The sequence below is a fragment of the Cetorhinus maximus genome, chromosome 7 (genome assembly GCF_964194155.1).
Source record: "Cetorhinus maximus chromosome 7, sCetMax3.hap1.1, whole genome shotgun sequence".
Classification (NCBI taxonomy): domain Eukaryota; kingdom Metazoa; phylum Chordata; class Chondrichthyes; order Lamniformes; family Cetorhinidae; genus Cetorhinus; species Cetorhinus maximus.
This window is the reverse complement of record NC_135885.1, coordinates 82,187,740-82,259,828: the sequence shown is the minus strand read 5'-3', so window position 1 is coordinate 82,259,828 and position 72,089 is coordinate 82,187,740. Positions and strand designations below refer to the sequence as shown.

The 72,089-nt window shown below is 42.2% G+C and overlaps 2 protein-coding genes across 3 annotated transcripts; one reads left to right on the top strand and one right to left on the bottom strand.

Annotated features, from left to right (window-relative positions):
* Positions 1–2,522: 2,522 nt before the first annotated feature.
* Positions 2,523–26,096, top strand: vstm5 (V-set and transmembrane domain containing 5). 2 transcript variants are annotated; one of them, XM_078544881.1, is made up of 4 exons: positions 2,523–2,684; positions 17,615–17,941; positions 19,679–19,822; positions 25,359–26,096. In XM_078544881.1, exons 1-4 carry the CDS (start codon positions 2,606–2,608, stop codon positions 25,388–25,390), a joined length of 582 nt encoding a protein of 193 aa, XP_078401007.1. In that variant the 5' UTR covers positions 2,523–2,605; the 3' UTR covers positions 25,391–26,096. The 2 variants fall into 2 exon arrangements, with proteins under 2 accessions (XP_078401007.1, XP_078401008.1); XM_078544882.1 differs by lacking the exon at positions 2,523–2,684 and adding an exon at positions 15,175–15,206.
* Positions 26,097–34,226: 8,130 nt separating this feature from the next.
* med17 (mediator complex subunit 17) lies at positions 34,227–67,710 on the bottom strand. Its single transcript, XM_078545769.1, has 12 exons — positions 67,324–67,710; positions 64,394–64,560; positions 57,072–57,282; positions 55,308–55,444; positions 53,414–53,498; positions 49,469–49,621; positions 48,167–48,297; positions 41,613–41,797; positions 40,002–40,139; positions 39,359–39,476; positions 37,610–37,769; positions 34,227–34,756 (listed from the first exon to the last, which is right to left on the bottom strand). Exons 1-12 carry the CDS (start codon positions 67,550–67,552, stop codon positions 34,548–34,550), a joined length of 1,923 nt encoding a protein of 640 aa, XP_078401895.1. The 5' UTR covers positions 67,553–67,710; the 3' UTR covers positions 34,227–34,547.
* Between the last annotated feature and the right edge of the window lie 4,379 nt (positions 67,711–72,089).

Genomic DNA, 72,089 nt, shown 5'->3' with positions numbered 1-72,089 from the left:
CGCTACAAACCGATTGGTTTACACCGGTCATGTGATCATATAACACCGGATTATTCTTAAAGCTACAGTCCTACGTTTATCAAAACCATAATTACTACAGAGGTGATATTGTGCTGAGGTGAATTGGCAACACAATACCTGCTCCCTATTGGTGACATGCTAATTTGGAGACAGGAAATTGATCCATGCAGCCACTTCTCAAAAGGAGCTGCATTTTCTTGTGTGGGGCAGACAAGCAACACTGAGGAGCAGCAAGAAACAAGAGCTCATTATTAAACAGAAGCTACAAGTATTTCCTAATTCTTCAAGTGGAAAAAAACCCCACAAGCTACTGTGCGAAAAGTATCTCCAAAAGCTCCAGGTCCAAGAGCAGCTGAGAATGGCTATATCCTATTCTATACCATGCATGATTAGTGAGCAACAGCAGGAACTAATAGAGGTGGTGAGAACAGAAAATGGCACTGGAATCGAAATGAGTCTTACTTACAACATTTCATGAACTTCCCACCTATTCTAGAGGTCTGACCACACCAGGAATGATGTCCAGCAGAACTGGGACTGCATGTAAAAGCAGCGGTAAGTGGGTGGGACAATCAGTCAGTTTATTTTCCATACGCTGCTAAACGTTTCTGAGTCCAAACAGGGTGGTAACAAGGGAAAAGTCAGTCTGTGTCTTGGCCAAGAATAAACCAGTGTTTGTTTTCTAATGTAGCGAACCTGAGTAGAAGTCAAATAAGATAAACTAAATAAATGCACACACCTTTGAGATAACCATAATTGGCTTAGGGAGATGGAAAGTGCAACTACTGCTTTGTACAGATTATCTAATACTGAGGAGTTTATAAGCCTTTAGCACAGGTTTCAGTGAACAAAAAGAAAAGTAGGAATTGCAAGAGTTTAGTGTCCCTGGGGGAAATATTTAGACATAATACATTAAAATGTTAGAACGCAAGTCAAGGAATGTAAATCATCTACACATACTACTTTGACAAGAATACACAACCAGAATTATAGCATGCTATTATAGAAATGTGTTGCGATACTGGATTCCTCTAAAGGGTAAATATCTTTATAGGAAAAATAATTTGGCATTCTATTTTTGTGTAAATGTGATTGTGTAAATTGTATCAGCGGACAGTGATGTAATAATGGCCCTGATCTTCCGGTCTCCATATCATTGGAGACCAGCCACACAACCCAAGGTGCGCGGTCAGGACACTATGGAAATCCTGACACCCAGGCCTGTGTAGGAATTGCCCAGGAATTTTCAATTTCCGATTGTCAATTCTCCTGCTCCCTGGGGCCCTCTGTGAATGTCTCCAACTCTGAGTTAGAGTTGGAGATTTCGGACAGTTCTAAAGGACTTACCCAGGAAATGTTGGACAGATTAAAATCTAGTCTAACTCTATGGTAACTACACAACAGATCCCCAATCACCACCCCCCCGCCCCTCCCCCCCGAACCCCCTGACTACCCCTGACCTCCTGACTAACACCCACCCCAACCCAACCTAACCCCACCACCTTCAACCCAACCTGACTACGCCCACGACCCAGCTACTCTCCTGATCTAATGTGACTAGCTCCCAACCCGACTACCCCCGAACTATCTACCCACTTAACCACCTACCCACCTACCGCCTCATTCACCTGCCACCCTATCGACCTCCCATCTCACCCACCCTACCGACTTACCCACTTGCCTCACCCACCTACTCATCCTACCCATTCACTCATTCATCCACTCACTCATTCAGCCATTCACTAACATTCAGACTGGACATTGAAACTTACCATGTGGCAGTTAGAGCCGTAAGAAGGGAGCAGGTCCTGACTTCCCCTGACTCTGCTGCGATCTGATGGAGATCTCCGTATTTCTGCTAAACCGAGCTTGGAAGACGCAGCAAGAAATGTGGAGAAGCCTCAAGGTGGGGGAATGGTTCGAGCAGAGCAGCAACCTGATGATAATTGTCACTCCTCGGAAGACCTGGGCCAGTGGCAAAAATGCCACTCTACAGTTTCTCTCCCTTTCCAAATTAAAAAAAAGTTTTAGCAAAGTTTTCTTTATGAAGGCGATAAATCTGTAGTAATTAAAGCTGCCATTAAAATAGATATATTTACCTAGGCTTCCCATGTGCTGTACATTGTGTTCCTTATTTTAACTCAGCCAGCATTTACCATCCTTAAATTTACCATCGGGTTCTCTTAGGGACCTGAAGCTTTAATAGACATGAAGCCTTGAAATAACAGGGGCCTTAAAGTTTAAGAAATAAGGAAGGAATGAAAAAGGATTGCAGCAAAACTGCTACAACTGAATATAAACTATCCCAATTACAAACTGCAAAGTCATACAGATACACTGAAATCTCTAATTTAAACACTACATTTCTCAATATGTACACATTGGGAGAAGGATTCACAAACACCTCCTCGAAAATCTTGACACATTTCTTGTATCAGGCCAGGTGCCAACTCATATGCAAATGAAAAGCAAACCAGTTTGTCCAGTGCACTTGAAGTACAAAGTCCATTAAAACAGGCTTCAGAGAAACATAGACGGAAAGTACACGTGTGCTGTAATAATCCATCTCCTAAAGAATGGTTGAATGTTTCTGATGAGGACTAGAAGCTGGAATAACAAGAGTCTTCTTTTAATCTTGTGTTTAACAGGATTGTATTTATCAAGTAAGTAACTAGATTTCATTTATACTTCTGGTTGTGAACAAAGATGCTTTATCCTTAATTAGAACAGGAGAGACAGAGCCTGAAGAAAGGGAACTACGTTAATATAAAAGCAAAAAACTGCGGATGCTGGAAATCCAAAACAAAAACAAAAATACCTGGAAAAACTCAGCAGGTCTGGCAGCATCTGCGGAGAGGAACATAGTTAACGTTTCGAGTCCGAATGACCCTTCGACAGAACTAAGTAAAAATAGAAGAGAGGTGAAATATAAGCTGGTTTAAGGTGGGGTGGGACAAGTAGAGCTGGATAGAGGGCCAGTGATAGGTGGAGATAACGAAAAGATGTCACAGACAAAAGGTCAAAGAGGTGTTGAAGGTGGTGATATTATCTAAGGAATGTGCTAATTAAGGTAGAAAGCAGGATGAGCAAGGTACAGATAGCCCTAGTGGGGGTGGGGTGGGGGGAAGGAATCGAAAAAGGCTAAAAGGTAGAGATAAAACAATGGATGGAAATACATTTAAAAATAATGGAAATAGGTGGGAAAAGAAAAATCTATATAAATTATTGGAAAAAAAGGATCGGAAAGGGGGTGGGGATGGAGGAGAGAGTTCGTGATCTAAAATTGTTGAACTCAATATTCAGTCCGGAAGGCTATAAAGTGCCTAGTCGGAAGATGAGGTGTTCCTCCAGTTTGCGTTGAGCTTCACTGGAACAATGCAGCAGGCCAAGGACAGACATGTGAGCATGAGAGCAGGGTGGAGTGTTGAAATGGCAAGCGACAGGGAGGTCTGGGTCATGCTTGCGGACAGACCAAAGGTGTTCTGCAAAGCGGTCACCCAGTCTGCGTTTGGTCTCTACAATGTAGAGGAAACCGCATTGGGAGCAATGAATGCAGTAGACTAAATTGAGGGAAGTGCGAGTGAAATGCTGCTTCACTTGAAAGGAGTGTTTGGGCCCTTGGACGGTGAGGAGAGGGGAAGTGAAGGGGCAGGTGTTGCACCTTCTGCAATTGCATGGGAAGGTGCCGTGGGAGGGGGTTGAGCTGTAGGGGGTGATGGAGGAGTGGACCAGGGTGTTCCGGAGGGAATGGGGGGTGAAGGGAAGATGTGTTTGGTGGTGGCATCATGCTGGAGTTGGCGGAAATGGCGGAGGATGATCCTTTGAATGCGGAGGCTGGTGGGGTGATAAGTGAGGACAAGGGGGACCCTATCATGGTTCTGGGAGGGAGAGGAAGGTGTGAGGGTGGATGCGCGGGAGATGGGCAGGACACGGTTGAGGGCCTTGTCAACCACCGTGGGTGGAAAACTTCAGTTAAGGAAGAAGGGAACTACGTGTTAGCCAGCATGAGGAGGCAGGAAGGGAAGTTGGGTTGTCTGCAGTTGAGAAAGGATGTGTGAGCTAGGGAGATTTGTTTTAATGAGCAAAGAAAACAAGGAGAATCAGAACGGATCTGTACAGAAACTCATGGGGATAAAGAAACCTCAAATTTCACAAATTTGTTATAAGTGAAGGTGGAAGGGGCAGACAGGAGGAGTTTAAGGAGATGGTTGGAAGTGGGGAAGTCAGGGGTTATCTTTACACTCCAAGATTAACCCAGTTTAGTGGGCAGCTTTGACAGAGGAGGGTTGAGTTTGATGTGGTGTAGCCAGATTAAATGATAGCTGGCTAAACCAACACAAAAGCAAAGTATTGCAGATTCTGGGATTCTGAAATAACAACAGAAAATGCTAGACATCCTCAGCAGGTCAGCTAGGATCTGTGGAGAATGAAAGAGAGTTAATTAATGGTCAGAATTTGACTGTGGCAGCCATGAGCCCACTGCTGTGACCAAATGCCGGTCCTAAGCCCACGGATGTGAACAGCAGGACCACGGAGGGGACTTAACCTGCAGTGGCCAATTAAGAGGCCACTGCCAGGACCACTGTCTAATTGAGGATGGTGGCCTTCCTTTCAGCGGGCAGGCAGCTGAGCAGCCTTGGCAGTCTCGCCTATAGCGGAGGCTGCTGCTGAGATTGCAAGGAGAAGGAGAGGATGGCTCCATGTTGAGCAGCCCCCAAAGGGCGGGTAAGGAAGTTTTTCACAGAATCACAGAATTGTTACGATGTAGGAGGCCATTCGGCCCACCCGTATCTGCACTGGCGTCTGAGCATTTTAACAATGCCAATCTCCTGTCTTTCCCCTGTAACGCTACACATTGTTTCTATTTAAATAAACATCCAATGGCCTCTTGAATGCCTCAGTTGAATCTGCCTCCACCACTTCCAGGCAGTGCATTCCAAACCCTAACTACTCGCTGTGTGAAAAAGTGTTTCTCACCTCACATTTGCTTCTTTTGCAAAACACTTTCAAACAGCAGGACACCCTGGCTCTCGATCCATTTACGAACAGGAACATTTTCTCCCCATCTACTCTGTCGACTCCTCATGGTTTTGAAAACTTCAACCAAGTCTCCTCTTAGCCTTCTCCTCTACAAGGAAAACAGGCCCAAATTCTCCAATCTTTCCTCATAACTGAAGTGGCACATCCCTGGAACCATTCTCGTAAACCTCTTCTGCATTCTCTCCAATGCATTCACATCATTCCTATAGTGCGGTGCCCAGAACTGTACACAATCCTCCAGCTGAGTTCTAACCGGTATCTTGTATAAGTTCATCATAACCTCCCTGCTCTTGTTCTCTATGCCCCTATTAATGAAGCCTAGAATACTGTATGCTTTAGAAGCAGATCTCTCTGCCTGTCCTACCACCTTTAATGACTTATGTACATATACACACAGGTCTCTCTGCTCCTGCACCCCCTTTAGAATAGAATAGTTTATTTCACACTGTCTCTCCACATTCTTTGAACTAAAGTGCATCACCTCACACTTCTCCATATTGAACTTCATCTGCCCACTCCACCAATGTGTCAATGTTCTTATGAAGTTCGACACTGTCCTCCTCACAGTTTACAATTCTCCCAAGTTTTGTGTTATCCACAAACTTTGAAATTATCCCCTGCGCACCAAGATCCAGATCATTTATATATATCAGGAAAAGCAAGGGTCCCAAAACTGACTCCTGGAAATGCCATGGCCAAGCAGACAGGCCCTGATGATTGGAGAGGTGAACCCTCCAGCAACAGTGTCAGTGGCACAAGGGGTGTCCATTGGGCCATGGAAGGAGGGGTCCCTCTGTGGGACATGGAGCTTCCAGGAAGGAATCTCCCTGGGAAGTCACTTGGAAGTCGCTGGCAGTTTCCCAAAGCAAGAACAGGTGAGGGGGAATTCTGACATTGATAAAATGGCTGCTGGCTTTGGGAAAAGCCAGTGGTGATTGGATGGCATCAGGTTTCCCTCCCAAAACTTCTGCTGCCATTTTACCAATCTTCCCATTCCCAGGCCATCTCCAGGAGGCCAGTAAGATCCCAGCCAATAATTCAGGTTGATGGCCTTTTGTCAGAAGCTAAGGTAGTTGATGTGTCAGATTGTTGATGCCCAATACACACTGAATGGTATACCACTGTTTACAATTAATGTTTGCAACAGTGAAGCTTTGAGAAATGTCTTTCTGAAAGCCCAAAATGCAACTAGCTTCTAAGGTTCATTTAATGTGTGTGGGTTAAATGCATAGCAGAGATCATACGCAGCATTTGGGAAATTAAAGAACAGTTCATTGATGTTAAATTGATTGTGGTCATGGAATTTTCACGTATTTTGTGAAAGCACTTTATACTGTTTGTTATGATCGATGAAGTCGATGAAGCTGAGTTAGTTAAAAATCTCAGAGGGAAACTTTAAACAACTGTCATAACCTATAATTTTAAGTGTTATGTTTGAGATACGACTCTAAATTCAGGAATCAGACCACTAGTTCTCAAGGTTTTACATTAAACTAAATGAAACATTTTATTAATTTACACAGGTTAAAATACATATACACATGGCTACAAATTACTACAATCATAACTTTTATGTAATGATCATAAATCATTATCTCCATTAAGGCAACAGCAACCCATAGACTTAACCAACCACCAGGCAAAGTGCTTTCACCTTATGATTTCAAAATGAGGTTCTTTTCACTTTGGTTCCTGTGGAGACATTTGGAGGCTTACAACTGCCTTTTGATCTCACATTGCCTTTGACCTGCACACAAAAAACTGCTGTATACATGGAAAGACTTTCCCATCACATACAAAGTCTTTAAAAATTTCTGCAACCTGCTCCCCAGAATTCTCTTGAGTAAACTGTGAACACACTCCCACTTATTTACCCTACACTGATTCTCCTTGTTTCACCTGTACACCAACCATTGGTTTATCTTGTGCCTGAACCTCAGAACCCACAGCACTTTTACTTCCAGAGCGTTTCTGTACCCCAACAATTCCTACAGCTTTTTTCTGCAATCTCCAACACACTGACTTAGTGTGCCCCACTTTATTACAATGAAAACACCTCAATTTTCAAATGTCACTTCTACTTTCAGCATCTTCCTTTTTATTCTGAGAAAAAACTTCCTGGGATATTCTAGCTACTCCTTCTCTTCCCTGACTACCTGCCTTCTTTTAACCTTCCCACTATTTATCAATTTCCAATTTGAAAGTGTGATAAAAAAAAGGTTTATCTCTATGAACTAACTCATAATCATCAGCTATCTCTGCTGCTTGTCTTACAGAATCAATCCTCTGTTCCTCCACATGAGTTCTCACTACCAAAGGGATTGAATCTTTAAATTCTTCCAAAAGAATGACTTCCCTAAGAGCTGCATAGGTTGTTTCTATTTTTAACGCCCGTATCCACCGGTCAAAATTACTTGGTTTTACTCTCTCAAACTCAATATAACTTTGCCTAGGCTGTTTTCTCATACTCCTAAATTTCTGCCTGTATGCTTCAGGAACCAACTCATATGCACTCAAAGTAACTTTTTTCACCACATCATAATTCATCAACATTTCTTCTGAAAGTGAAGCATATACCTTAAGTGCCCTACCTAACAACTTGGACTGTAATAAAAATGTCCAGTTTTCCTGTGGCCACTTCACCTGTTTAGCTAGCTTCTCAAATGAAATAAAGAATGCTTCAATATCTTTTCCCTCAAACTTTGGAAGAGGTTGTACAAATTTAAACATATCCCCACTGTGTTCTACTCTAGAGATAAATCCTTTCTCACTTACTGGCAAGTCTTTTCTAACTGCCAACATTTGCAGTTGGAATTCTTCTCTCTCTCTTTTTCTCTTTCCTCCTTCTCTATCTTCACAATTTCTGATTCCCTTTTAAAAGCCATTTCTCTGCCCTTTGCTTCAAACTCTTCATTTGTAACTGAAGTCTCACTACCTCCAGCTGTGACTCACTAGTGTCAGGTTTCACTTCCAACTGTAGATGCTGTGCATTTTTAACTATATCTGATTTCCTAGCCACCACAGGTAACCCCAATTTTAACTTATCTGCCAACTCTGTTAGCTTACTTTTGGTTATTTTCTCCAATCCAATCAGAGTTATCTCTTCCACCCCTAGACAAGTCTTAGCAATTGCCAAAGCCATCTTACAGTCTCACCACTTCTAAAATAACTCACCAACTCCTGAATTCAAAGTGCCTCATGCACTCGTAAAATTTAAGATTCACCAATTCCAAATCAATCAAGGAATTAGAAATATAATTTATCCCGGCAAGAGCCCCCAATTGTTATGATCAATGCACTTTGGTTCCTGTGGAGACAGTTGGAGGCTTACAACTGCCTTTTGATCTCACATTGCCTCTGACCTGCACACAAAAGCTGCAGAAGTTACACCTACCACTGCCCATTGAATGTAAATTCTCATTGTATCACCTGACTCTTCTAACAATAAAACCCCTTTCATATTACCAATTTTATTAGTAATGTAAACATATTGTTTAGTGGCTGCTAGATAGCTGTTGTGTCAGTTTTCACCCCACTTCTTGAATGGTCTATCCAAAAAATGCAAATACAATCTATCTCTCTTACATATCAAAACTAGTACACAGCAAAGCACCCAGAATAGCTGGCTTTAATTCAATTAAGATACACCCACAGACTAAACCTCTATTTTAGAAGAAAAATATTTTCCAAAATATTAATACACATTAATAGCTTCATAACACTGTGGTTAAAAGGTGCTGCATAAGTTGCCACAAAACTGATATCCTCACCATTTCCTAATAAATCAGCCCCAATTTTTATGAGGCAAATGATGTGACCTGCTCTCCAATACTTTTAAACCTGTTCCAGCAGTGGATATTTGGTAGCTGATAACAAACCTGATCAAATGAACATCAAGAATTGCATCCTTGAATAGTCATTTTAAAACAAGTTGCAATTCTCAAAAGTAGATTTGTTGTTGCTAGGAAGTAAACACAGGGTCTTTGGGTACAGCAGCTAAGCCAATAAAAACAAAAAAAATGAAGATTAAGCAGCCAACGAAACAAAGGTTGAAACTTCTTGAAATTTTGGAATTTTGGTAAGTAGCAGAAGCAAACGTTTTGGAAGTTTCCATTCTTCAAATGTTTGATTTCTGTTCAACAATTGTTCCAAGCATTATTGGTGTTCTATGATTAGCTCTTTAGTTTCTCTTCCATTTCAACATGGTCAACCTCAGAAGAGCTCCAGAACTCCCCGATATTTCCCCTTCCCACAAAAGCTGTTCTTTAAGACCAGCTAAACTAATTTTCCAATGGTCTGTTATAGCCAATGGACAGAGGAAATATCAATTCACCAGTCTGAGCTGGATTCAACTCAGGTTCCAGAGGTGAAAGATTAATGCACTATAAAATTCTGGGGCAGAATATTGAGCTCGGAGGCAGGCGCGCGTCCGACCCAGCCGAATGTAAAGTGATACGTGATGATGCTGGGCAAGTGTCCTGACATCATCACGCAGTCCCGCAATGTTTTGTTTGGCGCAGTCAACAGCACGCCCACTGACAATTAAGAGGCCTATTAAGGCCATTAAAAAGGCAATTAAATTCAAATTTACGCTACCTGTCCAACCTTATGGTTGGCGGGCAGGCAATAGCGCCAAGCAGCCTTTGCACTTTGCCACGGGTGAGATGATATTTCCTAAAGCAAATAAAAATAAAATAAAAATTTTACACTTGAATTAAAAACATGTCCCTGCTCATGTGACAGAGTCACACGAGGGGACATGTTTTATGACATTTTTATTTTGTTCATTAAGTTATTTTAAACAGCGCTTCATCTCCCTGAGGCAGTTCCGTGCCACAGGGAGATTATTCAGTGCTCTTTCGTGCGCATGCACAAAGTTCGTGCGAGGTCAGCTTGCCCTCCTCTCCCTGACCACACAGGCAGCGCTGCCACTCGCGTTCCACACTGGGCGGGCCTTAATTGACCCGCCCACGTAAAATCGCGGTGCGGTACCGATCGTGGGCGGCGGTTGGCAGTTGGCTTCCTGACCACCCCCACCAAGCACCCCCGCCAAGGGCAAAATCCTGCCCTGATTTATTTTCTTTCTTGTGACATTTATTGAACCATCAGATTAATATGCAAAGGTTTGTAATGATTCTTAAATTAAAATGTGTTTATTTGATTTAATCATTTAAACCATAATTAAAGAATGTCTCTTTAATCCTAGAAAGCATACAAGTTGGAATCTAATAAATGTATTTATTGTCTTTTAAGCAACAATTTGGTTCAAAACCTATCACATTATTTTCCAAACAGCATTAAAATATATCCCTCAGTCTTAATTTAAAAGAAATGTATCTTCCTAATATTTTCAAAATGTTAAAAAAATCTTATTATTTAAAGAGAGTTTAGGGGCAAAGTTTCCTGACACACTACTTCATCTTCTTCTTTGGGTGTCATGTTTTTCAACATCGGTGATTACGGCTCCCCAACTTTCATGGACTTTAATAACAGCCAACACCTTGGTGTTGCTCTCAAATCCTGTATCTGTTCTGCTTCTTAAGCTGTCAGTGTATTTTCACCTTTGTCTCCTTCTGGCTCTGCTGCCCTCAATTTTACCAGTCACTACCAAACGTTCTAGTTTCTCTCTCCGAAGTATGTGTCCAAGGAATCGTAGTTGCTCTTTGTGATCGTTTTTAAAATTTCTTCTGTGTGCCTGCTTTCTTCAAAACTTCCTCACTAGTTGTGTATTGTTGAATTAGTCTTTATCATGCTTCTCAGAAACCACATCTGCGTTGCCTTTAATTTATCTTCCATTGTCTTGCTCTTTGCTGTGAAATTGGATGGGGCCAGTAAACAGGCACAGGAATTGCAATGTGTTCTGGCACTTGTTGTTTATGATCAACACAACCCGCAAACTTCCAGCTGCTTGCTAATTTAAATGATTATAGCTTGGAGTCAGGGCTAATCACGCTGTTGAGTGGTTGCACTGCGTCTGGAGCAGGTGTTGGATGTCATTCTACAACTGATTCCGACCTGGGAAAGTCAGAAGGAGGGCACAACATGACGATGAGTGGGTTCCAAGATTTTCCAACACTGCACTGAAGGCTTCAATGCAGAAGGATGTGAACACAGTGGAGAGAATGCAGAAAAGATTTACAAGGATGGTTCCAGGGATGAGAAACTTCAGCTACAAGGATAGATTGGAAAGGTTGGGACTGTTCTCCTTAGAGAGAAGGCTGAGAGGAGATTTGATAGAGATGTTCAAAATCATGAGGGGGCTGGACAGAGTAGATAGGGAGAAGCTGTTCCCACTCATAACAGGATCAAGAACAAAAGAGCACAGATTTAAAGTGATTTGCAAAAGAAGCAAGTGTGACGTGAGAAAAAACTTTTTCACACAGTGAGTGGTTGGGGTCTGGAATGCACTGCCTGGAAGTGTTGTGGAGGCATTCAAAAGGGCATTAGATGATTATTTGCATAGAAATAATGTGCAAGGGTATGGGGAAAAGGCAGGGCAATAGCACTAGCTCATAATGCTCATTTGGAGAGCTGGTGCAGGCATGATGGGCCAAATAACCTCCTTCTGTGCCATTAAGATTCTGTGAAGATGCAGAGGGGGAAGGCGTAAACCTATCCACAGGTAGCCAGGAAGCCCTCCAGACAAATTTTGTGAAGGCAATTTGACCACATAGCCATGGTGGTCAATGCCAGGCATCTAGCAAGTAGTTCAATCACCTTATACAAGTGATCAAGGCCAATGAACATATCTTCAAATGCCATATCCCATTAACTGCACCACTGGCCTCACATACTGCTCAATGCACCACATCCACATCACTCACCTACTGACAATCGCTATCAATCACAACTCATACATAATATTCATAGCTTCACATTCTTACCAGTGGCAGAAGCCTCAAACCCATGGTTCACAGCTTGCATACCCTGCCAGCTTTTCAACCATGACAATCACATCACATAAATGTATCACACCACAATCACTTCCCTCCCTCTTGTAGGACAAGTTGACACACAACCTGAGGCAGCAGGAGCTAACTGGCATTGTTGGAGCTGCCCTGGCTGAGGCTGTGACCAACAGTGGAGATGAAACCATCAAACATGACTATGCATTCCTCCCTAATCCTCCTTTTCAAATCCCACTTCCCCATCATCCCACGATCGCTTCTGATTTACAAGCTGCAGATGGTGTAAGTGCACACTTCTTACTATTTCCCCCCTCCCCTCACCAAGTGCCCGTGTGCATTTCTCCTTTCAAATATCCAAGGGCTGCAACCTGGCCAGTGGTGAAAAGGCAAGAAGATACCACACTCACTCTCGCAGCCATCAGCTCAGATACTGACACTGCTCACAGAGTAGCCTAGAGGCAGGATCTGCACATGCTGGGACATTAGGTACAGGTTGCCTGCAGCCAGCGCAGGGGACAAGGTTAGCGTAGGTGAAAGCTCACAGGAGGGAGAAGTCGCACACGAGTTCTGCTGTAAAGGGCTCAAGTGAGGATGCAAAACACCACTTGTAGCGCTGAAAAGCCAGGCGCTACAAAGCCAAATTTCACTGTTTATATGTGCAGCTCTGTGTAGCTAGCACAGAAGTTCTGTGCTGACTTTTTGTAATTCCTGGGGCAGAATTTTCTGCCTGTTGGGCAGGCAGGCCCGACCCAATCTCCGGCGGGCGGGGAGCCGATCCCCACCAGTGAAGCAGGCCTCACTGCCATTTTACGCGGGCGGGCCAATCAAGGCCCGCCCAGCCTGACGTCCGGTGGGAAGCGCTATGCGCTTCTTGTGCGGGCGGGGGATTCCCCAAAAGTGAGAGTGCGCTCTTTCGCGCATGCACACGAAAGAGCGCACATCTCCCTGAGGCAAAGTGCAGCCTCAGGGAGATCGCTTACACTTTGAAAAATATTAAAAATAGAAAAAAAAAATTCCCTAACATGTCCCCCCTCATGCGACAATGTTCATAATTTACAGATTAACTAAACCCTGCATGAAACCTCATCCTGCCACTGGATGAGGTTTCATGTTTTCTTTATTTGCCACCAGGGTTCCTGGCCTACCCGCCAACATAAATGTTGGACGGGCAGGTCCTTTAATTGTTTAAAAGATCCTGTCAATGGCCTCAATTGGCCATTGACAGGTCGGCGGGCCCGCAGCTGATTTTGCTGCACCCTGGCATTCCTGAAAATTTAAATGGGGCGGGATGACGTCGGGGGTTCCGCCCGAGCGGGCCCCGCCCCCTGCTCGCCAACGGCAAAATTCTGCCCCTTATTTCAGTAACTATTATATACAAAAGAATGAAGAAAGTCTTATGATTTCTTAGTATGTTTTGCAAGTTTCATGATCCTTCTGTAGGAGGCAAATGTCCCAAACTGACAGCATGGTTTATTTTTTTTTTAAATAAGCAAGGGCGCCAAATAACAAGTGGTAGTTTTCTGACATCATTTCCACCCTGACTCAACATGAAAGTCAATCAGACATACAGATTTGAGTAACATGAGACACAAGCTTATTTAGTTCCAAATCACTTTAGTGGGCGTAACAATTCAAGTAACAACACTGGTCTTTCCTCCACAGGAAGCTAAAGAACAGGAAGAAATATTCAACAGAAATTATTGTAAAAAATACAGCATGTCTCAACTAATACTAATTAATATATTGTTTTTGTATTGTTTTGTAGTACATACTGCAGCATGAGGATTACATTTATTCCATCAGCTATCAATGATTTAAAATAATTCCTTGTAAACACATGTAGTGCTGCTGTGCTTATTGACAAGACACAGTAGCATCTTCTTAATGAACCTACAATCTTCCTGAAGCCACTTGCTAATCTCCTTTCTCAAAGTTGTAAGGTATTCATTGGGTCACCTTGATAATGTTGTAATGAGGTGAACAGTGGCTTGGAATATGCCACTGAAAAATCATACTTCACTAGAAATTCTCTTAAATGAGGACGAGATTACTTGCAGTGTAAACTACTTAATCCTCTTAGCATTTGGAAAATAATAATTTATTTGGAAAATAATGTATCTGCAAAAAATTAACCCTGGGTTGGCCCTTCTCCTGAGGTAACATTAGTGGCAGGATATCTACACTTCTAAAGCAGTGCATTGTCTGACTGCTGATAGTGAATTCCATAACAGAATATCGAATCTGCTCAGTGGCATTCTGTCAATACTGGTCAGAAACATGTAACTATGAACACTGATTGTAAAAATTAACAGCCAAATGAATATGTATGAGGCCAGTGAAAATATAAACAAAAATAAACAAGGTGCCAACACACCTTACACCCACCCACTCCAAAGCCACTCTGCATGCCCTGCTGAGAGTAGAAAAGCCAAGTTAAATTAATAATCTTAGCTATTTACAGTTTAATGCTTTAGTTACTATTGTTATAGATCTTTTGTGAAAACTGAAAATTTAACAGCAGAGCTGCTCATTCCACTGCCCTACCCATAACTATTCAATTCTACCCACGCTAGCAGTCACTCGGTGCCAACAGGGTGGTGTGATGGAATCCATGGTTCCAGAGTTTGTTTGTTTTTTGAGACAGACTCTAATTTAAAAGGGAAACTGAAAAGGGAAACCAAAAACTTCAGGAGAGTCTGGAAATGGTTGAAAGCATATAAATGGACACAGAGCCATCAGAGCTCAATAGATGATGATCCCAGAGCAGTACAGGCAAGCTGAAGGAGACAGAGGCCAGACCCATAAGCCAAAAATAGGCAAATATACATTTGCTGCAGCAGTTTCTGTTACTTGAAGATAACATTGGTGGATCTACACCTTCCAGACCGTCGTGAGCAGAGTTGAGGACATTCTACATACATGTGCCATATTGTGGTGAAGACCATACCCATGGAACTAGGGTTGGTTGTGTGCTGCTGTCGGCAGGGGATCTGGCTAAAATCCTAGAAGAAGGAGAGCTGAAATTCTTCATGAGGAAGGCAGTGTTTTGAAGGACTTTGTGACTAACATTGCTTACATATGTGCTGAATGGACTGCAAGCCAATTCATAACATCGATCTTAGTTGTATCTGCCATTTAATGTGTCCTATATAGATTACAATCGACTACAATTTTCCTGTTAATTCATTTAACTTGCATTGATTCTGGGTATTAGACTATAGGGAGTTACCTAAGAAGGTAATTAATGTTTGCTTTGTTTGACTCTTGTATAGTAAAAAAAAACTTTTGTTTTAAACCATGGAACTTCGTGTCTTCATTTTTTCAATAAATAACTGGGATTTTGTATTTTTATTTTTAAAAATTTGCTCTAGTCTTGACTGAGATGATAACAATGGTTTCCATAGAGCTCCAGGTTGCTTGTAAGATACCACAACTACTCTAAGATAAAATCAATATAAAAAGAAATTTATCATCCACTTTAAACTTAACTTATTATTCCTAAAGTTAACACTGTAAAGGACAAGGAGAAATTATGTTCTTGTCTAGTATGTTCAGAAAGTTGCTCAGGAAAAGGTAATAGAATCATTTCATCTTCATCCATAGCAATTTTGTTGAACCCTTTATGTAAATGCTGTGGTGAAAAATGTTAATTTGGCCATTACTTTAAAAATCTAACTAATCTTGCTGACTCACCTATCCTAACATTGCACAGCATTGCACAGTAACAATCCCTTTCACACTTATCCAATATTTAACACAAGACTTTAGGCAAATGCTTTAGAATGTTACCTTTTATTTACATTGTCATTCTTTGATAATATACAGGATCTATTTAAATAACCTATCTAGGATAAATAAAAAATCATTGCATTAGTATCATGCAAATTTACAGCAAATATGAGCGCAATAAATAAAGTTCATTTCAACTCTTGAGACAATGAATAAGATTTGATTTTGTGAAAAGAGGCCTTGTCCTAGAAATCTGACTCTGCGCACCCATTCTTTTGGGCCTTCAACATACACATAAGTGTGCAATAAGACATCAAACAAGTGTGAGCTTTTTTATGAGCTGGAAATGGCATATTTAATCTGGCTGCTCCCTAGGTTCCCAATAAAAACACTGGAAAATATATTTAAGTTTGAGTCCTGTGCTTGTTGGAGGAGCCTATTCTGATATTGTTGTACTCCAACGTTGATTCATCCATGATAAAGTTGCCCAGAAACTCATTACCCTAACAGCCAGCAAATAACCTTTAGCTGCACCAGTTAAAATGAAGACACAATACCTACGTGTTCATTGCTGGTTTGTTATTTTGGGCTACTGGTTAACAGCCAGGTGTTTTTTGGCCTTTCACCAAACTGCAAACTGAATTCTGATTGCCAAAAAGTAGATTTTGATAAGGTCGCACTGCTTTTGAGTGCCTTATAAATCGTTTCATTGCATTCATGGGTGGTCTGGTAAAGCTGCCCTTGGGACTGGAAGTGAAGGTGCAGGAGCAACAAGAGATGGGGGAAGATGGTGGCATAGTGGAAATGTCACTGGACAAGTAATGCAGAGGCCCAGACCAATGCTCTTGGTGTTTCACTAAGCAGGCTGTCAGCATGTGATGTTACCAACTGCAGTCACATCGCAAGCTGCAAATCAGGGATGGGCAGCACTGACAGTGGCTGTCACTGCCACCATGTCTTTAGGCCACGGGCTGCTGACAGGTTGCCACAGATGTCATAGCAATGTTTCACCCTAGAATATTGAGGCCCCATTGGTTTTACTCCAATTACCTTTGAACCTCACTTCACAAATACACAGATTTAGGTGAATTTTATGATCAAGTGTATTCTAATCAGGTCAGCTTGAGTGTAAGTTGACATTGGCAAAAAAGGCATTGGGCACAATTTTGGCTCTAAGCTCCAGGTTGTGCAAAAGGAGATATTTATTACAGGCCGAAAACTACAATTGACAGATTTGTATTTTTAACTCAGAACTTTAATCAAGGTACTTACTAGGGTATGACAATTCCCTCTGTCCAACTGCAGAGAAATGTACTCAGCACCTGACCACCAGTATGACTCAGACTGAGAACCCAGGACCTACCCTTCCCTTTGTACTGATTGTATGGCACCAATAATTAGGGCGCGTTGGTGATAAAGTGATATTGCCACTGTACTAGTAATCTAGAGACCCAGGCTAAGGCTCACAGGGTATGGATTCAAATGGCGGCTGGTGGAATTTAAATTTAATTAATAAATCTGGAATATAAAGCTAGTCTCGGTAATGGTGATTATGAAACTATCATCAATTGTCACAAAAATCCATCTGTTTCACTAATGTCCTTTAGGGAAGGAAATCTGCTGTCCTTACCTGGTCTGTCAACTCTAGACCCAGAGCAATGTGATTCACTCTTAATTGCCCTCTGAAATGGCCTAGCAAGCCATTCAGTTCAAGGGCAATTAGGGATGGGGAACAAATGCTGGCCCTGCCAGCAACACCCAAGTCCTATGAAAGAATAAAAAACTAAGCAATTTTACAATCACTTTTAAATTTCCTGCCTCGTTATATAACTTAAGGCGCTCAAGTATTTTGAAAGGCACAGAGTAGAAGCATATTTATAAATGTAACGAACACATCTGATTCTGTCATTTTGCAGCTAATGGAGTTATGATACTAATACCTCATCACATTGTCAGTGCTACAGTGAATGAAAGTGCCACTCTATCAGTGGAATACAGATGCAATGGAGTGCCTACTATTAGATGGAAACAGCTGTCAGCGTGGGGAATGAAAAACATTATCACCTGGGAACCAGGCAATTATCAAAACATTTCAGAGAGCTATGAAGATCGAGTTCAGAAATACAGAAATGGGTCCATCCAACTTTCAAACGTTCAGCTATACGATGCTGGTTGCTATGTAGTTACAGTGACAGATAAAGCAGGAAGCAGCAAAGATGGTGTTATTGTATTGAATATAAATGGTAAGTTACAATTAATAATTCACTTCTTGTTCTTTTCCTTCTGTATAATCTGGTTGCATTTTATGATTATCCTCTTGTCTGAAACAGGAACAGTGGCCAAAACCAGGTACAGGGGTAGTTAAAATAACAGGAGTAGATTACTTAGACCAATCCTGTTCCCTTCCTCCCCATGAGCCACATTAACCTGCTCTTTGAACAGGTGAGCAGGACCCTGTAAGAAGGAAGTGGTGCCTTGTCTTAAATATGCAAATCAGGTCTGATGATGTCATCAGGACCCAGTCTGCTATCTTAACCTCAAGACTGACTGAGCATTGGGTGAGGACAATGACAGCTCCCCTGTCATGCAAAACCCACCGGAAACCCAATCCTGGCCTCAAAACAAGCAAAAGATAGGTTTTAGTTATATTCTCAAGTTCCCTTATGGACCAGGAACAGCTCCTCCAGGTCTCACAAGGAAGCTTTCGGCCTGTCATAAGCCGTAAAAGTCATAGAAGGCAAAGAATTTCTGAAATGTGCTCAGGAGAATTTTCTTGATCGGCATGTTTCTGGCTGAAAGAAGAAGGAGGTATTGCTGGATATGGTTTTGGTGAATAATAGGGGTCAAGTGGGTCAAGTGTCAGCAGGGGAACATTTAGGGAACAATGATCATAGTATATAAGGTTTAAGTTAGCCATGTAAAAGGTCAAGAAGCAATCTAGAGTAAAAAGACTTAATTGGAGATGGTGGATTGAGGACGAATCTGTCCTGGGTAAATTAGAATCATAGATTGGCAGGCAAAACCGTAATTGAACAATTTGCCGCCTTTAAAGAAGAGATAGTTTAGGTACAGTCAAGGTACATTCCCAAAAGGGGGAAAGGGGGACAGTCAAAGCCAAAGCTTCCTGGATGATGCAAAAGATAGAGAGTGAGATGAAGCAGAAAATGGGGCATACAATAGATGTCAGGTTGATAGTACAAGTGAGAACCTGGCTGAATATAGAAAGTTCATAGTGGAAGTGAAAAAGGAAACAAGAGAGAGAGTATGAGAAGACATTAGCAGCTAAAATAAAAGGAATCCAAAAGTCTTCTAAAAGCAAATAAATAGTAAAAGGGTAGTAAGAGGATGGTTGAGGCCAATTGGTGACCAAAAAGACGATATACACATGGAGGCAAAGGGCATGGCTGAGGTAGCAAATGAATACTTTACATCTAGCTTTACCAAGGCAGAAAATGCTGCCAATATCATAGCGAAAGAGGATGTAGTTGAAATACTGAATGGGTTAAAAACTGATGAGGAGGTATAAGAAAATCTGGTTTTCACCCTGTATTTCAGAGGGAACAATGCAACTACTCAACACCTCCCTCAATAACTAAGCAGATTTTAGTGTAGTATGAGATTAGAAAATCTATGTGGGAAATTGCGAGGGAAATTACCTAACCTACCAATCGACAGCAGTATGATAGTGCTACTATGTAATCTAAAATCATCTCTATTTATTTTGTTTTCCCTCTTTTTGCACTTAGCTTCTGTGATTGTATAGATGCAGATAGAGTTCGTTAATGAATTGTTGCTGACTGTATGTTTCCTCATAACTTATAACTGCAACAACATGAATATTGTATTGCATTTTCTTATAAAAAATCAGATCAAAATCAGAAATCTAATTATAAAATAATACCACTGACAATATAATATCCATGGTTTAAAGATTTATCCTGACCGAGTTTTCATTTATTTTAACATTTGTATTTCTACAGAACCAGTTTATAAGGATTTGCATTTTGTAGCTGTTGTCACTACAGTTCTTATGGCTGTATCTATTGTCCTGATGTTCTTCCTATGGATCTGCAATCAAATTATGCAACTGTGCAAAATGAAGGGGAGAGCACAAAGAGTAAATGGTAATCTCATTGTGGCAAATATGGTTTGCGAAACATGGAAATTATTATTTTGTACACTGCATAACTTTTTGCCCGGGGCTACAAATACCATATCTTCTAAATTTATATTAATTTGTAATAAATAGATTGCACCAGTGCACTTCTGTCCATGTTCCTAAAATTCCTGGGACTGAGCCAACTTAAAGTGGTTAGTGGCTTTCTATCACTTTTTGAGGACTAATTAACAGCAAATGAACAGAGTTGTTCATGCTTGCCTGTCAGCCCAGCTCATGTTAATGATGCTGGCTATAGAGGTGACACTAAAGTAGCACACAAATTGGTAGAATTCCAGCCTGGAACAGAGAGGGAGATAATGTAAAACATCACTTAGCTATTTCAAAGCACAGACCTGTGTCATCGACTCTTGCTATATTGAATATGCTGAAGGAGCAGCAGAGAAGGGTCAAGAACAGCTCATATGTAGGAGCAGGACCACCAGGCAGTGTGTCCAGCTCAACCATGCTAATGATTAATGCATAGGAATGTTATTTCTCACCAAGGAAGTCATGGAAAACTGCGTTGCTTCATCCAAAAATGGAGCAACATTAGCACCGCACAGTCAATAATGTTAAACCTGATGATAAGATAGCATTTAATTCTTTTGCTATAGGCTCAGAGCATGCAATACTGGAGACATGAAACAAAAACAAAAAATGCTGGAAAAACTCAACAGGTCTGACAGCATCTGTGGAGAGAAAGACAGAGTTAATGTTTCGAGTCTGTATGACTCTTCTTCAGAGCACCTGGGCCCCCGCCCGTGGAAACATCAGTGCCCGCCCTCCTCCTGCTCCCATCCCAGCAGCGCTGAGCATTTCAGCGCGTGCTTCACGCTGGCTGGCCGTTAATTGACCAGCCAGCATGAAATCATGGTCAGGCGGTCTGTTTCCTGACTGCTCCTGAGCTCGCCAATCATGCCCCCCACCAAGCTGAAAATTCAGACCCATGTGATAAGTCAATACACATAATTAGGCATGTTTTAGTGGACAAATAGTAAATGGAAGATTTTGCAAGAAGACCTAATTTAACGTGGGGCAGAATTTTACATTCGGCATGTGGGCATGTGCCCAACACATTGGAACATAAAATGACGCGCGATGACATCGGGCGTGCTTCCCAATGTCATCGCAAACTTGTGCAATATTTCACTTGGCAGGCACGCACCAGAGTAGGTTGCATGCCTGCCGATGATTGAAAGGCCTATTAAGGCCATTAACTAGGTAATTAAGTTGAATTTTACGTTGCCCATCCAACCTTACGGTTGGTAGGCAGGTGAAAATGCCAAGCGGTCTTTATGCTTTTTAGGACATCTCACCCACGAGCAGGATGAGGTTTCCTAAAGCTAATACTAATTAAATAAAAACTTTTATTTTGAATATAAAAAAAAAGTCCCATCTCATGTGATACAATCACATGAGGGGACATGCTTCATTAAATTTTTAATGTCCTTTTTTTTAAAAAGTACTTCAATCTCCCTGAGGCTGCTCCGTGCCTCAGGGAGATTGAAGCGCTCTTTCGCGTGCATGGGCAAAAGAGGGCTGGACCTGACTCTCCCTCTTCACCCCACCCACACAGGTAGCGCTCCACTCACGATCGACACAGGGCGGGCCTTAATTGGCCCGTCCGCGTGAAATCGCGGTGTGGAGCCAATCGCGGGCGGTGGTCGGCTCCATGTCCACCCACGGCCGCTGCTGCCGAGCCCACCCAATGACTGGAAAATCCTGGCCATGATGTCTCATATGCCTGCTGACACACAGAAACACAGTACACAATCATAATTATATGAATAAGAGGAATACTTTTCTCCTTCAACTTGGTTATCACCCATGATGAGTAGTTTTCCAAATAACAATTCCCATGATTATATCTCCAAAAGATATTGATAGTCAGCTTGTCCATACTCTTTTGCCTTCTGCTGAAGATATCTCTTTTATGTTGAACAATTTTGTGTTTTGTACTATGTGGCCTTATGCATAGCATATCTGAATATAAAGCACCTCATCCATTTATGGATCTGCCTAAAAATTGTATCAGGCAGACCTAGGGCAGCATTGGGACAGTAAGAAACAGGTGGCTGGTGGTTGAAAATCTGCTCCCAACATGTCCAGAATGGAAAATTGGAGGGTAAATTCTTATTTTCATAGAAGGGAACTCAAATGGAGTATGGGTCAGAAACAAGCCTACAGCACTGCATCAATTCTCCAACCTACAAACTCCTTGAGCAAAGATCCACCTCTCTTTCATCTCCAAAATTATTGAACATGCTGTCACCTCCCAAATCTGTGACCATTTTCCCCACTACTCCATGTTTGAATCTTTCCAATATGGTTTTGCCTCACCACTGAAATGGCACTAATCAACGTATAAATGAGGCTATGTGACTGTGACTGGTAAAATGTCTCTCTTCATCCTTCTTGACCTATCTGCAGCTTTTAACATGATTGACTACATCATTCTCCTTCAACACCTCCCCTCCAATGTCCACTTGGGTGGGAATGCCCGAACCAAGTTTCTTTTTTTTTCAATCCAGTTGTAGTCACAGAATCATTTGCAATGGCTTCTCTTCCCACTCCTACATCATTTCATCTGGAATCCCCCTAGGACATACCCTTGGTGCTTCCTATTTACTATCTATGTGTTGCTCCCTTGGTGGCATCATCTGAACCAGCAGGTTCAACATGCATGTTGATTTAACCTAGCTCTTCCTCACTATGACCTCTCTTGATCACTCCATAGCCTTTGATTTGTTAGACTGCTTATCTCTCCTGGATGAGCAGAAATTCCCTCCAACTAAATATTTGGAATTCTGTTGCTATTTTCTTCTGTTCCTCTATGAACTCCATTACCTAGCAATCAACTCCATGCCTGTGCCTTGCTATGGAGACTGAACCACATCATTCGCAATCTTAGCCTCCTATTTAACCCAGGACTGAGCTTCCCATCTCATATACTCTCTGTAATCAAAACCAACCTCTTCCACCTCTGTTGCATTGCCTAACTCCACCCTTTCCTCAGCTCATCTGCTGCTCAAATCCTTATTCATGCCTGGGACACCTAGACTTGGCTATTCCGAAGTTCTACTTGCCAGCCTTTCACCTTGCACCCTCTTTAAACTTCAGCTCAGCCAAAATTCCATTGCTTATATTCTAATTTGCACAAACCTGTTCACCAATTTTCCTGTGCTTCCTGACCTACATTGAATTCCAATCCAGCAATGATTCAATTTTAAAATTCTCAATTTGTTTTCAAATGCCTCCATAGCTTCTTCATGGTTTATTCATGTAACTCCCTACTGCTCTACAACTCTGCATGATTTCTGCACTTCTCCAATTCTAACATTGTGTGCATGCCCAATTTTAATCACTCCACCATTGCGGCCATGCCTTTAGCCATCTATGCCCAAAGCTCTGAATTCCCTTCCTTAACTTCTCTGCCTCTTTACCTCTTTATCCTCCTTTAAGGCACCCCTTAAAATCTACTTCCTGACCAAGTTTTTGGTCATATGCCCTAATATCTTATGCGGCTCAGTGTCAAAGTTTGTTTAAAACGCTCCTGCAAAGTGCTTTGGGACATTTACCACATTGAAGGTGCTATAAAAATGCAAGTTGTTGTTGCAGTCTTATTTTATATATGGTGAAGCTACAACATCGGTTCAGATGCATAATGGATGAGTATCAGCGATTGTGTGTGTGACCCCATTTCTTTCTTTCTCAATGAGTCACGAAAATATTTTTTTCTTCAATTAAAAAACATGGCGTTTACTTTTAGGATTTCTATTTATTTCTTTGTAGCTTTACCCAAGTTAAGTCATTCAACAACAGGTATACACTATGACATGTCAACATCACCTATTGCTGCTTCTGCTATTTTGAGGCATTACATAGCTCTGAAACAGTATTCATCGTCTAAGCATGCTACCAAACACCAAAATATGCCTCCATTAGCATCATTGATTTTTGAATCAATTCATCTACTTAAAAGCAGATTCTACCAAATTGTTCAATAATTCTAAATCTGAGACATTTATACACTTCCCAGTGGCCAGAATTTTGACATTTGCATGAGGGGGCGGGCCCGACACACCGACACGCAAAATGACGCGAGATGTTGGGCGTGCATCCTAACGTCATTTCGCGTCATTTAAATCTTTCGTTCAGCGGGCATGCGCCGAAGGTGGCTGTGCGCCCGCCGAACTGTCAAAGGCCTATTAAGGCCATTAGGGGAATAATTTAGATAATTAACAATGCTGCCCATCCAACCTTAAGGTTGGCGGGCAGGAGAAGAGCCCAAGCGGCCTTCGCGTTTTTCAGGAAACCTCATCCACGGGCGGGATGAGATTTCCTGAAGGTTTTATTAAATAAATAAATCATTTTTGCACAATTCATAAACATGTCGAAGCTCATGTGACACTGTCACATGCGGAGACATGTCCAAATAATTTTTAACTTCATTATTTATGAGCTTCTATTATGTACTTAATCTCCCTGAGGCAGATCCATGCCTCAGGGAGATTTCTGCGCTCTTTCACACGCATGCGCGAAAGAGCGCAGGCCCTGACCCTCCCTCCTCCCCCTGCCCGCACAGGTAGTGCTGAGCACTACTAACCGTGCATTACGCTGGGCGGGCCTTAATTGGCCTGCCCTTGTAAAATGGCGGTGCGCAGCCGATCACGGGCGGCAATCGGCTACGCACCACTCCCGACCAGCCTGCCTCACATGCAGACAATTCTCCCCAGTGTCTCAGTTACTGTTATTTTGTTCTATCTCTTAAAGCTGCTTGTAAATAGTTGTTTGAAAGCAATAGTTCATAAAGAACCATGCATTCTAACATACCGTAAAGTCTTGTTTAGTGGCATTAAGAATATGGACAGCTGGTCAAATTATGTCATGAGGGGGAGTTTTACACTAAATGTTGTCCTCAGGCTCACTTGTATGAACAGTTATGTGCAAAGCACTGTAATAAATGCTGACTCAGACACATAAGTAAACATTAAATTATAACATTTCAGATTAGGTGCCAATTTAGTTGAATACAATGGGTTAGAAATTCAAAAGCAAAATACTTTGGATGCTGTAAATCTGAAAAAAAAATAGAAAATGCTGGAAATACTCATCAGATCTGACAAAACCTGTAGAGAGAGAGAAGCAGAGTTAATGTTTCAGGTATGATCGGCTGCCCATTTTGTAGTACCATCCAAGACAAAATTTCTATCCCGCCATCTCTTTAATTGGAAGATATTAAGGTACAGTATCAACAAACAAGGGATGCTTAGCAATGAGGTCTTTCATATCTCACTGAAAACCAACATTATGATATGAACAGAAACCACACCTGATAGCAATGCTGCTTGACTTATAAAACGCTCAGAAACACACAACTTTGAAGTTCTTGGTAATATTTGTAGCATCAAAAGCTATTTCTTTGTCATGCAGATGTACATTCAAAGCTAACAGTTTTCCTTTATTGAATATAATTTATGTGTTTTTTTCTCATAACTAAGCTTCTACAGATATGGAACTATCACCACTTTAATGTTGCATGACACATTCCAGCTTGTCTGTTCGAGCAAGACTGTGGGACAATCTGAAAATACAAGGAACTTGAAGGAAAAATTAACACTAAGAAACTTTAATGGGTGAAAAGGACATATTTAATATACATATGTAATATTTATTACTTGAAGCAAACATTATAGCTTATATGACAAGAGGAAAAAACCAGTATGCAAATTAATTAAATGGTCTCAGCAGTTTTTTGTGACATATTCATTCTTGCAACTAATCTCATGTCTGTATACTTTGGATGCATCCTGAACAATGCAGTTCATACATACAGTGCTTACTTTGCATTGTGGATTGTACAACACCAAAAGCATATTTTTGTACAAAACAAATTTAGAAAATTAAAGCAATACATGTTTAAATAAATTTTAATGAATGTATTCTCTCTTGACCTGTTTGTTTAAATTCATATTGCAAAATTCTTTAAAATGTTGATTTTTCAACCTATTTGGTGAACGCATGCTAAAATCTAGAATTTAAGAAAACAAGTACTTCACATGCTTGCAGTACCACAATGGTTAAACAGTTAACTGAGGAAGTAACACAAAAATAGTGGATATTTTAATGCACATTATTTTAGGAGACTGTAGGCCGTTATTAATATGCACTATAAAATTTTACTAATTATTGTATTCAGGCTGTGTATATTAATAAAAATTATATTTTCAATCATTTTCATTTAAATACTATGAACTTCTCATTTAACATAAAAAACCACATCAATTGTATTAATATTTCCAGCGTTTCAAATAATATATGTACTAATAAAAGTCAAAAATAGGCTTGCTTCCTCCTACCATATATTGAAAAAGTATAAAGTGTAATCCACTGAGTCAGTGGATAACTGTGATATGCAAATAAGCCATACTGCTCAGGAAAGTCCTGGGTTCAATTATGAATCTGTGCTGAATTATTTGGTTTCAATGAAATCAGGGACTGTGACTCCTTCCACATTTAAAGAATGAGGAGGGAATAAAAATAAACATGGTTGTCTACTTTCACCATTCAGTGACTCTCACTGTGTTACACACCTGTCATGGTGACCTGCAGCAACTAATGGTCTAACCAATACTTACTATCTAAGAATACTCCAAAAAACAGCCACCTTCTCCGACCACTGCCTCCTACTGGCTGTCACTGACTGATTTACAGGAAGACCAGAGGTTTGGCAGGCAGACATGGAAACTAAACGTGCAACTGCTGACTTCAGATGACATTGAGGAACTCAAGAGGGATTACAAAGGTTGGAGAACTGTAAAGCCCCTCTTTGAGTCCCTGACACACTGGTGGGAAGCAATCAAGGAAAACATCAAGCGTTATTTTCCTCAAAGGCATCCAGAAAGCTAGAAAGGAACAGAGGGAAATGTCCCGACTCCAGAAAAACATGCAACACCTGCTCCGGCTGCAGTCGATGGGGGTGATTGTCAAGGAGGAACTCCAAGAGGTGAAGAGCCAGCAAGCCTCGTTCTTTGCCTCGGAGGCCTCGAAGATCATCTTCCGGTCCAGAGTCCGCTCCGTGGAGCAGGGTGAGATGTGTTCACGTTTCTTCTTCCAAAAGGTACACAGAGAGATCTCTGTGATCAGCAGACTGAAGGAAGAAGACGGCTCAGTAAAGTCATTGCAGTCTGATATTTTGAGGATCAGCAAATCCTTTTATGCCGGATTGTATGACGTGAAGCCCACAGACCTCCCAGTCCTTCCAGTCCTCTATCATGGAGGTCTTAGACGACAGTACCCAGGAGAGCCTGGACAAACCGCTAACTCCTGATGAACTGACTAAGGCCCTTGAGTCCTTCAAGAAGAGTAAAACTCCTGGAAGCGACGGCTTACCAGCTGAGTTGTATTTGGCTCTGTGGGACTGGATCGGCCCAGACCTGCGTGAAGTGTACTTGAATTTGCTCCTGGCTGGCAGCATGTCAGAATCCATGAGGAAAGGCATTATCACCCTCATCTACTAGCAGAAGGGGGAAAGGGAGGAAATTAGAAATTGGCGACCCATTTCACTGTTGAATGTGGACTATAAGATTCCGTCCAAAGTCATCGACAATCGGGTCAAGTCTGCTCTGGAGTTGGTGATCCACCCTGACCAGACCTGCGCTGTACCCGGCAGAAAGATCTCTGACAGCCTTGCACTACTCAGGGATAGGATTGCCTATGTGCAGTACAGGGGTGTGGACACCTGCCTCATCAGCCTGGATCAGGGGAAGGCCTTTGACAGAATATCGCACACCTACATGGTGGATGTGCTCTCCAAAATGGGGTTTGGGATGAGAATCCGCAACTGGATCTAACTGCTCTACACAAACATCAGTAGCGCAGTCTCAGTCAATGGGTGGGAATCAGATAGCTTTCCTATTAAATCTGGAGTCAGGCAGGGCTGCCCTCTCTCCCCTGTCCTGTTTGTGTGTTGCACTGAACCCTTTGCAGAGTCCCATCAGGAAGGATCCGGGCATAAGAGGAGTGACGATCCCAGGATCGTGGAGGCACTCAGGTCAAAGCCTCCCTGTACACGGATGATGTCGCCGTCTTCTGCTTGGACCCGCTGTCAGTGCACAGACTGATCCACATCTACCACCAGTTTGAACTGGCCTCGGAAGCCATGGTAAATAGTGGCAACGGTGAGGCCATGTTCTTTGGGAACTGGGCTGACCGATCCTTTGTCCCCTTCACCGTCAGGTCAGACGGCCAGAAGGTGCTGGGGATATGGTTCGGAGGGACCGGGGATGCGTTAGAAACTGGAAGGAGTGAGTGGCTGTGGTGGAAAGGAAACTAGGCATGTGGGAATGACGGTCCCTCTCCATTGCAGGTAAGAACCTGGTCATCAGGTGTGAGGCACTCTCGGTGTTGCTGTATGTGGCACAGGTCTGGCCCAATCCTCACTCCTGCGCGACGGCGATCACCTGAGCCAAATTTCGCTTTATCTCGAATTTGAAAATGGATCGTGTTTGTAGGGACGCCATGTACAAGCCTCTAGATAAAGGGGGAAAAAACGTGCCCAACATCGCCCTCATCCTGATGGCCGCCTTTGTGTGCGGCTGCATCAAGCTGTGCATAGACCCTCGGTACGCAAACACCAAGTGTCACTACGATCTGAGGTTCTACCTATCCCCTGTGCTGTGAAGGATGGGTCTGGCCACGCTGCCGCGGAATGCTCCAAGTAGTTGGACCGTGCCATACCACCTGTCCCTCATGGAAAAACTTATGCAGAGAAACACCTTTGACCACAAGTCCATCAGGCAGTGTTCGGGATGTAACGTCCTAGAGGCCCTGCGGGAAAAGGAGATGGTGAATCCTGCAGATGGTTCCCTGAGCAGATTGTCAAAGTTGCCCTCAAGGTGGCTGTGGTGGGGAAGAGACCATTGTTCACCTCCTCACGGAATGTGCCTTTGCAAAGAAGGTCTGGAGAAAGATGCAGTGGTTTTTGTCGAGGTTCATCCTGAGCAGAGCTGTGACACAGGGCTCTGTGTGCTACGGGCTGTTCCCAGGGACACACACCGAGACAAACATCAGCTGCAGCTGGAGGATCATCAACTCGGTGAAAGACACTCTTTGGTCTGCCCGAAACTTGTTGGTCTTCCAGTGCAAAGAATTGTCCCTGACCAAGTGTTACAGACTGGCACATTCCAAGGTCCAGGACTACGTGCTGAGGGACGCATTAAAGCTTGAGGCAACTGCTGCAAAGGCACAATGGGGAAAGGTCACTGTCTAAGACCTTGCAGCCATAGTGCACCAAGGCTCTGGGAATTGTACAGACCCCTCAGGCTGTATGAATCACAATAAACGTATGTAGTGAATACTAAACATATTATAATTGTATTGAAGCACCTCAGAGTGCAACATGATGTATGTTGATAACTCCAATACCATTGCACTGTCTGACTGTCTGTAATGACCATATTGAAATGACTGTAATATTCATTGATTGTGTTGAAGCACCTCGTGATCCATGCGTAAAAGTTGAACATGATCGCACTTTTTGTGATGGCCATTTAGAAACGTTTTGCAATGCTCTTTCAGGTATTTTATGAATAAAGTATATTTTTCCAAAAAAAAAATAACCATTCATGTAAAGTAGCAGAAGGCTATATTGGCGTATTCAACTAAGTCATTTAATTGCAGAACTCAAAAAGAGAATTAAAAATGTATTCACAGTTTTTGTTTGTTCAGGCATATATTAAGCTTTAGTTGTAAATTGTGCACAATGTTTATAACTTCATGAAAGACTTGGGTGAAGGCCCTTCAATCCTCTTGATCTCATCCTTCCAGAGCAGCATTCCCACATTACAACATCATGTGTTTTTTATAAGTCTAATGATTACCTTCTGTGCAAAAATGCACATTGACATCTGTTGTAAACTTAGCTTCATCATCCTGCATCTGTAGCCTATTGTCCTGTTACCCTCGTATATATATCTGAAAGTATTATTAAGGGTAAAGTATTATTATTAACATCTCATACACCTCCTTAAGAGAGGCCTCTTTATCTCTTGTCATTTTACAGGTCTCAGTACTGCAACTTTGAGATCAGCCTCATTACTCTACCCTGCATTGCCTTTAAACCCTCTTGGTTCCTTTATTCTGCAGGAGCTGTACCCAACATTTCAAGAGCTGACTGACCAGAGTCATGTGCAGCTTCAGCACAGATTTTGGGGATTTAAACTCAAATGATTTGGACACACAATATATGCATAAACTTCAGTTGGCAGCCAAAAATATGGCATTGGATAAAGTGTTACAGGACACTGGCAGGTGGCATGTATAAGAGGACAACCTTAAACCACAAATTTATCACAAAACCCAGTTTGCTGTTTACTGCTGCCTTACTGTTAGACATGCAGCTGGACATGAGGAATGACAAACCAACCAACATTCAGTGTCATTTTCCTCTTGCCAAATCCAGCCTAGACCATGGAGAAGATGTGGCTGCTAATTTTAATCACCATGTGCTATACCACGCATTTTTCCATAATGAATTTAATTTGCCACTGCTCAGGCACAAAGCTGGTCAATTTTCTTCATAAGATTTTAATAGCATCTTTCAGAACCTCAGGGCATTCCAAACACTTCACTGCTAATTTTGAAGTGTAGTCACTGTTGTAATGTAGGAAACATGGCAGCCAATTTGCACACTGCAAAGTCCCATAAACAGCAATGAGATATATGGCCAGGTAATCTATTTCAGAGGTGTTGTTTGAGGGATAAATGTTGGGAAGAACACCATAAGAACTTCCCTGCTCTTGTCCAAATGGTGGCAAATGTTCTTTTACATTCATCTAAAAGGGAAGGGTCTCGGCTTAACCTTTCATCCAAACGATGGCACCTGCATCAGTGCAGCACTCCTTCAGTACTTCACTGAGTTGCCAGCCTGAATTAGGTGTTTGACCCACAAACTTTTGACTTAAAGGTATGAGTACTGCCATTGGGCCACAACTGACACCATATAACTTCTCCTTCTCCTGCTTTCCCTTTAGCCATGTATCAATCACATCATACTTTCAATATCCACTAACCTTGAAATCACAGTCACTGTAACTAGCAGGTTATTTTCTTGATGGTATTTTCCATTTTCTTCTGATTATTTATTCCATTATATTTCTGATTACTGTGGTTTAACTGATAGATCTCTAGCTGGCAGGCATGGCTCTGATCTTTTTGAATAGAATACTACATCAGCCCAGTTTTAATCTCCTGAAGATATTCAATGTTCAGTGGTGACGATTATCACGTCATAAGTATCCTGACTCCCCACCCTTAAACCCACAATGAAGTGTAGTTCATCTGCCTCCATTGATTTACAACCTGTGCATCTCCGGGTACTCTGCTTTCCAAATGCAAATTCCTGGAACACACAGGACTCTTGTTGCCATTAGATGGTTTAGTGTTAATGTTCCAATTCTAATCAGATCCATTACAGTTGGTTTATTTGAAGCAATGTTTTAACCATTGCTCCTGGATATAAATATCAATATCGACAAAGATCCCTAATGTCAATTACCGTCAGGTAGAATCTACTGAATAGGTGATGACAGGACTAGGCTTGGCTGACTGCCCATAAATGAACACCTTACTGACACTCAACAGCTGGAGCTAAACATTAAGAATTATTACTTTGATTACTTTCACTGCCTGTACCTATGTTGTAATATCCCAGAAAGGTAGCACCTTAAAATGAAAACTGGAAGAGTGAGAAATATTACTTGAAGAATGCCACACATACATACATGCTGATGCAAATTCAACATTCATTTGGACTTGCCCCTGTAAATGCTGCAAATGTGTGAACATAAATTAAATTCATAACTAGGGATAGTTTCTAGTGATAAGATGCAACATATTGGCAAATTTTCCTTGCAGTAGTTTTATTCTACTCAATGTAGCAGCTCAGTTTCATTGCAGCATTTGCAATTTATATGCATATGTATTCATGCTGCTTTGCAAGAATTTAAGGGGATTGAGAATATTTAGATTAACGGAAGTGCACTATTAACCAGAAGTGGAGAAATCAACGGGCCGTATTTTAACTATACAGACACAGAGTGGGGGAACCAGTAGGAGGTCAGGAACCAGTTTGTTTTGTCAATGGACTTTGTCATGGCTCTTTAGCTCATTCTGTATTGGCATTGTATTTCTGGGTGTCCCGACCAATCAGACAGGAGAGGCCAGAAGATGCATCAAATCTGTCAAGGGAAGGATTTTTTGTTAAAGGAACACTGACAGGTTTCAGAATGGAAGAAATGGACACTGATTCCTGTGGTTTCAGCAATTACAAGAATGGAAAGGCCACCTGGTAAGGTTGTCCCTTGGATTTCAGACTCTCACTTTAAAGTTCTCCTGCAGGATCCGAGAGACTGAAATGAGGTGCTATTTGCCAAGAATGGGATGAAGAGACCAGCCTTTCCAACCAAGTAGGAATGGATTTGTGTAGCCAAGTGGGCAGCAGAGTGTGGGTCCTTTGAACCTGCACAGTGCCCCACGAGGTTCAAGGGCCAGAATGCTGGGTAAAATTCCCAATAAATTGCTTCTCTGAATATTGAAATAACTTGCCTGACCCGACTCTACTTTTTGGGACTTTAACCACTGCACCTGAACCTATCTCCATTTGGCAGTTAAAATCCTGCCCAACATCTCACAACATTTAATAAGTATTCAGATGAGCACTTGAAACGCCATAGCTGGAAAATGGGATTAGAATAGATAGGTGCTTGATGACCGGCATGGACACGATTGACTGAAGGGCCCGTTTCTGTGCTGTATAACTATCTCTATTCAATCTACATGCTTCCTCATTCCAAATTAAGACTCCAGGACTTTTCACTGCCTTTCAACCCAAAGACTTGATCTCGAGAGTCCCGGTACATATACTTGGATTTCAGTGAGGCTTTTGATAAGGTCCCGCATGGGAGACTGATAACGAAGGTAAGAGCCCATGGAGTCCAAGGCAATTTGGCAAATTCAATCCAGAATTGGCTGAGTGGAAGGAAGCAGAGGTGATGGTCAAGGGGTATTTTTGTGACTAGATGCCTGTGTCCAGTGGGGTTCCACAGGGATCGGTGTTAGGTCCCTTGCTGTTTGTGGTATATATAAACGATTTAGACTTGAATGTAGGAGGGTTGATCAGTAAGATCGCAGATGACACGAAAATTGCTGGGGTGGTAAATAGTGAGGATAGCCTTAGATTACAGGAGGACATAGAGCATTATCTAGCAATACTTATCTGCTCATCTTTTATCTTTATAGATTCCTGATGTCTTTAATTACCCTTTGCATACAATGGAAGAAATGCTGCTTGCATTTTTTAAGCAATATTTTGCATTTCAGCTTCAACTTTGAGCATTTGGATTAAGCTTTTAAAAAAATTGTATGCAAAGGATAATAAATGAAGATTACTGCTCCAATTTGCTATTGTGACACCATTGTTCAAGGACCTTCTAACATCAAGATTTTTAATAATTAGTAACATTTTAGTAACAGGAAGTTAGTTCCCTTTTATTTGTAGACACTGCTCTTGTGGCGAGGGGGGGCAGGGGGGAACGGTGTGTGTGGCGTGGAGGGTCAGTTAGCTTAGTTGGCAGATGGCTGGAGTATGGATTAAATGAAACCCCAACAGCATGGGGTTCCATCCTGGTTCCAGTATCACATCATCTTTACAATGCAGGAGGCCATTCGGCCCATCGAGTCTGCACTGGCTCTCTGAAAGAGCATTCTACCTAGTCTCACTCCCCTGCCTTATCCATCTGCCATATCCATACAGTCATCCATCTTCAGTTTTTGCATGGGTTATGACAGTATAGATTTCTATGTTTATATACTAGTTCTACAAGAGGTGTGAATGTCATCACATTTTCATCTGAGTACAACAAAGAGATGAACTTATCACCAATGAACCGTTAAGTGTTACTTGCCATATGAACCTTTGAAGTCAACACCATGTTACTTTCACTTCCAGCATGGAATTCCACATCTTCTATCACCTGCTGTGTGAGGTTCTAGCTGAGGTAACTTTCTTTAAGAATCATATCACTTTGCCCTGGTTCGGTGAACAGTGACCAAAAGCCAGTGACTCGGCCTTTGGGCAGAGAACTCAAGGAGACAGTGACTGTTCTTGTATAGCACCTATCTGGTATTGTCAGCATAACCTCCTTGCAAGTACAACTTGCATTTTGAGGAATTTCCCTAAATGCAAAAAGTAGACAATTTTTTAGTCCAACTATCCCTCATGAATAGTATTTCTGTTGTTGTGATCAGATATTATTAACATTTCAGTTTCAGGGCACTATGATTCAGGATCTTATATGAATGTGAAAATCTGCAATTGAAACATGAGTTTATTTTATTTACAGACAATAGAAGCTTCAACACAAAAATGAAAAATTCAAAATTACATTTGCATCACAGCAAGTGAGTATCTAATCACCAATTACGGACAATGTTTGGAAGCTGTTAAAGATTTCACCCATCGGCTGACTGAAACAACACAATGTTTTGGAAATTTCAGCAACACAAGGTACATTTTTTTGCTGAAGTTTTAAGTTTATATCCTATCTCTCAGAATTCACTGGAACAGTCTAGAGAAACTTATACGTAGGAGGTATCTACAGAAAGATGCTGATTCATACAAAAGCTATCAATTATGGACAGGGAGCAAGAGCTGCCATTAACAGTTCCATTTTATAAACAAAGTTGCGTCCTTCCATCTTATTCCACAATACTTCTTTGTATGGTCCTCGAAGGTGATTCCATTTATTGTCCTGCATCACATCACTCTTGGGAAGATCTTTGCACTGACTTCTAGGAAACTGGACCACCACCTTACAGCCACTTTCAGGCCCATTCCGTACTGTAGAAAAAAAGGGTGTCATCAGAAAGGGAAGTTTATAAACAATCAAACTATATAATAAAATCCGGCCATTCGGGCGGCAGGGGGAGGGGGAGGGGGTGTTACATTCCCACGAAATCTCGCGACGGGTGAAATTGTAAAATGTAAACATACTTTATAATGGGAGTGAATTAAATAGGTTCCAGCCATCCCAAAATTTGATATATTTAAAGGAAAAGAGGCAATAAAAACTATGTTTTTGAGTAAACGCAAGACAATTTTACTGCAGACATTGGCAATGCAAGAAAACAAAAACAATGTTAAATTTGTCAATTACAGTACAATACAAATTACAAATCACAGCATATTACTGTACAGGTACTGTATTTGAGAGTGGAGGTGGAGGGAGTGGGTGACATGGCTGATGCAAACGTTGATGTGGATGAAAAGAACGATGTTATTGTTGACTGCTTTGCCTTTTGTTTTTTAATTCTGTAACGTTTTCGGTAAAGAGCAATAACAGCATCAATTGCGCTACAAAAGGCAATGCTTCTTTCTATGCTTGTATCATGGCCTGTCACCTATTTTTCAAATCTTTAGCTGATCTTATGAGATCTGCCATCACTTTGGTTGTGAATTGAGCCTTCTTAGGCTCTTCTCCCTGCAACCTCTTTAGTTTCATTTAATTTCATCAGTTCAACCAATCCTTCTATGGAAAGTTCCTCTTGATGTGAGTGAAGCAACCTATCCACTTCATTTGTGGTCAGGTCTTCAAATCCCTCCCCTCCAGCTTGTTTTGCCAAGTCAACAATCCTGACCTCTTTAGCATCCACAATCATTCACAGCCTCAGGCCAAACTTTTTTCCAACAGGCATTTATGGTTGAAGCTCTAGCTTCATCCCGAGTCCTTAATCATGCCTATGCTATGAGGATGTTGAATTCCTTCCAGCAATCACAAGATTATGGTTGAAAGGTCTGCTTCCAGAAGACGAAGGGTGTGGCTGATACTTCATTGGCCGCAGTGAGCCTTGAATGAGGCAATGACCCCCTCGTCCATTGGTTGGATAGTTGGATGGTATTTGGGGGTAAAAACAAAATGTCAACATCTGGATGGCTTTCTGAGAGACAGTGTGGATGCCTAGGTGCATTATCGAGGATTAGGAAGATCTTGAAAGACAGATTCTTTTCCCTCAGATAAGCCCTAACTTCTGGCAGAAAGCAACTGGCAAACCGATCTTCAAATGCTGCTGCTATAATCCAGGCATTGCTATTAGCCTTCCAAAAGACTGGCAGATGAGACTTATTTTTCCCTTTAAAATTGAGGATTTTCTGATCTATAAACTAGCACTGGTTTGCGTTTAAAGCCAGCCACGTTGGCATATAATGGGAGTGTCAGCCTGTCCTTTGCTGCTTTAAAACCAGGAGCTGTCTTTTCTTCTTTCAAAATGTAGGTCTTATTTGGCATCTTCTTCCAGAATAGACCAGTTTCGTCTGTGTTGAAGACCTTCTCTGTCTGGTAGCCTCTCTCCTCAGTGTATTCCTGCAGTACCTTGGGAAACTCTCCTGCAGCTGCATGGTCAGCAGAAGCCACCTCCCCCACTAACTTCGCATTATGCAGCCCGAAACGCTTTTTAAAGTGATCGAACCATCCTGTGCTCGCTGAGAATCTTATGGAAGTTGAAGGAGAAGCACCTTCTGCACCAACTTCATCATCACTGGTGACACCAGCACTATTCTCTTTACTACTCTTGATGCTCTGGTACAATTCAAGTGCTTTGTTTCAAATAACTGGAACATTAACCTCCTTTGATGCTGGGGCTTTATCCTTACATCGAGTAACTTCTCCATTTCCTCTATTTGTGGATTTCTCCCCCTCACAAAAGTTAACCTGGCAGTACAACTACCAGAAACACTGGCCCTTATTTTTGCTTCTGACTGCCTGAGGTACCCGATGGTGGATTTATTGACATAGTATTCCCTGGCCAACATGGCAGCACTTGCACCATTTTTCAGTCTAAAATTGTGGCTTTTTACTCAAGTGTCATCACTTTCCTGGGACGTTTCCTGCTTGGTTCTGACTCACTCATTTTCAGTAAAGTGCTGTACTGTACCTGTTCTGCAAAATACTGGTCAGGAGTTACTGTATCCTGTAAACCACTTGCAGTTAGAGACAGCACATGTGCAGCGCGCACTATGTGGGAAAGACAATACCAAAGCATTGTTTTTTATGGCCTCTGAATTCGGTTTTTTAATTTATTTCAGTACCAACATATGTTTAGATGAGAAGTTTTAAACGTTAAATCATGGAAGGGTGAAGATTTGGGGCCGTGAACTGCGATCGGGTGTGCAAACACTTTTGCGCGGGTAAACCAATTCGCGATAGAGGGGGTCGCGAACGGCAGGGGTTGACTGTATTTGTGAATATAGTGAACCGAATTAGGCTATTTAAAGATGTTACTCATTAACTAATAGTCGTGTTTTCTTCCTGCTCACTGAAAACAAAGTTTCAGTTGATATGCTATTGTGGTTATGTGAAATGTGGAAATACAATTAATCATTTGTTATTTGTATTAACTTTAAAAATTGTAACAGGAAACATGAGCTTGGATCATTGTGGCAGACAGCATAGTGCTCTACTGTCTAATCTATTATGGACTGAAGCCACTCCCAGTGACCAGTTATAGACTATCAGCCTCGGCTATGCTTACCTTCTTCTACTGGCCATTGTGTGGAAGTGAAAACGAAATGAAGACAAGAATACATCAAGTTTCAAACAAAATATACGTAAGCTGCAAAAGTCTCCAGTCTTGCACTCTTAAAACAAGTTGATTCATCATTCACTGTGCAGAAACTTTATTCTTGCGACAGGCTTACCTGAAATTGAATATTCGCCATTGGGTGAAGCTACAGTTATTGCAGAAGCATTTCCAATACTCTCCACTGGACCCAGGCCCACATGGTTGCTGAAGCTCAATAGATGCCAACCCATTACTTTGGCTAACTGCTGAACCGCATGTACCTGATGCTGCGACATCTATTAGAGACACCAAAGTAAATGGATCATGTCTCATGGAAATTTATTATCCAGAGATCCTACTTGTATCTATAAATATAACATTCACTATGCAACAAAACATATCACAGATACTGTGTGCTGTGAAACCTCTATCTAAAAGGTAGCAAAGTCAATCCTTTAAAAATCAAACTGCAGCAAAATGAGATTAGAGCCAAGGTCTCAGGCATTTCACCAAAGACAAGATAGAACTTGACACTGTCTGTGCCTCATACATTCATTCCCATGTCTCGAAATTATGGAGAAAGTATTCATCATATAAACTGGCCATTATGGGTGCAGTATTTCAAGCATTGTGGAATTAAGGACTATGTAGATAAGCTATATATTACATAGTTTAGAAAATACATTCTTATCCTCAATAAAGAAAATTATTTGGTGGGCAGTATTTTGGTCAGCATGGAACATACTTCTAAGGATATTAGCTTTAAACACCTTTAAAATTGCAAATAATGTTTTAGAATTATCATTCAGATTCACTCTTTTGGGAATTCCAAACACAACCTGATATTCATGAATATGAACTAGTTTGAAAGCTGCAGCACCTCAACAGTTGAAAGACAGTATTCATCAATGATCATAAACAGAAGCAGGAAACATAGCGCTGGGAGTTCTGATCCTGACGTCACACTTAAGCCTCCATACAAGTAAGGAATCAGTACCTCAGTAACAGTTTTGATAGGAGACCAGCAAGCATATTTTTTTTAAAACAGTAAATTGTAAATAACTAAATAAAATTGTATGCTTACACCTGCATTATGAAAGCTCCAAAAATAAAAGTATGTAGAACAATATTCTGCATTTTGGCTAACAGTACCAAAATTACTGGTAGTTTTAACTAACTAGAAATTCTCACAAAAGTGAAATTCATGCATAATTGCAAAAACATATCTGCAAAATCACGTACAGAAATCAGTGAAGCACCTTAGAAGTTTGCAGATATATTTGAAAGTATTCACAATTACACAAATTAATACAATATAAAATAGGTTTAATACTTCCAGCATCAGAACTGAAATGCAAAATTTTGGTTTAAGACAGAATAGCCAGTAAACCTAAACAATATACATATATATTATATATTACTATACTTACTATACTACTCCTCCTCCTTCAGGTACCATGCCCTAAGAGGGTGTTGGTGACCATGGGCTTCCATTGGATTGGTCCATGATTATACTTGGCAAAGTACTGCAGTGGCTCGCCATTGCCTTCTGCAATGTGGCTGAGCAGCAAACTCTCCCACTCTTTCCACCTGCCATCAAGCATACTGGAAGGGTTTACAGGCTGTTAATCAACCTGTTTGGCCAAGTTATGAATGCTTGCAAGGCCATCAAGCTCTATACTATTATGATGAATTAAAAGCAGACTGACATCATAGCATTTTCCTCGTTAAAAAAGTCCCTCAGCTTTCTACAAAACAGATGCCTTTCCACAATGTTAAACTGGTAAATAATAAATTATTTCACTCCATTCACCATGGCTTGTTTATTCATGGGTTTGGGAATGTCTAACTGCTCCCCATTATATTGTTTTCCTCATCTAGTTACCTGGGATAGAAGGAAGTCTTGCAATTCCTGCTCCTGATGGGACAGTGTAATTACTCTCCCGTCTCTGTGCACCACCTTAATCTGTTCAACGCCAATGTTCAACTGTAGCTGAATTGATCTGAAGTAGAGGGGCAAAAAATGTCACATAAAAACAGAAGTCGTATTTTTTTTTTGAGCACCAAACTTTCCATGTATACACAATGTGAAATTCTGATGAATTTCAGATGCTGAAAATGCAAGGAACAAAATAAATCAAATATATCATTTGGCCTGTATTGGGGGAAAACAGTGTGGCTGCAACCTAGTCAGATTAGTGAAAATCTTTAAACAGATAATCAATCCCAACTAAAATATTTCTTGCCAAAAGTTACATATCAAAAGCACACAATCTGACAATTAAAAGGGAATGATCCACGTGTTGGTTTCCACCAAATAATTATCAGAAGGATTTAGGATTTTAGGGTGAGAAAAGTCTTATTGCGAGGGTTTATATCAAATGCTTGGAAGTAACATATACATCGATACTAATGTATAGATCCTTACAGAAAGTGTAAAAAGAAAAGTTACAAAAACACAAACGAAGGGAACACTGGCTTGAAAAATAGAGTAACTATAACATTGCACCCACTCCATCAGTACTCACTTGCAAATCTGCTCATAGCCTTGAGAGGTTATTAACACTTTGACACTAGATTCATACACGTCATTAATGTTTGACCAATGAGCTTGTATCTGTGGATCCTCAATACGGCTGGCCAAGCTGTCAATTGTCCAGGCAGTTCTAAAATTAAAAGCATAAACATTTGCTTGAATCTTTGATAAATTCTGACTTCACTCCTTATTACCAACAAATATTATAGAATAAACACTTGCAATTTGTCTACTTTATGGATTACACCTTGGTGAAATTAAAAGTACTATATAAATGAAAATTTTGTACTGCTGAACAATAAATAAAGCATATTAAAGAATTCTACACAAACACATTCTATACCAAAGTGTTGATCTTTAGTGTACTACAGCCATTTCTTCTACACTTGGAAAATTATTTACATATTCCAAGATCTAACTATAATCTCAAGTTTGACCTTAATTCTGTAATTTAGCCTGAAGAATACATTAAAGTGATTTATACTGAAAAATAATTGCAAAATTTACTGTTCTTGGAATTTCCATGTTGATACTGTTGTGAGAGACCAAACGCAAACTGGGCGACCGCTTTGCAGAACACCTGCGGTTTGTCCGCAAGAAAGACCCAAACCTCCCTGTCGCTTGCCATTTTAACACTCCACCCTGCTCTCTTGCCCACATGTCTGTCCTTGGCTTGCTGCATTATTCCAGTGAAGCCCAACGCAAACTGGAGGAACATCACCTCATCTTCCGACTAGGCACTTTACAGCCTTCCGGGCTGAATATTGAATTCAACAACTTTAGATCTTAAACTCCCTCCCCCATCCTCACCCCCATTTCTGTCTCTTCCCCCTCCCTTTTGTTTTTTCCAATAATTTATATAGATTTTTCTTTTCCCATCTATTTCCATTATTTTTAAATCTATAACTATAATACCCTGTCAGTCTTTCCACCCCACCCCCACTAGAGCTGTACTTTGAGTGTCCTGCCATCCATCCTTAATTAGCACATTCTCTTAGATAATATCACCACCTTTAACACCTCCCTGTTCCTTTGTCTGTAACATCTTTTGATCATCTGTATCACTGCTTGCTTGTCCCTACAACCCCCCCTCAACTTCTCCCCCCACCCGCCCCCTGCCCGCGACCTTAAACCAGCTTATATTTCACCCCTCTCCTAACTTCACTCAGTTCTGCTGAAGGGTCATGAGGACTCGAAACGTCAACTCTTTTCTTCTCCGCCGATGCTGCCAGACCTGCTGAGTTTTTCCAGGTAATTTTGTTTTTGTTTTGGATTTCCAGCATCCGCAGTAGTTTTTCATTTTTATCTCTGTTGTGAGGTGTGTTCTTCTGACTTGGCGTGGGACTTGGATCTTAGGACAAGTCGGTAGACATACTTGAGTATTTCTTAACACTTGATTACAACATTTAAACAGGTTACAGAGTACACACGTAGCTCCTAGGCATGTTTCCAATCTCTCTCTCTCTCTCGCGAGTCTAACAAATGACTGACTGGTGTCAGTAGTACATCATCATCTACGTCATCCATTAGCATAGCCTGTTAACCCTTTATACTACAGATATGTTGCTTTCCCACTTGCACAAATCACTCCAGCATTACTCACCTACGTCTCAAAAAGATGTGCTTAGCCTGTTTGATTATCTTCTCCAATAACCCTTCATTCTGCTGCAAAGCATTGATTTCTCCTTTGTCATATGCCTGAGGTCCTGCTAACCTCATTCTTTTCAGTCCAAAGGGTGCAGTTGCTGGGTGAGGCATCACTGAAGAACTCAAGGTCTGTTTATGAAACTGAAAGATAAAGAATAACAATTTTCCACTGGTACAGAAAACAGTTTTTAAATAAATACTAGTTAATCACTTGGGGCATTGCATATGTATCGTTAAGATCAATTAGAATCTTTCAGAACAATCAGGGTTTGAAGAGGCAGGGAAGAGGGTGGGGAGAGAGGGCAAGGGAAGTGGGCAGTGAAAATTCAGATCAATGGGGGCAGAGGCATGGAACAGCCAGCCACTGGGAGAGATGAAATACTTCTAAAAGTGATGAGTGCTTTGCAGGGGAAAAGCAATCGGGGATTACTATAATAGGGGAATGGTGACTTTTGGTAACCTGTGGGAGGCAATTCAGCCAATTTGTGCGATGAAATATGAAATGCACTCATCAGCTAAGATGGAAGAGTTGGGAGTCAAAATCATGTTCAGCATGGGAGCTGGTGGGGGGTTGGGGGATGGAGAAGTGGATGGCAAAGATTTGTTCACTTTGATGGGGAAGAGGGTCAAGGGCTGGAAACTGATCACCAAAGATACTGCAGACTGTAATCTGCCCATTCATTTGATTGCGATCACACTGTTTGGTGCAGCTCCATTTCAATCTAATATGTTAACAATGTTTCATGGGAAAGCGAGATTACAACCTTGAGACACCTGGCCCTCAAACACCATCAGCTGAGCTTTTCACCAATCAATGGCACAACTACTGTAACACCAAGAGATGTACATGTGTCCATGTATATCAAGCTATAATAAGTCTTTCATCTACATACATTTCCTTTTCACAACACTATGACAAAAAACTGACAAGTTTTTCAATTATAAATTTCCAAATCACAGTTCAAATTTCCTGTGCCAATGTAATTTCCACACAGTTGCCACTGAGGTATTATTCAGCAAATTCCAGCTTTGTCTGCCAACTCTGACTTCACCATGTTTTTCATCCAATTTTTAGGTTTCCTCCCTTATTATACTCAACTGATTAATTTAAAATGTACACATTTTCATTTGCCCATTATTTTCTTCCCCTTCCCAATTTCCCCTCGGCTCTCATCTTTTTTTTCAGCTTGTATGCCCCCTTTTCCAGCTCTCATACCTTGGTGTCAGTCCTACTCAATTGTCTACCCCAGAGGCACAGGTTTACTGCCCATGCCAGTGTGTTACAGTCTATTTTTGGTCACTGACCCTCTCTGTCAATTCACCCCCCCGTGCAATCACAGGAAAGGATTTATAAAGCACACTTAAATTTGTAGTAAGTGCAGGGCCCAGCTTAAAACAGGAAGATAACAGGCCTTCACATCCTGCGCTGCGAGGCTCCACTCCCTCAATTTTATTCAAAAGTTTCTTCACCATTCCAAATTTCTCAACGGTTTTCTCTATATACAATGAAATAGAACAGCCCCAACTAATTGCCTTCCCACACAGACCAATCCTTTGTATAATTACAATGAACAAAATATAGCTGCAATAAATGTATACAATCTTCTTCCAGCTCCATTATTTCATGGCCCTTTCCATATTTACTATTAATTTAGTTTCCTCTTTTTCTATGTCCATTATTGAGTCCATGACCCCTTTCAGCATCACTTATTTTATAGCCTTCTCTTCCATCTCCATTATTTATTTCCCTCCTCTCTATAAAACCATACATTATTTCTCCACCTTGAATCCCTTTGTTCCCTACCAAACTCCTTTCCTTTAATGCACCCAACTAACTTTGCAAGCCATATTAAGAGGCATTCGCTGTGTTAAAAAATCTTATGTAAACCTTACACTGGATTAACAGGATTTTTCATCATGCAATTGCCAGCAACTCCCATTCACTTTTGCTGTATTATTGTAGAATACAACCATAGGATCTCGCCATTTGGAGATGCGGTGAGTGGATTTCTGAAAGCTCCCAATTTTGTTCACCGTCTTTTTTCCACTTCTTCCTAGCTATGTCTGCTGCCATGTCTAAGGACTAGAAGCTGCTTTAAAATTGCTTCAATAATAGATTAATAATTTTAACATTTAAAATAGCCAATGGAACACCAAGTTCCACTCACAGCAAAAATCACCCAATCTGCAGCCTGCCAGAACTGGACTTGTCTCCTTCCTTTGCCTGCCCATGTTCAGTCCTGCTGGAACAATCTGCCCTCCCACAGCCTGTGCTATGCTAGTCCTCTCCACCATGAAATTGAACCAGAAAAAAAGTTTAAAGGTGCCTACTGGCTGCTACAGAGATTCTTGTTAAAAATCATCCAAATTAGTCTAATCTTATAAGTATTATAAATGTTTGGCTCTTGCTCCAAAACCCTCACACTCTCATTCCTATATGACTGTGACAAAGGTAAATAGCCCCTTTTTTCCTGCAACCTATGACACATTGACCACACAATCCTCCTACAAAGCTTTTCCAACGTTGTCAAGATGGGTGGCACTGCATTCACCTGGTTCCATCCGATTTTTCAGTCATAATCAGAGAATCACCTGCAATGGCTTCTCTCACCATTACCTCTGGTGACCCCCAAGGATCTATCCTCACCCCTAACCTCTCCTATTTCTTATCTACGTACTATAGGAAGGTTGTGAATGCACTGGAGAGAGTGCAGGGGAGGTTTACAACAAATGGCGCCAGGGATGAGACACTTCAGTTATGAGGAAAGATTGGACAAGATGGGACTGTTTTCCTTGGAGGGGAGAAGGCTAAAAGGAGACTTGATAGAAGTTTTCAAAATCATGAGGGGTCTGGACAGAGTAGATAGAGAGGGACTGTTCCCGTTCATGAACAGATCGAGAACCAGAGGGCACAGTTTAAAAGTGTTTTGCAAAGGAAGCAAATGTGAGGTGAGAAAGAAACTTTTTCACACAGCGAGTAGTTAAGATTTGGAATGCACTACCTGGAAGTGTGGTGAAGGCAGGTTCAATTGAGGCATTCAAGAGGGCATTAGATGATTATTTAAATAGAAACAATGTGCAGGGTTACAGGGAAAAGGCAGGAGATTGGCACTAAGTTAAAATGCTCAGAGGGCCGATGCAGACACAATGGGCCAAATAGCCTCTTTCTACACTGTAACAATTCTGTGACTGTGTCTTCTGCTGCCTAATCTCTTGAACTCCCTCCCTAAACCTCTCTGCCTTTTTTCCTCTCTTTCCTTCTTTAAGAAGCTCCTGAAAACCAATGACTGACCAAGTTTTTGGTCATCTACTCTAGTGTCTGCTGCTAATCTGGCTGGCTATCAAATTTTGTTTGATAACTTTCCTATGGAACACTTGAATGTTTTAGTACATAACAAGTATATATAAGTCCAAGTTACTGCTGTATATTAAAACATTATAAGTATATACATTTAGAAACATAAGTTACAGCAGTATTGCACTCTAAATAGTAGCTGGTAGCTCCTGGATCTCCTTGTACAATTTGCGAAAGCAATGCTAAGACTCCACATGGTGAACACCAGAGCCTGTTTTACTTGTTGACTGGGAGCAAGCACCAAATTTTATAATGTGCCAATTTTTCAAATTGCTCCCCAGTTTCATTAAATTGGAGCTGCAAAAGAATTGTAAAATTTGCAGCTGCTGTCTCCCAGATACAAAGTGATCACAGCATTCTGCTTACAATGCTCTAAGTAGATGCAAACTGAAACAATCAGCAAGAAAATGGATTTTAATTGAATTTTTCTTCCAAATTGTTCTACTTCGTGAGACTTTCCTAAGATGTGAGACATCACTGAATTAAAAGAACAAAGTAACAAACAAACAGATTGTTTAATGGCTTCAACTTCTTTTGCCATGAAATACTTTCCTAAAATAGCTATGAAATGAATAATACGAAGACACTTCCAGTCTCTGCAATTAAATCATGAAAAAGTCCAGGGGTCAAAAATTCTGGCTTCTTGAAGGAGTACAGTTAATGTGACATACTTAGCAAGACTGACTCCTCCATCACAGCAAAGGTAGAAAGCAGGACAAAAGCATCCCACAACCAATATATCTTAATATTGATACTGTTGGCAAATGCCAGTCATTTTGCACACAATTTACCAAAACATAAATGAGATAACTGTTTTTAAGTGAAGCTAGTTGAAGGATAAATATTTTCCAGGATACTAGAACTCCTGCACTTGTCCTCATATAACAACATCTGAATAAGCTTGACGAGGCCTGGGTTCAACATTTCACTCAAAGGACAACACCTCTGACATTGCACCATTCCTTGATATTGAAGCGTCAGTTAGATTATGTGCTCAAGTCGTGGAGAAGGGCCTGAATCCATAATCTTCTGACTCAAATGTGATGCTATCATTAAGTCATACTGAGCAGAGTAGAAACAACCCTTGTAAACTTTATAGATCAGGAATTACAACACAAACTTTGATACCAAACTTGCTTCTCTGTAATTACCCATTACATCGCTGAAGTTTTAAGCATACTACTCCTGTGACCACAGCAAGGCAACTAATGTCAATTCAACATTTTTGTGTGTATATATTTGGGATAACAATGCCTGCTTTGGCAATGCAAATAAATGGGGTCACCTCACAAACAAACTGCCATAATTTAAACTACAGAAGGACTAAATGTAACAGCACTTCTGGATTGATATTTAGGAATGGAAAATACATTTTCTTAAAGTGTCAGTGCAGGTACCATCGATTGCGCCTATGGGTAGCGTCAGTGACAGGCATCAGTCTCTCACGCCCTGAAATGTCCCATCTTCAAGATAGTGAGGCAGAATTACATAAATTTTCTCATAGTTTATAATTTTTAAATCTCTCTTTCACTAAACTACGCCCCTAACCAACATTTTTAAAGCAATTCAGATTACCAGAAAAATAAACTATTATTCAAAAATATTTTTTTTTTTTTTTTACTAAACTATGCCCCTAACCAACTAAATAATCTATTACATATATCTTCCCTCCTTGTTTAATGTTAGTTTTAGTTGCACACTCACCAATCCTTTATCCCCATTTGAGTGAACAGGAAAGTCACAGGTTGGAAGCGAACAACTGGAAAATCTCTACCTCCTTTAAAGCCATTGGCCCGGATTTTGCCACTGTGATGACAATGAAACTGTCAGCGTTCACCATCATTACACGGTGAAACTGACAGAAACCACTAGTGTCTGTACATGCACAGTTAAACGTGAGAAATCCAGAAGTTGCTGTCAGTAATTCCATGTGCCTCCACAGGGTGTGCTGTTGAAGTTCCCACAGACTTTAGATATCACTAAACTGATGGGAACCTGCTTCTGCTATAACAATGCTGTTTAAAATATCCAAAGTATGTCTTTTAATAAGATGTCATTGTGTTTTTAATGCCATATTAAGTCATAACTGCTGAACAATCTCTTTAGCCATAGAAAATTAATCTTATATTTGTAAAATGTCAAAATTTTCCATTACAACAATTGCAGTTTTTTAGCACAGTATATATAACAAAAAAAAAGTCAGTTTCTGATATTTCAGCTTCTAATGCATATATTCCAATCTTTATTTATTTCTTTGTAAAATTTACTTTAAAAAGTGATGGATAATCAGTGCATTTTACTTCCTGGTTTGCTGAATGTGAGGATTCTTTATTGTTAGGCTGTTTACCCTGCTTACTGACATCAATGCCGCTGGACACCTGGAGATCCCCTTGACTTGGCGCCAGATTCAAATTAATGTCAGGAAAGGTGAAAACCCCATCACAGATATCACCAGATCTTTGTGGGAAGCTTTCTTCGAGGTCGGTGGCGAGTGCTGTCACTTTGCCGCTGACTGCAAAATCTGAGCCACTTGTCTTTATAAATTCCTTGTTTTGTAAATATACCAGACATCATACACATATATTGAGGTTTCCAAAATATACTTTTGACATTTGGTTGGTTCATCTACAGTACTACGTTACCCTATTGTCAATCTGAAACATTAATTCTGTTTCTCTCTCCACAGATGCTGCCTGACATGCTAAGTATTTGTAGTATTTACTGTTTTCATTTCGATTTAAAGCATGAAGAGTATTTTGCTCTTGCGTTAGCTTTATTTCTTAATTTTTGAGGTAAATACCACCAGATTCCAGGGTTCAGATTCCCCCCACAATCCAAAATCTGCTCAAATTGATTTCCATATAGGGCAATTCCGGTCCTCAGTAAGTGCTTACTGGCAAAGAGTGTCCTTTAGTCTCATCCCAAGAACAGATCTTATCTCTCCCTTCCTTAACAGCCTACTAAAAACCCAGCTCTTACACGAAGCATTATGTCACTTCCCCAGAAATCCCTACTTTGGTTCAATGTTAATTCTTACCTGATTATACTTCTGTGAAGCACCATGGGATGCTTATCTACTTTAACTGCAAGTTGTTGTTAATTTCATTGGTATGTTCTAAAAGAAATAGTTAAAGATTTTTGAAGTCCTTCAATACCTCTCTAATTAGCTGGTGAAGATTGTGTTCCAGCACATACAGATGGTCATCAGGCCGTTGCTTCTCAACAGATATTTTCTGGGCTTTTTTATCATTCACAAAGTGGCACAAGGAAATGGATAACTGCAAACCTGAAATATGTCATTACATGAATCGATGATTATGTATATAGCAACTGAAAATGCAGCTTTAACTGTAAGATCTATTAAAAGAAAAATTCTGTTCCAATTTTATGAACATGACATCTTTTAGTCAATGGGTGTACACTGTAAATAAAAAAGTCTCAAAGGCATTAAAGGTTACTGAAAGGCTGTCACTACTTTGAGCGCACTTTGACCACTGAAAGTTTTCATCATTGCATGAAGATCTGACATCAAGCTTATTTTTGAATAATTAACAAAATTATTTTTAAAGACGTCTTAAGTTAATTAAATCTGAAAAGACTTTAGAAATGTAGAGACTGCAGGAGAATGCAGGTTCTACAATTTGCAAAACATCTCTGCAGGACAAGCAGCAACTTGCTCATTTCAAGCAGTAAAGCCTGAAAGTTAGAGAACCTACAAAACAACGGTGCATCAAAAATTATAGAGATCCAGGTCATTCTGAAAATATCTTGCTTAACTCCTATTAGGAAACAGATATCCGAAGAGGGGACAAAGCAACACAAGGTTCAACAAATCAAGATTTTTGTTTTGATGATTAAACAATAATTGGCAATACAGGGAGAATTCTGGATAACTCCTTAAAAGGTTAGCTCAGTCACAATCTTCAAAAACACACATCATGGTTTCTGTAGCACCAAACATATCAATATCAGGAAGAACAGAATTTATTTCACAGGAAGTATAATTCTGTATTCAATGTTGTATTCACTGCTGTCAGTTCATGCTATTGCAATCCTAGTTTACTTTCATTTAAAGGTTTCTGCCTTAAGTGCAGTCATATGGCAAAATTTAAGTGAGAAAATTCTGAGAAAGAAAAATAAATACATGAATGTAACATGCTGGCCTAGTCAAGGTGATAATGTAGAAATTACTGGTGTTCAGAAAGACTAAATTAAATTAAAAGATCATGATAATGAATTATTTGTCACTGATTTGGAAAAATTGCATGAGGAACAGAATATGAAACACTTCAAAAAGATTGAGTATTACCGCAGTGCCAAAATATTTGAATACTGAAATTAACTGAAAAATGTTATAATGGCCCAAAATCATATGTCTTTGCTCTATATAAAATCATCAAAATAATTCATAGTGCATGGCACTAAAATCGAACACAAGAAAAATCCATACTCCTTACCTGGAAATGGTTGAGAGATGATCTGATTTTTCACTACAATGTGAGGTATTTGTGATTTAATCTGTACTGCTTCACGAGATAGTTGTGCAAAGATTTCTTTACACAAAAGAACATTCTGTGCTGCTTCTAGCTTGGTCTGCCAGTGTGCTGTACCTGCGAATACAGTTTAACAACAACTCAAAATATTTGTTGCAAGGTTTAGTCACTGTTAAAATACACACTTAAGGACACAATTATATGAGGCCAGCTTGGCCTTTCACCATTATAGAAGCGCAAAATATTTTCCCTTCCCAACCCTAATTATAAAAGACTCAAAAACTCAAATTATTGATGTGCAGTGCTGTCATAAATTCTTTTCGATGTTGTTGTTTCTGATTGCATATTTAGCATTCACCCTGCTTGGAAAGAAAATTCTGGAAAGAGAACCCTTAACTAATCAAAATAATCATTTAAGGCAGAGGTGAGGAGAATTTTTTTCCTCTAGGAGGGTCATGAGTCTTTGGAATTCTCTTCCTCAAAAGGCGGTAGAAGCAGAGTCTTTGAATATTTTTAAGACAGAGCTAGATAGGTTCTTGATTAACAAGGGGGTGAAAAGTTATCGAGGGTAGGCAGGAATTTGGTTACAATCAGGTCAGTCATGATCTTATTGAATGGCAGAACAGGCTTGAGGTGCCAAGTGGCCTATTCCTGCTCCTAATTCGTATGTTTGTGATAAAAAGCAAACTTCTTTCAGAGTATAAATATTATTTAATCTTTCTCCCAAAGGTCACTTCTTTTCAGACAATGAAGCATATTTCAGCGTAAGGGGCATCAGTTCTGACAAGTGGATGTTTTACCATTTTGGGTACAGGTCTGGATTTTCTACCCCCAGATACCTGCTATGCTGCCAGTCAGGTAGGCAAAAGCAGAAAATAGGCAGAAATTCTGCTCCCTCTACACTTTTATGCTATGTTTCACCTTTTAAGAACCAGTGGTATTAGCAGATTCCATCTCAAACAGGCACGAGTTTCACTTTAATAATCATTTAGGAATGGAACAGTCCTTCAACACACTTCTGATGTTGAAGTGTGCAAGATATCATTTGCAAAGCTGCTAATATGTCATGGGTCTCCAGGATTATGAGTGAATCAACTGTGATGATCGCTGATTTAATGTGTACAAGTTTTTTTAAAAATGCAAATTCAGTTATATCTTGACTTTCTTTGTTTCTTCTGTTAGCACTTGGGTTCACATGAGCCTTCATATTTATTGTTTAAATTTCTGGATAATATCTGCCTCTAGTATTATATGACTTGCTCCAATGGGATTCTCAGTGAAAATCCGTCTACCTGAGATATTTGGAAAAGGAGGACCATTTACTGAATCATGCCAGGTTGCATAATACAACTTCTGTGCCCATCCACTGGCACTTCCATGTCCACATCTGCTTATAAAGATTACCTTACCTTGTATTGACAGATAATTATTGCAAGCAACACTTCCTATTTCGAATGGAACTTCAGAGAACATGCATGGCATTCTGAAGATGCGCCAATATCTGACTAATGTTAATGTTGAATGGTTCCTTGAAATGACTATCTATAGCACATCCTACTTTCACTGGTAATGCACGAAATCAGGCATACCAGAGTATCACAGTAAACTATCATAGCCCATTAAGCATTACCTCCAAGATGGCACATCTGGAGATGCTAATGTGCACAACTGTCCATGACTGTGGAGTACTATCTTGTCAGGATTCAGGCAAGCAGAGAACCAGGTGCAGAAGTATATCATCTACTCCAAGGACACCTGCAGCTACCAAAAAGCATAGGACTGACAGCCAATTATTTGTGGCTTGAGACTTGATTCCATCTCTCTTGCAGGCATGTTGGTCTACATGAAATGACAAGAGTGCAGTCTTCCTCACCACTGCCTAATGCAACAGTAATCAAATAGGTATTTGGGTGCTGGGTTGCTCTGTCAATTGTCTACAGGAATAAGTGGCGCCTTGTGTTTCCTTTCCTTTTCTGTCTGTAACTCCTCAACTTCCTCCATCTTCAGTCTTTATCAAAGGCAGCTGATTGGTGAAACGCTGTACTGTAAAGTTTACAAGTGTAAGAACATGGTTTTTTTTGAGGGATCAGGCAGTGCAAGTTAATGACCCCAAGCTTTTCACGAGGACGACTAATCTGCAAAACTCCACAGGTTTCAGACGGAAGGTGCTTGGTTATGTCACAAATGGCCTTGTGTAGAACTGCCTTTAGTTTTACTTTAGAGGCTGGGGAAAAGGGCATTGAAGATGCCAAGCAGTCTCAGTCTTACTTTATTTTTAACTTTGGTCAGTGGGAAAGTGAAACTTGGGTACTACTGAAATATAACCAACTAAATTACTTGTGCTAGTTTTCAGTATTTAGTTTTAATAAGCCATAGTTTAATACTAAGATTACAGGCTAATACTTTTTATTAAGTTAGTGCAGTTAATTGTCAGTCGCCATCAGAGCTGCATTCTCCATGGCAACGCCACTTGCTAATCAATCACATACAGTATAAATTGCTGCTTTCCCCTTATGTTGGTATTCTTGGGAGTATCCTGATGAGAGCAAGATGAAAAGTTTAGAGATGTCTCTTTTTTCAGCAATGCGCAATTATATTAATTGTTCATTTGTTGGAATTAGATCAAACTGTATTAGAAACCAGGCTAAAAAGAACTCATCATCAAGGTCCTAGCTTACATCATCAGCATGGAAATGAAAAAAGCTTGTTCTAAGGCAAAAAAAAATGTGAGGCCAGAAGCCTATGCTAGACCAAGTACTTGCCTCCTGACTGGGTAGATTGAGGGGGGGATGGGTTGAAGCATGTGGAAGACACACGATTGGATGGATTTTTTTGTTGTTTATTTTTGGGATATATCTGAGGAGGTTTGGGTTCTTCTTAGTGCAGAAAGGTCAGGAGACACACAAGGCTGGTGTGGGCATGTATGTGTATAGGAGAAATGGGAAATGGGCCACGTCTTCTATTATGGCTATTATTATTCTCATCTGTAAGCTATGCTCAAATACTGATTGTATTAAGTCTCACTTATGCTTAAGCAAAATGAATATGGAGTCAGCTTTAACTATTGAACAGGCATTCCAAAGAAGCTTCAAATGATTTCTTAAACAAGAAAGCAAATAAAATTCCTGTAACCATTCAGGAGCTCTAGCAATTACAGAACATGGGAAAATGTGCATCATACAACTAGGATTTCTTACTTTCCATTGTAACTGGTATTGTAATCATCCAATGAGCACCACACATCAAGAGGAAAGGAATAATCCTAAATATAAACCAAAGGGAGAATTTTCTCCCCATAAGGTGGGTAGTTTGGGAGCAGGCAGGCGCGCTCAGCGCTAGCTGCGCGGGCGGAGGGAGGAGAGAGAGTCAGGGACTGCGGTCTTTCGCACATGCTCGTGTAAAAGCGCAGAAATCTCGCTGAGGCAGGGAGCTGCCTCAGGGGGGTTAGTTTAATAATAAAACATCGCAAAAAATAAAATTACTCAGATATGTCCCCTCATGTGACATTGTCACATGAGCTGGGACATGTTAATAAATTTTCAGAACACATTTTATTTAATTAATAAACACTTCATGAGACCTCATCCCGCCCTTGGATGAGGTTTCATGAAAAATGCGACGGCCGCCTCAGCTCTTCGCCTGCCCGCCAACTTTAAGGTTGGACGGGCAGCCCTGAATATCAGTTCAATTTGGTTAACTTATGGCTTTAACAGGCCTTTGTCAGTTCGGCGGGCGCGCAGCCAACTCTGGTGCGTGCCTGCCGAACTGAAGATTGGAATGACGCGTGGTGATGTCAGGACGCACTTCCAACGTTACCGTGCATCATTTCACGCGTCAACATGCGGGGCCCACCCCCGCACGCCAATCAGAAGATTCTGCCCCAATTCTTGATTCCGAATTCCCAATTACCTGGATTGGGTTTTTGTGTAGGTTGTCGAAAGAGGTTGACTGTGCCAAGATCTCCAATGTCATGAGCTTGCTTCTGAATAGAAACCTTAAAAAAAATTATAACTATAAACTGCTGTATAATAGCCTTGAACAAAAATGTTATCAAAATTACTCAAAATAAATAAACAAGCTACCCGACATGGAAAGATTATTAACATTCTGCAACAGCTAATATATAATTCATACTTGTGAAATTGAAAAGCAGATTACAGTAAGTGCTTTAAACATAAGGCCCTTAAGATTTTCTTAGCTGAATAAATAATGCCAGTTAATTTAGTTAGTTGAATTGAATTCATTTAGCAAGTTAGCCAAGTGTTACAAATTAAGTCACTTAAACAGAGATTACATTTACTTCTGCCTCTAACATAAGAAAACATCCCATGGTACTTCACAGGAACATAAACAACAATAGGTTTACACTGAGCCCAGGAAAGAGATTAAAGGACAGATGACTCAAAGTTTGGTCAAAGGTTTAAAGGGGGTTTTAAAGGAGGAAGGGGAGGTAGAGAGGCTTAGGGAGGGAATTATTGAAGGCACGGCCGCCAATTATAGAGCAAAGGGAATGGGCAATGCAAAAAAGGTTAGAGTTGGAGGAACTCAAGACTTCTTGGAGGGTAATGGAGTAGAGGAGGTTAGAGATGGGGACATAATGGGAAAGGATTTGAATTCGAGGGTGAGAATTTTAAATCGAGGCTTTGGTGGATCAGGAACCACTGTAGGTAATCAAGAACAAGGCTGATGGGTGTAGGTTAGAATATGGGAAGCAAAGTTTTGGATGAGCTCAAGTTCATGGAGGGTGAAAGGTGGGAGGTAGGCCAGGAGAGCAATTGAGTAGTCCATTTTGGAGGTCACAGAAGCATGGAAATTAACTGAAGTAGGGGCCAAGAGGGGCAATGTTAGGGAGGTGGAAGTAAGCTGCCTTTGTGATGGAGTGAGGTGCCAGAAGCTCAGCTCAACATCATCTAATATTGTGAACAATCTGATTCAGCCTCAAACAGATGTCAGAGAAAGAGAAAGAACCAGGGACAAGGGAATGGAGTTTGTGACAGAGACTGAACACACTGAGCTAAAACTTCATCAGCCCTGCCTTTTGGCTGCCGGGAGTCTCGATTCATGACCTGCCTGCGCCGGTTCTGTTGGAGGTGGGGCAGCACTCAAACTCAGTGCTGCTGGGTGCATTGGCTGGCTTGACACACAGCATCCTGTCGCTGTCAAGAGGCAAGTGTCTGGTTCTAACTTGGCAAAGTACATCGTACAGAGCATACTCTCTGCACAGCTTCTGTTCCACCTTGCTATTGTGCTGCAGACCCAGAGGCAACTTTTGCCCCCCATACCAGTTGAAGCCTTTGTGTACACAGATCACTTAATCATCTTCCCACTATGAGGATGCAGCAAGTTTCTCTGGAAAATCCAGGAACTCACCATAACACATCCAAAAGCACTCAGAGTACTTCCAGACATTTTGTAATAGCAAAAGTTATCGGCAGTTTTAGTGCCTGGCCAATTAAGATTAGGGCCCATCTTCCAGCTGAAAGTTTGTTGTTTGCAGAATGGCAGGTGAATTTGCTGTCTGAACCTACAAGGTTCAAATTAGGTATACTGGCTTTGCATCAGCAAGTTGGACTGTGCAGCACAAACAATGCTCTCCTTCACTGACTTCCAACGTAAGCTGGGATCGCCAACTCATGGGGGTACATCACGTGGACCATGCAGGAAGTGGCTGGCAGCTCAGCAAGCCCCAGAAAAACACATAAGACCTCCATAGCATCACTGGTGCTACAGTCTCCCTAAAAGTTAATTGGAGAAAATTGCAGTTCAACCAGGGCTAGATGCTGTATAAGCAGTTTGTATTTACCTTAATATATGCTGATCCTTCCAGATCGCTAGGAATCATTATGTCAAGAGGGCAATAATCATCTGGAATTTTCTTATCTGGATCCAGATCAGTATTCTTTAGTACTTCAAATGTGCCATGGTGAGGAAAGAGAGATCCTTTGGGCAAAAAATTCAGGTTTAATGAAAAGGTTTTAACCATTATTCATAGGTTTATTAATTCAACATATGTTAGCAACTTAAGAAATTATTCAAGTGGTTTCCAGGAAAATAATACTTCCCTAATATTTGAAACTTATGGTGATTTATCTTTAAGATACACTTTGCAAAGTTGTTTTTTTGTATAGGGAAGACATATGTAATTTTTGCATCCCTCATAACATGAAGTTAAAAGATAGGCTGCATGCTAAGGAAAGGGTTACATAATACAGTCTACTATTGTGTTGATATATTTACCTTGTTAAGAAAAGTGGAAACTTTTAAAGAAAGAAAATGAATGTAAAATAGAGTGAAGGATAGTGAAGTTATAATGATATAATATTAATTCATGTATTTGAAAACAAACTACTGCATACTGGAAGATTGTTATATAAATGTAGAGGTTCAGGAATAATAAATTAAGAAGCGTATTAAAATGTATCTATTCATACAAAGAATGTCAAGTTTCATTTCATATGTATAAAGTACAAAGCTTAACTCACTTGGAATGTTTTGCTTATTAACATAAAATCTTTCAAAACATTTTATTTTTGTGCAAGTGTCATTTTCCTTTCTGATTGAAGTAGAAGTGTGAAGTTGGATATGTGACGGTAGAAGGACTGTAGGTTAGGGAGGTAAGCTGGTTGATATGGAGGCATGAATCATTAAAGTATTTTTTTTTAATTATAAGCACTGGGATAAGGTTTTTTGAATTCTAGGGCAATGAGGTCATTTATGTTCACATGCACACAATTACATAGACATATAAACAAAAGAACAGAAATAATGAACAGGAATGTTTAAAAAAGTGGAAACAGGAATAGGAAATAAAATCAGATATCAAAAACTCAATACTTACCTGACAAATATCCTTACAGACTTCCATCATACCTATTTCTCCATAATAGTCTTATCAAGTAGATTTTCGGGATCCTCACATCGCAAGTTATGAGTGCACATCAGGAAACCATGTACCCTGTGCCTGCAGTTTGCTATCCATTGATTTCAATTAGCCAGCACTTCTTGATATAAACTTGTAACATGTGAGGTACCTTGCCGCAGGACTTCAAAAGTGCATACACATATTTTCTAGTATTTTATTCCTTTAGGCTTATTAGTACTTAGAATTATTGCAAATTTCATAGTTGAGAATTTGAAGCAATAACAATTAATTTCTGTACAGAATAATTTTAAACGTTTTTTTTTATTCGTTCATGGGATGTAGGTATTGCTGGCTAGGCCAGCATTTATTACCCATCCCTAGTTGCCCTAGTTCAGAGGGCATTTAAGAGTCAACCACACTGCTGTGGGTCTGGAGTCACATGTAGGTCAGATCAGGTAAGAACAGCAGATTTCCTTCCCTAAAGGACATTAGTGAACCAGATGGATTTTTATGACAATCGACAATGGTTTCAAGGTCATTAGACTTATAATTTCCAGATTTTTATTGAATTTAAATTCCATCATCTGCTGTGGTGGGATTCAAACCCAGATCATTCCCCTGGGTCTCTAGATTACTTGTCCAGCAACAATACCACTACGCCATCACCTCCCCTAAGAATTACTTACGCACTGAAATTCTACACACCTGCACTTCTATAGCTCAAGTCCCCAAGGATCTTGTCACCCACTTTTCTTAGTTTCCAGTGCTGCCGTAGTCTGAGCAGCTCTGAATTGAAGTCTCTTTGCCGTTTTTGCTCCTGGTTTTCAGCTACAGATTTATTTAATCTTTCTGCTCCTTTCAACAGAATCTGAGCAGCTCCTGCTAGGGATTTCTTTTTCCCACACAGTTGCAAACCCTGAAGGAAAACAGCAAAATAGGGCAAATGATGACAAGGCAAAGCAAAAACTAAGGACGAGGCAATATGCATTCAGCAAAAAGTAACTCAGGCTAGAAATTTCCTTTAAAGGACTTATACCCTTTAAAGCCAGACCTTTCATCACATTCAAAATGTTTAAACGTACAACTGAAAGACAACCAATTGAAGGTAAAAGCAGATCAGTATGTTTCTGACCCAACAAGGAAAGAACATTGCTGGATCCGGTTCTGGGAAATGAGGCGAGTCAAGTAGATCAAGTGTCAGTAGGGAAACAATTAGGGGACAGTGATCATGATATCATTAGCTTTAGTTTGGCTATGAAAAAGTTCAAGGAGCAATCAGAGTAAAAATAATTAATTGGGGGAGGGCCAATTTCAATGAGGTGAGAATGGATCTGTCCTAGGTATACTGAAATCAAAGACTGGCAGACAAAACTGTAACAGTCGAGGTACATTCCCACAAGGGGGAAAGGTAGGAAAAACAATTCAGAGATCCCTGGATGAAGTAAAGAGATCGAGGGCAGAATTTTTGGCTCGGCGAGCGGGGGTGGGGCCCGCTTGCTGAGGCGTAAAATGACACGGGGTGACGTCGGGCGTGTGTCCCAACATCACCGCGCGTCATTCAGATTTTCAGTTCGGCGGACGCGCAGCCCAGTTGGCTGCATACCCGCCAAACCATCAAAGGCCTATTAAGGCTATTTAACAGTCAATTAAATCATTGACCTCAGCTCCCCGTTCAACCTTAAGGTTGGCAGGCAGGTGAAGAGCCCAGGCAGCCTTCACATTTTTCATGGAAGCTCATCCACGGGCGGGATGAGGATTCATGAATGTTTTTAAAATGTTGGAAAATTTTTTATTAACATTAATGGACATGTCCCAGCTCATGTAACAGTTTCACACAAGGGGGTATGTCCTTAAAATTGTTTTCTGCCTTTATTCAATGTTTTATACATGAAACTAATCTCCCTGAGGCACCTCTGTGCCTCAGGGAGATTTCTGCGCTCTTTCGCACGCACTCCCCAACTCAGCCTACTCCCCCCGCCCGCATAGGGGCTGCTCAGCGCTTCTGGGCACGCGTCACGCTGGGCAGGCCTTAATTGGCCTGCCCATGTAAAATGGCGGCGCTCAGCCAATCGTGGGTGCAGATTTGCTGCATGCCCACCTGCGCCCACCCCCACACAACCCAACGGGGTAGAAAATTCTCCCCAGAAAGTAAGAAAACGAATGCATCTGACAGATGTCAGGTTGATAGTGAGAACTAGGCTCAAAATAGGAAATTCGGAAGGGAAGTGAAAAAAAAGAGAAGCAATGAGAGAGTATGAGAAGATACTGGCAATTAACGTAAAAGGGAATCAAAAAATCTTCTACAATCATATAAATAATGAAAGGTAGTAAAAGGTGCCAATTAGGCACCAAAATGGGGATTTACTCATGCAAACATAGGGCATGGCTGAGATACTAAATTACTTTGCATCTGACTTTACTAAGGAACTAGATACTGTCAAAGTCACAGTAAAGAGATAGTCAATATCACCAAAGAAAAAGTACTGAAGAAATCAAAGGGACTAAAATCTGACAAATCCCCAGGATCCGATGGCCTGCACCCTAGGGTTCTAAAAGGGGTAGCTGTAGATATAGTGGATGCACTAGTTATGATTTTCTAAAATTCCCTATATTTTACAACAGCGCTAATAGATTGAAAGTTAGCCCTGCTGTTTAAGAAGGGAGAGAGAAAACAGGGATCTACAGACCAGGCAGCCTGACATAATTTGTCAGGAAATTCTGGAATTTATTATTAAGGAAGTCCTAACAATCTACTTAGAAAATCACAGTATGATCAGACAAAGTCAACATAGCTTTACGGAAGGGTAATTGTGTTTGACAAATTTATTCGCATTTTTTGAGGGTGTAACTAGTAGAGTAGATATAGGGGAACTAGGAGATGTGATATACCTGGATTTTCAAAAGATATTCAATAAGTTACCACACTAAAAGTTAATACACAAGATAAGGGCTATTGGAGTTGGGGGATAATATATTGGCATGGATAGAGGATTGGTTAACGTACAGGTAGCAGACAGTAGGGATAAATGGGGCATTTTCAAGTTGACAAGCTGCGACTAGCGCAGTGCTGGGGCCTCAGCTGTTTACAATCTATATTAATGGCTTACATGAAAAGACCAAGAGCAATGTATCCAAGTTTGCTGATGATACAAAGCTAGGTGGGAATGTGAGCTGTGAGGAGCACACAAATAGACTGCAAAGAGATATAAACAGACAAGTTAATTGAGTGGGCAACAAGGTGACAGGTGGAGTATAATGTAAGAAAGTGTAAGGTCATTCACTTTGATAGAATGAATAAAAAAGAATATTATTTAAAAGGCATAAAACCTCTAAATGTTGATGTTTCAAAGAGCTTGGGTGTACTTGTACAAGGAACACAAAGTTAGTATGCAGGTACAGCTAGCAATTAGGAAGGCAAATGGCATGTTAGCCTTTATTGCAAGAGGATTAGAGAAAAGAATAAGGAAGTCTTGCGACAATTGTACAGGGTTTGTGAGACCACACCTGGGGCTGAATTTTACGTCCCCTCCACCAGCGATTTGTGGATGAGGGAGACCGTAAAATTCTTCGGGATGGTCTTCCCACCGGGCTCCCGTCTGCTCCAACCTCTGCTATTTTACGTTGAGATGAGCGAGGCCTCAGCCGGCCTGCCGGCCCTTGCCCCAACTGAGGCCCTTAAGTGGCCAATTATTGGCCACTTACGGGCTGTTTCCCACCCATCCTCAATTTTCAGGCTGGCAGGAGGGATTCAGGAGCAGAGGTTAAGCCCGAAAAGTTACCCTGTTCATGCCTCAGGAGGAAAGGTGGGGTGGAGGGTGGAGGCACCTCCATCAGCAGCCTCTTTTTAACATCAGGCAAAGGGTCTGGGACCCTGCAGGTGCTCCCTTTCCCCCTTGCCTCTCCACCAACACCCCCAACACCCCTGGGCTTCACCTCTCCATCCTGCCCTGAAACCAGCACAGTTACTTGGTCCTGGGCTCCTGGGGCAGAATTTTACTGTCGGCAGGTGGGGGGCAGGGCCCGCTCACCAACGCGGAATGACGTCGGACGGAATCTCCGATGTCACCCCGCCCCATTTAAATTTTCAGGAAGGCGGGGGCGCAGCAAGATCAACTGCGCGCTCGCCGACCTTTCAATGGCCACTTGAGGCCATTGACAGGATCAATTAAGCAATTAAAGGACTTGCCCATCCAACCTTAAGGTTGGCGGGTTGGCCAGGAGCTCTGGCGGTAACTAGAAAAAACATGAAACCTCATCCAGTGGCGGGATGAGGTTTCATGTAGGGTTTTAAAAATTGTAATAAAGTTGTTCTGTAAATTATGAACATGTCCCAATTTATGTGACATTGCACTTAGCCTCAAGGAGATGAGTGCGCTTTTTCGTGCGCATGCACGAGAGACTGCACTCTTGATTTTAGGGATTCCCGCTCCCGCACATGGAGCACATAGCACTTCCCGGCAGACATCACGCTGGGCGGGCCTTAATTGGCCCGCCCACGTAAAATGGCGGTGCGGCCCCAATCGCTGGCAGCGATCGGCTCCGCGCCCGACCGTGATTCGGTCAGGCCCGCCCGCCCAACAAATAGAAAATTCTGCCCCTGGGATTTAGACTCTGGGGTCTGCTTGCAATCCCATTCCTGTCCTCTGCAGCTTCTGGCGCTGGAGGGACTAGAGGGCTACTGGTCAATCAGATTGGCTGACAACTCGCTGAGTGGGACCTTCTCCTGAGTGAGGGATGGAAGTCCCATCTCCAGCCAATTAACGCTTGTTAGAGCGCTAAATGGCTGCGAGGCAGGCAGTATTGATGTGGATGTGTTCTCCACCAACTTCGCAGATGGCGGGATGGGAAACCCCGCCATTCTAAAAATCCAGGCCCTGGAGTAGTGTGCGCAGTTTTGATCACCATATTTAAGAAAGGATATACTTGCATTGGTGGTAGTGCAGCTAAAATTCACTAGATTGGTTCCTGGGTTGAGAGGCTGAGTAAACTGAGCCTATACTTTCTGGAATTTAGAAGATTGAAAGGTGATCTCATTGAAACATACAAGATTCTGAAGGACTTGACAGGATAGACGATGAAAGATTACTTTCCCGGGCTGGGGAATTTAGAACACAATAAGGGACTCAGAATAAGGGGTCAATAATTTAGGAGAGAAGAGAAATTTCTTCATTCAAAGGGCTGTGAACCTTCAGAATTCTCTACCTCAGAGGGTTGTGGATGCATCATGGTTAAGGCTAAGGTATACAGATTTTTGGTCTCTTAGGGAATCAGGGGATATGGGGAGCAGGCAGGAAAGTGGAGTTAAGACCGATGATCAGCCATGATCGTACTTGAATGGCGGATCGGGCTGGAAGAACCATTTGGTCCACTCCTGCTCCTATTTCTTATGTTCTTGCACTGGATTGGCTAAAAATTGATAAAAAGAGGTCCTAGAAAGGCTGGCTGTACTTCAAGTTGATAAGAGTCACCGGGACTGTATCAGATGCATCCAACGATACCGAGAAAAGTAAGGGTGGAAATTGTGGAGGTACTGGCCATAATCCTCCAAACCTCCTTAAATGTGGGGTGGTGATAGAGGACAGGAGAATTGCAAATGTTACATCATTGTTTAAGAAAAGATGCAAGGGCAGGCTAAGCAACTACAGGCCATTCAGTTTCACCTTGGTGGTGGGAAAGTTTTTGAAAATTAAAAATCCAGGACAAAGTTTAGAGGCATTTTAACAAATGTGGATTAATAAAGGAAAGCTAGAATGAATTGTTACAGGCATATATTGTATAACTAAACTGAGAGTTTTTTGATGAAGGGCGCACAGTTGATGTGGTGTACATGGACTTTCAAAAGGCATTTCATGAAGTGCCATATAACAAGCTCGTCAACAAAGTTGAAGTACATGGAATATAAGGGATAGTGGCAGCGTTGATACAAAGTTGCCTGTGTGACAGGAAACAAAATAGTGGTGGATAGGTGTTTTTTCGGACTGCAGTAAGATATCCATTGAGGTTCCCAAGTGGTCAGTACCAGGACCACTTCTTTTCCTAATCTATTTTAATGACCTACACTTGAACGTTAGGACACAATTTCAAAATCTGCAAACGACACAAAACTCGGAAATGACCCGTGCAGAGAATAAGGATAGTCTTTAAGAGGACATTGGCAGGCTGGTGAAATGGGCAGGTGAAATTTAATGTAGAGATGTGTCAAGTGATTCATATTGACAGGAAGCACAAGGAGAGAAGGTATAAAATAAAAGATGAATCCTAAAAGGGGTGCAGGAACAGGGGGACCTGGGGGCATATGTGCACAAAGCACTGAAGCTGCCAAGACAGAAAGCAGTCACGTAAGGCATGTAGGATTGTAGGCTTTATAAATGGAGGCACAGAATACAAAAGAAGGAAGTTATGGTGGAACCTTTATATAATGCTGGTGCAGCCTCAGCTGGGATCCTACTATAATGCAGTTTGCTAGTGTGGAATTCGATATAATATGGGTCTGTCTTGGGATGCCAAAATTACACTGAAAAGTGATTAAATTAACTTATTTCTCATTAAAGGTTGAGGTTTGTTTATTAAATATCAAATATCAAATAGTGATTTTTAAATCCAAGAGCACAACAATGGCAGCATGAATGACTCCACTAACTATAAAATAGCCAAAGATAAACTTGTCATTTCGTTCTGTGGCATTGGAGATAGATTTTCCTGAAGGTATGAAAGAAAAAAATGCAATTCCCAAATCACCAACCATAAGATTTCTGCAGTGTTATTTATACTGCTGTAATACTCTGTCAATTTAATTGTCCACTCATTAATTCTAAGACAACGTACTCTTTTATAAAAGTTGTATTATTACTTTACTGAATGAGATTGTTGCAAATTTGGTTACTGGAAGCATTCCACAAAGCATTTCCCATCAATTTCCGTTAAATGCACTGTAGCTCAGAAATAGGGTCAGGATAAGACTTACGATAACTGAAAAAGTTCCATCTGAAACAGTTTTAAAGAAATCCATTTTGCAAAAGCTGCCTTATTTTCACTGAAAATTAAAACTTTGAGACTGAACTCCTAGTACACCCATAAAATGTTGAGAGAGCAGCATTTGTCTTGAAAAATACTTAATGGACACTTGTTGCAGTTCTGCATTATTCTGGCTACATGCTTGAGACTTTCAAAGGGTCTTATTACAATGCAGTCTTGAGATATGAAACCCTAAGCCTCGTTACAGTGGGGTCCCAATGTACTATATCCAATTGTGGGCACCACACATCAAGAAAGATGTGAAGGCACTTGAGTGTGTGCAGAAAAGATTGACGAAAATAGATTGGAGAAACTGGGGTTGCTCTTCTTAGAGAAACTTGAGAGATTTGATAGAGGCATGCAAATTCAAGAGGGATCGGGACAGAGGAGAGAGAAACTGTTCCCAATTTAGCGAGAACAAGAGGACACGATTTAAGGTGAATGGCATAAGAATGAAAAGTGACATGAGGAAAAACATTTGCACACTGAGTGGTTAGGATCTGGAATGCGCCGCCTGAAAGTGTGGAGAAGGCAAATTCAAGCGTGACTTTTAAAAGAGAATTCGATAATTATCTGAAGAAAAAAATTGCAGGGCTACAGGAAAAAGGCTGGGGAGTGGGACTAATTGATTTCTTCTTGCAGAGAGCCAGCATGGACATGATGGGCCCAATGACTTCTTTCTGTGTTGTAACTATTTCACGATTCTATTCTATAAACATTTTAGAAAAGTTTTAAAATCACTTAGAGGATGTAGAGAAGAGAAAATGCTCTCAATGAAAACATCAAACACTGTCACTACAGATTTTTACCTCAACTGTCAAAAATCTGATATGTTGCAATATATCATATCATTTTTGTTGCTGAAGCTTATCTCACCTTTCTACAGTAAACGAAGCACATTGCTACTTCACTGCCTGACTGAAAACTAGTCAATTTAATGTCATAGTAATCCAACAACTAAAATATTAACTTCAGGCAACTGATAATTCTGCTGCATTGCGAAGTCTAAATACCTGCTTTGAAGGGGGCGGTTCCTGCGAGACAGGATCCAAGGCCATATACTTTTTCTCCTTCAGGACATTAAGTACATCATAAAGCACACACATCTCTGTCAATGTGCTTCTCAAGTTATTCCTAACGGCATCCCAAGGCCACAGAGAGGGTTGAAACTTCAATATTGCTAAATGTCATAAGAAAACAAACATATTAAAGGAAAAGCTTGTGATTATATAGCACCTTTCACTATCTCAGGGATATCCCAAAATGTTTCATAGTCAATTAAGTGCTTTTGAAGTGTATATACCATTGCAATGTAGGAAATACAACAGACAATTTGCATGCACAAGGTTTAACAAAAAGCAATGTGATAAAAGACCATTTCAACTGTTCTTGTACTTTTGGTCAAGGGATAAATATTGGCTCCTCTGCTCTCTTCAAATAGTGTTGAGATTTTTTACATCCAGCTGGGGGGGGGCAGACAATGGATGTTATATCTCGGCTTAATACTCACAACTGAAACAAGGTACCTGTGACAGTACAGCACTCCCAAAGTACTGAATTTAACTGTTAGCCAGATTATGTGCTCAAATATTTGGAGTGGGGCTCAAATCCCGTGACCTTATGACTCAGAACTGAGAGTATTACCACTGAACCAAAACTAACATCTACCACATAATCAAAGAACTATAGTGTTTTAGCATAGAAAGAGGACATTTGGCCCATCCAGTCTGTCTAGTAATTTTCTGAGTCATACAGTGTAATCCCAATCTCCTTCACCCTTCCCATACCCAAAGAATGATCACAAAGTCCATCATCCCACATCTGCTAATTATTGCAGAGATCAGCTACAAATCTTCAGCCCATTTATGCCAGAACAGAAATAGTCGACCTGATTTAACTCTTATCACTAACAGCATTTTTGATCACAGACAGGCAATAAAAATTTATGCTCAAGGAAGGGTTCACCGTATCTTATAGTAAAAATATTGGATATTTAAATTACATAGTTGCCTGTTGTGTAAAGGGGCAAAAAGGCACCAAAACCCAAGTGGGGATCAGGTTGACCTGTGACAAGCTCCTGCACTGACATCGATTTCGAATGCATATGATCCCACAGGTAAAATTGTTCAAAGGACCTTATAAAAAAAACTTTTGGTGTTACAAAATGTCCATTGCAGGAATTTACCAAAAACTAGCCTTCGGAGGTGAGAGGGGAGCAGGGAGGAGAGAGGGAGTGTGGGGGGTGGCAATGTGGATGAAGGGTGGGGGGGGCAGAGGGGAGGAGGATAAGGGATCCAGAGAGGAGGGAGATCCAGGTGAGGAGGGGGGGAGAGGGAGATCCAGGTGAGGAGGGGGAGAGAGGGAGATCCAGGTGAGGAGGGGGAGGGAGGGAGGGAGATCCAGGTGAGGAGGGGGATGGAGGGAGGGAGATCCAGGTGAGGAGGGGGATGGAGGGAGGGAGATCCAGGTGAGGAGGGGGAGGGAGGGAGGGAGATCCAGGTGAGGAGGGGGAGGGAGGGAGGGAGATCCAGGTGAGGAGGGGGAGGGAGGGAGGGAGATCCAGGTGAGGAGGGGGAGGGAGGGAGGGAGGGAGGGAGGGAGGGAGATCCAGGTGAGGAGGGGGAGGGAGGGAGGGAGGGAGGGAGATCCAGGTGAGGAGGGGGAGGGAGGGAGACCCAGGTGAGGAGGGGGAGGGAGGGAGACCCAGGTGAGGAGGGGGAGGGAGGGAGGGAGATCCAGGTGAGGAGGGGGAGGGAGGGAGGGAGATCCAGGTGAGGAGGGGGAGGGAGGGAGATCCAGGTGAGGAGGGGGAGGGAGGGAGATCCAGGTGAGGAGGGGGAGGGAGGGAGATCCAGGTGAGGAGGGGGGAGGAAGGGAGATCCAGGTGAGGAGGGGGGGAGAGGGAGATCCAGGTGAGGAGGGGGAGGGAGGGAGATCCAGGTGAGGAGGGGGAGGGAGGGAGGGAGATCCAGGTGAGGAGGGGGATGGAGGGAGGGAGATCCAGGTGAGGAGGGGGAGGGAGGGAGGGAGATCCAGGTGAGGAGGGGGAGGGAGGGAGGGAGATCCAGGTGAGGAGGGGGAGGGAGGGAGGGAGATCCAGGTGAGGAGGGGGAGGGAGGGAGGGAGGGAGGGAGATCCAGGTGAGGAGGGGGAGGGAGGGAGACCCAGGTGAGGAGGGGGAGGGAGGGAGGGAGGGAGGGAGGGAGGGAGGGAGATCCAGGTGAGGAGGGGGAGGGAGGGAGACCCAGGTGAGGAGGGGGAGGGAGGGAGACCCAGGTGAGGAGGGGGAGGGAGGGAGGGAGATCCAGGTGAGGAGGGGGAGGGAGGGAGGGAGATCCAGGTGAGGAGGGGGAGGGAGGGAGGGAGATCCAGGTGAGGAGGGGGAGGGAGGGAGGGAGATCCAGGTGAGGAGGGGGAGGGAGGGAGGGAGATCCAGGTGAGGAGGGGGAGGGAGGGAGGGAGATCCAGGTGAGGAGGGGGAGGGAGGGAGGGAGACCCAGGTGAGGAGGGGGAGGGAGGGAGGGAGGGAGGGAGATCCAGGTGAGGAGGGGGAGGGAGGGAGACCCAGGTGAGGAGGGGGAGGGAGGGAGGGAGATCCAGGTGAGGAGGGGGAGGGAGGGAGGGAGATCCAGGTGAGGAGGGGGAGGGGGAGGGAGGGAGATCCAGGTGAGGAGGGGGAGGGAGGGAGATCCAGGTGAGGAGGGGGAGGGAGGGAGATCCAGGTGAGGAGGGGGAGGGAGGGAGATCCAGGTGAGGAGGGGGAGGGAGGGAGATCCAGGTGAGGAGGGGGAGGGAGGGAGATCCAGGTGTGGAGGGGGAGGAAGGGCTCCAGGTCGGGGGCAGTCCATGAAGGGAGGGGATGTGCGGGGTCTGGGGAGTTGGAGAAACGGGGGGGCGCTTTCCGACGGGGAGCCCGGGGCTCTCCAGTTTCCCCCTCACTCACTCTCCTCGTCGTCGCTGTCCTGCTGCCGCTGCGCCCACTCCTCCCCAGCCTCCTGCTCCTCTCCCTCCGAGTCGCTTCGGTTGAAGTCGATTTTCTGCGCCAGTTTGGCCAGATTCTCGGACATGGAGAGCGGCTGGACATAGGCCTCGGTGCCATCTAGAGCCACCTCCTGGACCTGGTTCTCACAGGCCGCCTCGATACTGATGGTAACAGCTGGACCGGCCGCCATGTCTACAACGCAGCTTCCCGGAGCCTGGACACAGAGAGAGACACTGAGATTTCGACTTGGACCCAGATCAAGGTCCTGACCCAGATCAAGGTCCTGACCCAGATCAAGGTCCCAACCCAGAATCCGGGAGCCTGACACGGCGGCTGCAAGCACCGCGCATGCGCGCCGCCCGCACCCGGCCTTCCCGTGACGTCACTGGAATAGTGAAGTCCATTCAAAGTAAAAAAACAACCAAACATCAGGGAAGTCAGTATTATTATTATTATTCATAGCTCTCTGCTGGGTCATTGCTCTCTGAGGCAGAGAATTCCAAAGATTAACCACTCTCAAAAAAGTAATTCCTCATCATCCCCATCATAAATGGGAGACCCCTTATTTTAAAACTGTGCCCTCTAGTACTAAATTCCCCCATGAGGGGAAACATCTTCTCAGCATCTACCCTGTCAAGACCCTTCAAAATGTTGTTAGTTTCCCCCTGGCCTTTTGAGTAGTTCAGGTGGAAGGCTGAAACAACAGTCTTGGCAGTGTTTAGTCAAAGTCTCCATTTTCTGATAAAAGCAAAAAACTGCGGATGCTGGAAATCCAAAACGAAAATAAAAAATGGAAAAACTCAGCAGGTCTGACAGCATCTGCGGAGAGGAATACAGTTAATGTTCCAAGTCTGTATGACTCTTCAACAGAACTATGGAAAAATAGAAAAGAGGTGAAATATAAACTGGTTTAAGGGGGGGGGGGGGGTGGGACAGGTAGAGCTGAATAGAGGGCCAGTGATAGGTGGAGATAACCAAAAGATGTCATAGACAAAAGATGTCATAGACAAAAGGACAAAGGTGTTGAAGGTGGTGATATTATCTAAGGAATGTGCTAATAGGTGACATTAAGGGTAGAAAGCAGGATGAGCAAGGTACAGATAGCCCTAGTGGGGGTGGGGTGGGGGGAAGGGATCGAAATAGGCTAAAAGGTAGAGATAAAACAATGGATGGAAATACATTTAAAAATAATGGAAATAGGTGGGAAAAGAAAAATCTATATAAATTATTGGAAAAAAAGGGGGATTGGAAAGGGCGTGGGGATGGAGGAGAGAGTTCATGATCTAAAATTGTTGAACTCAATATTCAGTCCGGAAGGCTGTAAAGTGCCTAGTCGGAAGATGAGGTGCTGTTCCTCCAGTTTGCGTTGAGCTTCACTGGAACAATGCAGCAGGCCAAGGACGGACATGTGGGCATGAGAGCAGGGTGGAGTGTTGAAATAGCAAGCGCCAGGGAGATCTGGGTCATGCTTGCGGACAGACCAAAGGTGTTCCGCAAAGCAGTCACCCAGTCTGCGTTTGGTCTCTCCAATGTAGAGGAAACCGCATTGGGAGCAGCGAATGCAGTAGACTAAATTGAGGGAAGTGCAAGTGAAATGCTGCTTCGCTTGAAAGGAGTGTTTGGGCCCTTGGACGGTGAGGAGAGGGGAAGTAAAGGGGCAGGTGTTGCACCTTTTGCAGTTGCATGGGAAGGTGCCGTGGGAGGGGGTTGAGGTGTATGGGGTGATGGAGGAGTGGACCAGGGTGTCCCGGAAGGAACGATCCCTGCGGAATGCCGCCAGGGGGTTGAAGGGAAGATGTGTTTGGTAGTGGCATCATGCTGGAGTTGGCGGAAATGGCGGAGGATGATCCTTTGAGTGCGGAGGCTGGTGGGGTGATAAGTGAGGACAAGGGGGACCCTATCATGGTTCTGGGAGGGAGAGGAAGGTATGAGGGCGGATGCGCGGGAGATGGGCCGGACACAGTTGAGGGCCCTGTCAACCATCGTGGGTGGAAAACCTCGGTTAAAGAAGAAGGAAGACATGTCAGAGGAACTGTTTTTGAAAGTGGCATCATCAGAACAGATGCGATGGAGGCGAAGGAACTGAGAGAATGGGATGGAGTCCTTACAGGAATCGGGGTGTGAGGAGCTGTAGTCAAGGTAGCTGTGGGAGTCGGTAGGCTTGTAATGAATATTGGTGGACAGTCTATCATCAGAAATTGAGACAGAGAGGTCAAGGAAGGGAAGGGAAGTGTCAGAGATGGACCATGTGAAAATGATGGAGGGGTGGAAATTGGAAGCAAAATTAATAAATTTTTCCAGGCCCAGATGAGAACATGAAGCAGCACCGAAGCAATCATCGATGTACCGAAGAAAGAGTTGTGGGAGGGGGCCGGAGTAGACTGGAACAAGGAATGTTCCACATACCCCATAAAGAGACAGGCATAACTGGGGCCCATGCGGGTACCCATAGCCACACCTTTTATTTGGAGGAAGTGAGAGGAGATTAAGGAGAAATTGTTCAGTGAGAGAACAAGTTCAGCCAGACGGAGGAGAGTAGTGATGGTTGGGGATTGTTCGGGCCACTGTTCGAGGAAGAAGCGGAGAGCCATCAGACCATCCCGGTGGGGGATGGAGGTGTAGAGGGATTAGACGTCCATAATGAAGAGGAGGCGGTTGGGGCCAGGGAACTGGAAATCGTTCACATGATGTAGGGTGTCAGAGGAATCACAGATGTAGGTGGGAAGGAACTGGACAAGGGGAGAGAGAATGGAGTCAAGATAGCAAGAAATGAGTTCCGTGGGGCAGGAACAGGCTGACACGATCGGTCTGCTGGGACAGTCCTATTTGTGGATTTTGGGTAAGAGGTAGAAGCAGTCCACCCGAGGTTGGGAGACTATGAGGTTGGAAGCTGTGGAAGGAAGATCTCCAGAGGAGATGAGGTCAGTAACAGTCCTGGAAACAATGGCTTGATGTTCAGTGGTGGGGTCATGGTCCAGGGGGAGGTAGGAGGAAGTGTCTGCGAGTTGATGCTCAGCCTCTGCAAGGTAGAGGTCAGTGCGCCAGACAACAACAGCACCACCCTTGTCAGCAGGTTTGATGACAATGTCAGGGTTGGACCTGAGAGAACGGAGTGCACTAAGTTCAGAGAGAGGCAGGTTAGAATGGGTGAGGGGAGCAGAGAAATTGAGACGACTGATGTCATGCCGACAGTTCTCAATGAAAAGATCAAGAGAAGGTAAGAATCCAGAGGGAGGGGTCCAGGTGGAGGGCGAATATTGGAGGTGGGTAAAAGGATCCGTTGAACGGGGAGAGCAGCACCGCCACATCCTTTTTCAAAGCTGCGCGTGCCCCTAGTTTCATTTTATTCTTCGTCTCATCCGACGCCTCAACAAGAAACTTTGTCTCTTTCTTTCAGGTGCAAAGGAACGCAAGCTCCAACAACTCATCAACACCAACGGCCATCCAGGACCCTCCACCCCTGCCTGTCCCTCTGTCCCCATCCCGTCTTCCAATCCCAGCCCGAGCCGTGTATTCACCGTACTCCCTGACTTTCCCCTCTCTGATGCTGAACATTCAGTGCTCAGCAAAGGACTTAGTTTCATACCCTTGCGTCCTCATCTCAATGAATTTTGGGCTCAACACGATGCTGAACTCTTCTTCCGCCGCCTTCGTCTCCGTGCTCACTTCTTTAGGCAGGAGTCCTCTCCCCGTTCAACGGATCCTTTTACCCGCCTCCAATATTCTCCCTCCACCCGGACCCCTCCCTCTGGATTCTTACCTTCTCTTGATCTTTTCATTGAGAACTGTCAGCATGACATCAGTCATCTCAATTTCTCTGCTCCTCTCACCCATTTTAACCTGTCTCTCTCTGAACTTGCTGCACTCCGTTCTCTCAGGTCCAACCCTGACATTGTCATCAAACCCGCTGACAAGGGTGGTGCTGTTGTTGTCTGGCGCACTGAGCTCTACCTCGCAGAGGCTGAGCGTCAACTCGCAGACACTTCCTCCTACCTCCCCCTGGACCATGACCCCACCACTGAACATCAAGCCATTGTTTCCAGGACTGTTACTGACCTGAACTCCTCTGGAGATCTTCCTTCCACAGCTTCCAACCTCATAGTCTCCCAACCTCGAGCGGACCACTTCTACCTCCTACCCAAAATCCACAAATAGGACTGTCCCAGCAGACCGATCGTGTCAGCCTGTTCCTGCCCCACGGAACTCATTTCTTGCTATCTTGACTCCATTCTCTCTCCCCTTGTCCAGTTCCTTCCCACTTACATCTGTGATTCCTCTGACACCCTACATCATGTGAACAATTTCCAGTTCCCTGACCCCAACCGCCTCCTCTTCACCATGGACGTCCAATCCCTCTACACCTCCATCCCCCACCGGGATGGTCTGATGGCTCTCCTTTTCTTCCTCGGACAGAAGCCCGAACAACCCCCATCCACCACTACTCTCCTCCGTCTGGCTGAACTTGTTCTCTCACTGAACAATTTCTCCTTAAACTCCTCTCACTTCCTCCAAATAAAAGGTGTGGCTATGGGTACCCGCATGGGCCCCAGTTATGCCTGTCTCTTTATGGGGTATGTGGAACATTCATTGTTCCAGTCTACTCCGGCCCCCTCCCACAACTCTTTCTCCGGTACATTGATGATTGCTTCGGTGCTGCTTCATGCTCTCGTCTGGACCTGGAAAAATTTATTAATTTTGCTTCCAATTTCCACCCCTCCATCATTTTC

Excerpts from the sequence above, each read along its gene's own strand:
- vstm5 (XM_078544881.1), top strand. The coding sequence starts at position 2,606 with ATGTTTCTGATGAGGACTAGAAGCTGGAATAACAAGAGTCTTCTTTTA. Across the intron at positions 2,685-17,614 it reads AACAGGATTGTATTTATCAA|CTAATGGAGTTATGATACTA; the intron begins GTAAGTAACTAG and ends GTCATTTTGCAG. Across the intron at positions 17,942-19,678 it reads TATTGTATTGAATATAAATG|AACCAGTTTATAAGGATTTG; the intron begins GTAAGTTACAAT and ends GTATTTCTACAG.
- med17 (XM_078545769.1), bottom strand. The coding sequence starts at position 67,552 with ATGGCGGCCGGTCCAGCTGTTACCATCAGTATCGAGGCGGCCTGTGAG. Across the intron at positions 64,561-67,323 it reads GGACAGCGACGACGAGGAGA|CAATATTGAAGTTTCAACCC; the intron begins GTGAGTGAGGGG and ends TATGACATTTAG. Across the intron at positions 48,298-49,468 it reads CATCTCTCAACCATTTCCAG|GTTTGCAGTTATCCATTTCC; the intron begins GTAAGGAGTATG and ends GACATATTTCAG.